The 72,089-nt window shown below is 34.4% G+C and overlaps 1 long non-coding RNA gene across 1 annotated transcript; it reads left to right on the top strand.

Moving 5' to 3' along the window:
* The first annotated feature begins 17,513 nt into the window (after window positions 1–17,513).
* On the top strand, window positions 17,514–59,231 carry LOC103661407. Its single transcript, XR_568061.1, has 3 exons — window positions 17,514–17,536; window positions 23,452–23,519; window positions 59,208–59,231. It is a non-coding gene; the product is annotated as an uncharacterized LOC103661407 (long non-coding RNA).
* The last annotated feature ends 12,858 nt before the right edge of the window (window positions 59,232–72,089 follow it).

The following is a 72,089-nucleotide window of genomic DNA, read 5'->3' on the forward strand; positions in this document are numbered from 1 at the left end:
AAGCTGTTTTGACAATGGTTATTTAACTCAAATGGTGGGGAAATATATAACTATTTTAATTGGTTCCACTGAACTGGAGCAATCCACTGACTATCAGTGATACCAAATTAATTACTTCAGATCTTTCCCAATTACATTTTTCTAAGGAGAACAACAATGACATCAGAAAAGTTTGTCCCTGTGGCAAGATCCTGGTTAACCTTAGTTCTCTTAGTTTCTGCCTGAGGCTGACTCTCCAGGATTCCCAGAGATTTAGTGAGCCACCAGTTGCCTTCCCACTACAATCCTTTTTTGTTTAAGTTAACCAGATTTAATTTCTTTGGCTTATGACTGAGAATACTAGTAAGGAATTGGTACCAGGACTGGATCACTGGCAGTAATACCTCCTAATATGTAGAATTAATTTGCTGGCATACCCTAACATACAGAATTAATTTGCTGAAGAATTCTATCATTTCTGGATAGAAAATTGATTTTTTTGTGCTATATTTGGTTAAATTATGGTTTGTTGTATATTTGGAATAAAAGCAACATCTTCAAGGACTTGTTAGGAAAGTACCAGGATGTTGCGGGGTGTTGATTGATTCTTATGGCCATCATTAAGATCTTTCAAGAAAGAGACAAACTATAGCTTCTTCAAACACAAGAAATTTTAAAAAGGCAGTTTTCGAATAAAAATCCTTTCTCCCTGTTGTTGCCTTCCAAATTGACTGAAATATGGATAATTTGATTCTGTACCTTGATGGAAAATATACTGTAATCCAAATTTAAGGTCTGATATACTGAGGCAGAAAGAATTCTCAAAGGATTAGATTAGATAAAAGATAAACCTGAACTCTTAAGCATCTTTCAAATACCTCTGGCTAACCCAGTGGTTTCAACTTTGGCTGTACATTGCTTTTAAAAAAAATAATGATACTTTGTTCCTAGCCATTGAAATTCTTATTCAATTTAATTTTTCTTAGAAAGTGGTTTGAGCATTGTTTTTTAAAAAGTTCCCTAGGTAATTCTTGAAGAATAACTCTTTCTCATTGAAGAAGTCTCTGGAATGTAGCCTGGAGGACAGACTCATATTCCAGGTTTTGATTTATCTCAGTTTGAAGTCATTAATTTGTGAACCAGAGGGTGGTTAGTTCACGAAGTCATGCTGTGAGGAAACAGAAATTCTCACATTCAAAAACTGCATAAATGTGATCTCTGGGTGTTGTTTCTAGCCAACTAAATAAACCTGAAACAAATACATTGTGAACTTATTGAGGTTTTTAAAATAATTATATTGAAGTAAAATGTGACTGTAATATTCTGTGTTTTTCTTCTTTTTTTAAATAAAGATTTTATTTGTGTGTGTGTGCGAGAGAGAGAGAGCACAAGCAGGGGGAGCTGCAGGCAGAGGGAGAAGCCGGCTCCCTGCTGAGCAAGGAGCTGGATGCAGGACTCAGTCCCAGGACCCTGAGATCATGACCTGAGCCAAAGACAGACACTGAACCAACTGAGCCACCTAGCGTCCCTGTTTTTATTTTTCTGATAATTAAATGAAATACTGTAACTAAATTACCTATCAGAGTGCCTGATACAAAAGTAGACACTCACTGAAAGCAAGCGATTATCATCATCAGTACAATTATTATTATCTTTACCACTCCTGCTTCTACTAACACTACTTCTACTACTACTACTATTACTACTACTACTACTACTACTACTACTACTACTACTGAGAGCTAGAGACCAGGTGTTTTCTAAATAAATCCAGTGAATCACTCCACCACTGTTTTAAGGTGTTCTTTTTTATATGCTGCAGCACAAACAACTTGTGGTTTTTTTTCTTCCTTTTTTTTTAAGATTTAAAAAAAAAATTAAGTAATCTCTACACCAAAGTGGAGCTCGAACTTACAACCCCAAGAGGAAGAGTCACATGCTCTACCAACTGAACCAGCCAGGCACCCCACAAATGATTTGTGTTTTAACAATCCCTCCGGGTCCCTGAATGCATTTTACCCAAGGAAAAATTTGGTGTCAATAGTAATTAGGATACTAGACCCAGTCTCTGAAAGCCAACCCCTCAACACCTCCTGATGTGATTTATTTACAGTACAAATAGTACCATCTGAACAGCAAACGGGGGTACCTGGGTGATTCAGTCACTTAAGTAACCAACTCTTGATTTCATCTCAGGTCATGATCTCAGGGTCCTTAGGTCAAGCCTCATGGTGGACCCTGCACTCAGCAGGGATTCTGCTTGAGATTCTATCTCTCCCTCTCTCCATGTCCCTACCCTCTCACTGCACTTGCACACTCTCTCTTTCTACCAAATAAATAAATCTTTGAACAGCACATGACTATGATTTATTGACAAGGTGTTTCTTTTAGTATATACTTCAGCTGTCCGGATCAATCAAGAGGCCTATTAGCGAGTGGATTCCTGCCAGCATTCTGATGAGGGATCTAGCAGAGGACTGTCTGGTAAACAGACAACATCAGGAAAGGTATTAGATCAAGAAGGTAGAAGAAAAGGGCAAGTTTTTATGTGAGGAAGTGGAGAAGTGGCAGGGGCATGAAAATTGAAATGAATTGAGAAGTTGGAACAGCTTGTTTATGGTGCAGTGCATCCTTGAATTAGTGATTTTGTAATATCTTACAAACTGCAGGGTTCCAAATTGTTGCAACAACTGCAACAAATCCAATATGGATTCATCATTTCTTTTCATCACAGCTGTGTCATCACACAGTTTGTATTTTGATACTTAAAAAATAAGTTGTTACCTAATTTTAAATGCCAATATTCTGCTCTCTTTTCTTGTTCTTGACAAAACTTAATACTGAGTCCTGTTTCCACCCCCTACCTTCAACATTACTCCAATCTTTATTGGGTGAGATTTACAATGCTGAAATTATTTGGCAAGTACTAGTTATTTTTCTTGAGGCAAATTCTTTGAAATCAATTAATATAACTCATGCTGACCTTAAAATATTCCCAAATTTCTTGCTTGTATCTGTGGTTCTTTTTGTTGATTTAATTTGTGCCCTGTTGGGAAAAGTGGGTCTGTAGTACCCAAAGTATGTCTGTCTGTTCTTAAGTTTAACTGTCTGTATATTTGGTTGAAAGGTGGAATTGCTAAGTTTCTCTTTCCAGTATGTAAGAATATATAGCAACTGCCTGTCATTTGATTTACTATCTAGATCCTTCCTTGGCTACGAACAGGTCATCCTTCTTATGTAATCTTTTTCTGTAGGCTTCAATGTCTTTCTAACAACTTCCTAAAACGTGATTGAGCTAATTTTAAAATGGCATCTTTGCTTCATCTCTGTGCATATCTTTGTCTAGGGCTCCACCTGTTCACTTTTGGCAATTGCTTTGATCATAACCAGCCTGAGTTATATCTGGGAAAAGGCAGGAAAGAATTTCTGAGTCATAAAATTTCTATCACACATATCAGCACTGGGTTAAGGGAAAAATAAATCATTTTCATTCATTTAGAGAGTAAACAAATGATTCTGTCAAAGTTCTACTTGTAGAACTTAATATACTCAATGATTATTGTAAAGAGGAGAGGGAATACATGTAATAAAATAAATTCAGGCTTTGGGCTGATAGAGATTTGAGTGCAAGTCCAATCTCAAACACTTAGAAAGTATGTGATATTTTTAGGCAAGTATTTAACCTATGCAAGCCCTTGTATTTTTTTTTGTCAATAATATGGTACTAGGGGCGCCTGGGTGGCACAGCGGTTAAACGTCTGCCTTCGGCTCAGGGCGTGATCCCAGCATTATGGGATCGAGCCCCACATCAGGCTCCTCCGCTATGAGCCTGCTTCTTCCTCTCCCACTCCCCCTGCTTGTGTTCCCTCTCTCACTGACTGTCTCTATCTCTGTCGAATAAATAAATAAAATCTTAAAAAAAAATAAATAAAAAAAATAATATGGTACTAAATTTTACTATGAAATATCATTTTGTAGATTGAAAAATAGTCTATGAAAAGTGCTTGGCACAGGGATGTCCACTCTCACCACTGTTACTTAACATAGTACTGGAAGTTCTAGCCTCAGCAATCCAACAACAAAAAGAAATAAATGCATCCAAATCAGCAAGGAAGAAGTTAAATTTTCACTATTTGCAGATGACATGATACTCTATACAGAAAACCCAAAAGACTCCACCCCAAAATTGCTAAAACTGATGTACAAATTGAGTAAAGTTGCAGGATGCAAAATCAACATCCAGAAGTCTGTTGCATTTCTATACACCAATAATGAAGAAGCAGACAGAGAAATCAAGGAATCAATCCCACTTACCATTGCACCAAAAACTGTAAGATAACCGAAGAGGCAAAAGATCTATACTCTAAAAACTATAGAACACTGGTGAAAGAAATTGAAGATGACACAAAGAAATGGAAAAACATTATATGCTCATGGATTGGAAGAACAAATATTGTTAAAATGTCTTTGCTACCCAAAGCAATCTACACATTTAATGCAATCCCTGTCAAATCACCACCAGCATTTTTCACAGAGCTAGAACAAACAATTCTAAAATTTGTATGGAACCAGAAAAGACCCTGAATAGAAACAGCAGTCTTGAAAAAAGAAAAGCAAAGGTGGAGGCATCACAATTCCAGACTTAAAGCTCTATTACAAAGCTTAATGTTTAAGACTGTATGGTATGGGCATGAAAACACCCATAGATCAATGGAACAGAACAAAAAAACCACAACTATGTGTTTGACCAATCTTCAACAAAGCAGGAAAGAATATCCAATGGAAAAAAGTCTTTTCAACAGATGGTGTTGGGAAAACTAGACAGCAACATGCAGAAGAATGAAACTGGAACACTTTCTTACACAATACACAAAAATAAATTCAAAATGGATGAAAGACCTACATATGAGATGGGAAACCATCAAAATCCAAGAGGAGAGAATAAGCGGCAACCTCTTTGACATTGGGCTATAGCAACTTCTTACAAGATAGGTCTTTGGAGGCAAGGGAAACAAAAGCAAAAGTGAACTGTTGGGATTTCCTCAAGATAAAAAGCCTCTGCACAGTGAAGGAAACAATCAACAAAACTAAAAGACAACCTATGGCATGGGAGAAGATATTTGCAAATGACATATCCGATAAAGGGTTATTATCCAAAAACTATAAAGGACTTACCAAAATCAACACCCCAAAACCAAATAATCCAATTAAAAATGGGCAGAAGACATAAACAGACATTTTTCCAAAGAAGACATCCAGATGGCCAACAGACATATGAGAAGGTGTTCAGTATCACTCATCATCAGGGAAATACAAATCAAAACTATGATGAGATATCATCTCAGAGCTGTCAGAATGACTAAAATTAACAGCACAGGAAACAACAGGTTTTGGTGAGGATGTGGAGAAAGGGGAACACTCTTACACTGTTGGTGGGACTGCAAACTGGAGCAGCCACTTTGGAAAACAATATGCAGGTTCCCCAAAAAGTTAAAAATAGAACTACCCTATGACCCATCAATTGCACTACTAAGTATTTACCCAAAGGATACAAAGATACTCCTTTGAAGGGGCACATGCACCCCAATGTTTATAGCAGCAATATCAACAATTGTAAAATTATGGAAAGAGTCCAAGTGTCCATTGACTGATAATAGATAAAGAAGATGCGGTGTGTATATATACACACACATATATACACAATGGAATATTACTCAGCCATCAAAAAGAATGAAATCTTACCATTTGCAATGATGGGGATGGAGTTAGAGTGTATTATGCTAAGTGAAATAATTCAGCCAGAGAAAGACAAATACCATATGATTTCACTCAAATGTGGAATTTAAGAAACAAAACAAATGAACATGGTGGGCCAAAAAGAGAGGCAAACCAGAAAACAGACTCTTAATTATAGAGAACAAACTGATGGTTACTGGAAGGGAAGTGGGTGGACGGATGGGTTAAATGGGTGATGGGTATTAAGGAGGGCACTTGTGATGAGCACCGGATATTGTATGTAGGTGATGACTCACTAAATTCTACACCTGAACCTAATAGTACATTGTATGTTAACTAACTGGAATTTAAATAAAAACTTGAAAAAGGAGAAAAAAGTGCTCGGCAGATGGTAGGCATTATTACAGTTAGTACTATTTACAAAGAGATGATTAGGTAAGAATTTAATGCTCCTTGAGTAATATTCCTGAAACAAACATTGCCAGATCCTAGGATGCAATCATACCCTTTGATTTTGTTAAAAAATATCACAAACATATATGGCACATATTTAGCAATAATTCACTAATGGTTTATTATTGCCTGAGATAAGGTTACCAGTTTTCTTAATCTTTGATTTTGTGAAAGACCTAAATGAGTAAGCAAGTGCAAGGTTGATGTTTTGAAACAATTAACACATGGGAGGAATAAAGCAAGAGAAATATCATAACCATTACTCATGCTATACCTCTTTTAAAAACCCCATCCCTGAGATATGAGAATTTATTTGACATAAAATATGACTAACAATATTGATAGCAGGAAGAAAGCCTACATTCAGTATTCTGTGGTCAATGTTCCCAGGTGACTATTTCAGACAATCTGAAACTATATCAGATTCTATTATGATTCACATTAAAAACATTAGAATTATTGATATCTATTTCAACAGTGAAAAATTTGATATGGTAAACACCAAACATGTTATCTGAAAACACCAAAAGAGTATTTGTGGAGATTAATCATCCAGTCACAATTTGAAATTCCTGAACATTTGCATCTTACTTTCAATATATTTCTCCTTGGACCTTGAAGCGAAGCTGCAGTTTTATAGTTCACCAGACTACACACATTATCTTGATTGCTTGAATCATTTGAAATATATCTTCTTTTAATTAAATAATTATATAATCAAGAGGGAATTTGGAAGCCCATTAACTTAATGAACTGTATCCAAGTACATCATCTAAGTTGTTGATTCCAATCTTTGTTCATATTTGGGGAACTTTATAAATGTAAAAATATTTCATAAACATCAATAGTATGATATTACTATTGGTAAGTATTCATTGACAAAATACCTAAAAGCAAAAAGCTAGTATGAATTTAATAATAATTTAAGTGATTTTGTATTAATCAAAATAAATTCTCAATGATTTTTTAAAAATAGGTCCCTTAAAAAGTTAAAAATTGAGCTAACCTATGACCCAGCCGTTGCACTACTGGGTATTTACCCCAAAGATACAGACGTAGTGAAGAGAAGGGCCATATGCACCGCAATGTTCATAGCAGCATTGTCCACAATAGCTAAATCGTGGAAGGAACCGAGATGCCCTTCAACAGATGGCTGGATTAAGAAGTTGTGGTCCATATATACAATGGAATATTACTCAGCTATCAGAAAGAACGAGTTCTCAACATTTGCTGCAACATGGACGGCACTGGAGGAGATAATGCTAAGTGAAATAAGTCAAGCAGAGAAAGACAACTATCATATGATTTCTCTCATCTATGGAACATAAGAACTAGGATGATCGGTAGGGGAAGAAAGGGATAAAGAAAGGGGGGGTAATCAGAAGGGGGAATGAAGCATGAGAGACTATGGACTCTGAGAAACAAACTGAGGGCTTTAGAGGGGATGGGGGGTGGGGGAATGGGATAGGCTGGTGATGGGTAGTAAGGAGGGCACGTATTGCATGATGCACTGGGTGTTATACGCAACTAATGAATCATCTAACTTTACATCAGAAACCAGGGATGTACTGTATGCTGACTAACATAATAAAAAAATATTAAAAAAATAGCACACATGAATAAGACATATTCATTCATTAAACATAATATTAGTTTATATATGGATTTTCATTCCACTAGTAATATCTCCATGGCTGCCCAGGGTCCAGATCCTCAGATTAACAACTAAGGTATAAATCAGACTTTTACTACACCCCAGAGCCCTTTATTTATCTCCCTCAGTGATTTATAACACCTCTCTGCATCTTCAGAGTTAATTATTCTCACTGGTAATTCTGCGAATAAGTTTCTCTAATTTTTAAGTTTTATATAAGAAAACATAGCATATAGTTTCTTAAAGTCTCCTTCGCTGAATATTGTGTTTGCAAGATTCACCCATGTTGTTCCTTTAATCAGTGTTTTGTTCATTTTTATTGCTGTAGAATATCCTCTTATCTGAATATATTATACTTTTAAAAATAAATTTATTATTTGTGGATACTGGTGGTGTTTCTGATTTGGGTCTATTATGAAAAAATACTAGCATGAACATTCTTGCATTTTATTAAATGCCTTTTATTATATGTTTTTCAAGAGAACCTGTTTCTCAGAATGGAATTTCTAGGTCATAGTTCATGTATATGTTCAGCTTTAGTAAATACTGAGAAATGACTTTTCAGATTGATATGTAAAATTTTCACTCCATCCATTAGTCTGTAAGAATTCTCATTACTTCCAATCCTTGCCAACTCTTGGTATTTTCTGACTTTTTTCTTTTCAGCAATTTGAATAGGTAGATAATGTAATCTTATTGTAGTTTTAATTTGCATACCTTTAAGAATAATAAGGTTAAAAAATATTGAAATATATTCATTTGTGATTTAGTATTTATAACATTAACATCTACATCACTTTTGAATCTCTTTTTATTTTTTCATTTTATATTTGTCTTTTGTGAATTGCTCTTATATTCTGATAGCCTGTTAATTTATGATTGAATCCTAATCATTGTGTAAAAATATTGGAGGGATAATTCCTGTCTCTGGGTGATGTTGTCTTCCTCCAGAGATTATTTACTTTTGCATATTTCAGACTTATCTCCTGAACCCAGTATTGGAACTAAGCAAATTTAAAGCTGGCTTTTTTGAGGGCTGGTCTATTTTAGGTTTGCAATTATAACTAGAGTGTAGCCTTCCAGGATCTGGTGTTTTAATCAGGCGGGTCCTGAGCTCTATTTTGCCCTTCTCTGCGCTGTAGGACTGCTGAAAGATCTACATGGTTTCTCAACTGCTCATATACCACTCTCTTGATTCTCAGCCCCTAGGCTCTACCCTGTTCTATCCCTACCTATCAGCAAATGCCAGGACACAAAAATGGCACCAAGTAACAGTTTTGTTTAAGCATTTTCCTTTCTCTTTGAGATTTTGTCCCCTCCAATCGTGGTCATCTTTATAACTTTCTGATGCCTCCAAAGATATTTAATGCATTTTACCTACTTTTTCCAGTTGCTTTTATTAGTAGAATTGGTCTAGAACAAGCTAGTACATCATAACCAAAACCAAAGCCCCAATTCTAATGTGGTTTTGATAGATTAGTCATGGTCTGTTCTACTGGAATCAACAGAAACAATAACTTTGTATTTACTCCATGGGACAACTTTCTTCTCTAACCAAATAGCATGAGTTATTTTCCCTTTTCTTCAGAAAGGAGTGTTTCTAGTTGGCATTTGTCTTTGCTGAATGTCTTTCTGATTTATTCCCATTATGAAATGTAAGGCCCCAAACTGACTGTGAACTTTTAGTGCACACCTGACTAATAAGAAAATAACAGAATTCCAACTCCTATTACTTATACTTGAGAATCTATTTATTGCTATGTCCTTTTGAATCCTTTCCAATAACTTCAGGCTATCTTTCTCTTTCTATTCTGATCCCATATTATTTATTATAAATTTTCATACCTTATTTTAATTATTTTAATTACTTACACTTGAGTAATAAGTAAATAATAAGTAAAAAGTAATTAATTACTTACACTAAAGTGTAATTATCCAAGGTCAGAGATTCTGTTTTATTTATCCTTATTTCTGGCATACAATTGAAGCTAAACATGTTTACTGAATGAATAAACAGAATTCCTTACAATTCCTTGTTTAATTTATGACTCACTAAAAATACAGTCTTTTACCTTCTATGGCTATACCCAGGTATTTTATAGGCAGGGTTAGCCTAGGTGTAGCTATTAAATATATATTTACTTCATTCATATGTATATTTAAAAACTCGTTTTACAAAATCCTCACATTGTGCTATTCTCAAAAGTTGTTGATACATAGACAACCAAATAAGCTATTCCTTAGAAATATGTTAAATTATTAAATAATTAAAAATAAATAAAAATAAATAAATAAATAATAATTAAACAATAACCCATATACCAGAGTAGATTTATTGAAGTTTATTGCTGGCATTTATTGACAATTTTTTAGTTTTTCCTGACATAAGGTTTCTGTTGTTTTTCATTTTATTTTTTTATTCATTTCTATAATAGTTGTAATATAGTAATTACTATTTTCTGAATTCCCACCAAATTTGTGTACTGAAATAGTCTCTGCAAATTAGATGAATTTTTCCATTAAAACAACCATAACAGTAATGTAATAAATGCTACCTTAATGATATTAAAATAGTATTTTTCCATATATACTAAGATTAATGGCTAAAAAGAGAATAAAATATTTAAAAATATTGTTTAAATAGTACGCACTTTTAAAAACATACGGTTTTGATTGTGTAGGAGAAAGATTTCACATAATTTTTTAAAAAAATCTTCATTCATTATTGCAACTGAATGAAATTTTATGTGAATTACTTCAACATTCATTCCTGCGTTGGGCATAAATCTACTTGACTGCTTTTTCCTGCTAATCAGATATGACTTCAATATCTTAGATTAAAATATTAAAAGGTTCAGGAAAAAATTAAATAACCTGAGAAGTTTTTCTAGTTTAAATTGAGATGTTCCTATCCTTTATTTTTGTCCTTTTAGGCAAACTGGGAAAATAACATTCATAGATTTTTTTAAAGCATTTTTCTAGTTTTATTGGGAACTAATTACGTATATCACTGTATGAAGTTTAAGACGTACAGCATGATGGTTTGATTTACATATTTTGTGTAATTATTACCACAATATTTCAGTTAACATCCATTATCTCATATAAATATAAAGAAAAGAAAAAAAAAAAAAAAAACTCCTGTGATGAGAATTCTTAGGATTGACTCTCAACAACTTTCCTTTTTTTTTTAAATGATTTTTTATTATATTATGTTAGTCACCATACAGTACATCCCCGGTTTCCAATGTAAAGCTCGATGATTCATTAGTTGCGTACAACACCCAGTGCACCATGCAATATGTGCCCTCCTTACTACCCATCACCGGTCTATCCCATTCCCCCACCCCCCCCTCCCCTCTGAGGCCCTCAGTTTGTTTCTCATAGTCCATAGTCTCTCATGTTTCATTCCCCCTTCTGATTACCCCCCTTTCTTTATCCCTTTCTTCCCCTACCGATCATCCTAGTTCTTATGTTCCATAGATGAGAGAAATCATATGATAGTTGTCTTTCTCTGCTTGACTTATTTCACTTAGAATTATCTCCTCCAGTGCCGTCCATGTTGTAGCAAATGTTGAGAACTCCTTCTTTCTGAGAGCTGAGTAATATCCCATTGTATATATGGACCACAACTTCTTAATCCAGTCATCTGTGGAAGGGCATCTCGGCTCCTTCCACGATTTAGCTATTGTGGACATTGCTGCTATGAACATTGGGGTGCATATGGCCCTTCTCTTCACTACGTCTGTATCTTTGGGGTAAACACCCAGTAGTGCAATGGCTGGATCATAGGGTAGCTCAATTTTTAACTTTTTAAGGGACCTCCACACTGTTATCCAGAGTGGCTTTACCAACTTGCATTCCCACCAACAATGTAGGAGGGATCCCCTTTCTCCACATCCTCTCCAACAATTGTTGTTTCTTACCTTGTCTATTTTTGCCATTCTAACCGGCCTAAGGTGGTATCTCAGTGTGGTTTTGATTTGAATTTCCCTGATGGCTAATGATTTCGAACATTTTTTCATGTGTCTGTTAGCCGTTTGTATGTCTTCATTGGAAAAGTGTCTGTTCATATCTTCTGCCCATTTTTTGATTTGTTTATTTGTTTCTCGTGTATTGAGTTTGAGAAGTTCTTTGTAGATCTTGGATACCAGTCCTTTATCTGGAGTGTCATTTGCAAATATATTCTCCCATTCTGTGGGCTGCCTCTTAGTTTTTCTGACTGTTTCCTTGGCTGTGAAGAAGCTTTTTATCTTGATGAAGTCCCATAAGTTCATTTTATCTTTTGTTTCTCTTGCCTTTGGGGATGTGTCATGAAAAAGGTTGCTTTGGCCGATGTCGTAGAGGTTGCTGCCTATGTTCTCCTCTAGAATTTTGATGGATTCCTGTCTCACATCGAGGTCTTTCATCCATTTGGAGTTTATTTTTGTGTATGGTGTGAGATAGTGGTCAAGTTTCATTCTCTTGCATGTAGCTGTCCAATTTTCCCAGCACCATTTATTGAAGAGACTGTCTTTTTCCCACCGGATGTTTTTTCCTGCTTTATCAAATATTAGTTGCCCAAAGAGCCGAGGGTCCATTTCTGGGTTCTCTATTCTGTTCCATTGGTCTATGTGTCTGTTTTTGTGCCAGTACCATGCTGTCTTTGTGATCACAGCTTTGTAGTACAGCTCGAAATCCGGCATTGTGATGCCCCCAGCTTTGTTTTTCCTTTTCAACAGTTCCTTGGAGATTCGGGGCCTTTTCTGTTTCCATACAAATTTAAGGACTGTTTGTTCCAGTTCTTTGAAAAATGTCCTCGGTATTTTGATCGGGATAGCATTGAAAGTGTAGATTGCTCTGGGTAGCATGGACATTTTAACTATGTTAATTCTTCCGATTCATGAGCATGGAATATCTTTCCATCTTTTTATGTCTTCCTCAATGTCTTTCAAGAGTGATTTATAGTTTCTAGAATATAGGTCCTCTACGTCTCTGGTTAAGTTAATTCCAAGGTAACGTATGGTTTTTGGTGCTATTGTAAATGGGATGGATTCCCTAATTTCTCTTTCTTCGGTCTCGTTATTCGTGTATAGAAATGCAACTGATTTCTGAGCATTTATTTTGTATCCTGCCACGTTACTGAATTGCTCTATAACTTCTAATAGTTTGGGAGTGGCTTCTTTTGGGTTTTCCATATAGAGTATCATGTCATCTGCAAAGAGAGACATTTTGACTTCTTCTTTGCCAATTTGAATACCTTTGATCCCTTTTTGTCGTCTGATTGCTGTTGCAAGGACTTCTAGTACTATGTTGAATAATAGTGGCGAGAGTGGGCATCCTTGTCGTGTTCCTGATCTTAAGGGAAAGGCTTCCAGCTTTTCCCCATTGAGAATAATATTTGCAGTAGGCTTTTCATAGATGGCTTTTATGAGATTGAGAAATGTACCTTCTATTCCTACACTCTGAAGGGTTTTAATCAGGAAAGGATGCTGTATTTTGTCAAATGCTTTTTCGGCATCGATTGAGAGGATCATATGGTTCCTGAGTCTTTTCTTGTTGATATGATGTATCACGCTGATTGATTTGCGAATATTGAACCACGCTTGCATCCCAGGTATGAATCCCACTTGATCGTGATGGATAATCCTTTTAATGTACTGTTGGATTCTATTAGCAAGTATCTTGTTGAGGATTTTGGCGTCCATATTCATTAGGGAAATCGGTCTGTAATTCTCCTTTTTGAGGGGGTCTTTGCCTGGTTTGGGGATCAAGGTAATATTGGCCTCATAGAATGAGTTTGGTAGCTTTCCTTCTGTTTCTATTTTTTGAAATAGCTTTAGGAGAATAGGTATTATTTCTTCTTTGAATGTTTGGTAGAATTCCCCAGGAAAACCGTCCGGGCCTGGAGTTTTGTTATTTGGAAGGTTGTTTATCACTGACTCAATTTCTTCATAATTAATTGGCCTGTTTAAGGAATCAATTTCTTCCGGTTTCAATCTTGGTAGTTTATAGGTTTCCAGGAAGGATTCCATCTCTTCCAGATTGCTTAGTTTATTGGCATATAGCTGTTGATAAAAATTTCTAATAATCCTTCCAATTTCAATGGTGTTCGTTGTGACCTCTCCTTTTTCATTCATAATTTTAATAATCTGGGTCCTTTCTCTTGTCTTTTGGATAAGTCTTGCCAGTGGTCTGTCAATTTTATTGATTCTCTCAAAGAACCAGCTTCTAGTCCTGTTGATCTGCTCTACTGTACTTCTGGTTTCTGCTTGATTGATTTCAGCTCTAATTTTGGTCAACTGCTTCCTCGTGCGTGGATTAGGCCTGTCCCTCTGTTGCTGTTCCAGCTTCTTGAGGTGAGAATATAAAAACTGCATTTTAGATTTTTCTATTCTTTTGAGTGAGGCTTGGATGGCTATGTATTTCCCCCTTAGGACTGCCTTTGCAGTATCCCATAGGTTTTGGACTGTTGTATTTTCATTCTCATTGGTCTCCATAAATTGTTTAAATTGATTTTTGATTTCCTGGCTTATCGAGTCATTCCTGAGCAGGATGGTTCTTAATCTCCTAGTGTTTGAGTTTCTTCCAAATTTTTCCTTGTGGTTGAGTTCCAATTTCAGAGCGTTGTGGTCTGAGAATATGAAGGGGATATTTTCAAACTTTTGTTATCGGTTGAGACCTGTTTTGTGTCCCAGAAAATGGTCTATTCTTGAGAATGTTCCATGGGCATTAGAATAGAATGAGTATTCTTTGGTTCTGGGGTGTAGTGTTCTATATATATCTATGAAGTCCAATTCGTCGAGTATGGCATTCAAAGCCTTTGATTCTTTGCTTAGTTTTTGCCAGGGTGTTCTGTCTATTTCTGATAGTGGAGTGTTGAGGTCCCCTACTATTAATGTATTTTTATCTATATGTCTCTTTATTCTGGTTAAGAGTTGGCTTGTGTATCTTGCTGCTCCCCTGTTGGGGGCATATATATTTATAATTGTCATATCCACTTGTTGAATACTTCCTTTAAGAATAATATAATGCCCTTCTGCATCTCTAACTATAGTCTCTAGTTTAAAAACCAATCTATCTGATATGAGAATTGCTACCCCAGCTTTCTTTTGAGTTCCATTTGCGTGAAAGATGGTACTCCATTTCTTACTCTCAGTCTGAATGCATCTTTGGATTCGAAATGAGTCTCTTGTAGACAGCAAATGGATGGGACATTTCTTTTTATCCAATCTGCAACCCTGTGGCCTTTATGGGAGCATTTAAACCATTTACATTGACACTAAGAACTGAGAGATAGAATTTTAATGATGCCATGTTGCCAGTAAAGTCTTTGTTTGTATTGGTTGTGACTTTCTGTTCTGTATCACTCTTGGGGCCTTTTTACCTTTATAGAACCCCCCTAATATCTCCTGTAGGGCTGGTTTCGTGGTTACGAAATTGGTTAATGACTGGCGATTCTGGAATGCTTTATTTCTCCATCAATTCTGAATGACAGCCTTGTTGGATAAAGGATCCTTGGCTGCATGTTTTTCTCTGAAAGAGCTTTAAAAATGCCCCCCCAATCCTTTCTCTCATTCCAGGTCTGTGTAGACAGGTCTGACGTAATTCTGATGCCTTTGCCTTGGTACGTGAGAAATTTCTTTGCCCTGGCCGCTTTCAATACTGTATCTATCCTTGGATCTAATATTTGCAAAATGCACTATGATTTGACGTGGCGTAGGTTTGTCATGGTTGAGCTTGGGAGGGGTCCATTTACAGAGAGGACCCCTCCTCTCTGCCTCTTGGACACAAATGTTTGTTTCCCTCGCTAGATTAGGGATGTTCTCAGCTACAATTTGTTCAAATATCTCTTCTAGACCTCTGTTTTTCTCCACCCCCTCGGGGATGCCGATGATTCTGACATTGGATCGTTTCATTGAGTCAGTAATCTCCCCTAACCTACATTCGTGGGCATGGATTTTTTTAAGACCAGCTTCTATTTTCTTTTTTTCCTCTATTAACCCATCCTCCAATTCACTAATATGTTCCTCTGCTTCGGTGACCTTGGCCATCAGAACCTCTAGTTTTGCCTGCATTTGGCTCATAGAATTTTTAATTTCTGTCAGATTCGCTCTCATTTCTGTCCTTAGGGATTCTATATTCTCAGTAACCTTTTCGTTAATAGTTTTTTCAATTCTACTCATCATTTTGACCATCAGTACTCTGAATTCCATTTCTGATAATTTGGTTACATCCATATCCATTATTTCTGTGGCAGAGACCACAGACTCACTGTCTTTTCTTTGCTGGGGGAGGGGGGGCTTCTCCTTCTTGTCATTCTGATGAGGAGAGATTGCTGGGTTGTCCAGAGCCCAAATTATTGACTGGGTCCCAGGCCGTGCCCCTTGTTTTATAGGGATCTTAGGGATGTGGGCTTCTTCTTTAAAGATTTTATTTATTTATTTATGTGGCAGAGAGCCAACCAGCGAGAGAGGGAACAGAAGCAGGGGAGTGGGAGAGGAAGAAGCAGGCTCCCAGCGGAGGAGCCCAATGAGGGACTCCTTTCCGGATCGCCGGGATGACCCCCTAAGCCGGGGACAGGTGCTCAATGACTGTGTAACCCAAGTGCCCCAGGTTGTGGGCTTCTTGATTTTTCAGCCTGCCTTCTGTGCTCTGGAGGAGGGGCCTGCTGCGCAGATACTCAGGCAATCTTGTTTGGGTAGAGTCTCCATGTCCCCTGTGAGGGGGGATGGGGACGAGCACGCTGTGAACCGGTATTTCCAGGCTTTTGTTCTCTGGCGGCTTTCCCTGGTGGTCTGCTGTGCCTCTTCTGAGAGTCAGAGCAGCAGAGGCTGAATTGTGACAGAACAGAGGGATTGCGGCCCGTTCTCCACTGATGTTCTGGCCACTTTAACTCTGTTACTGTTGGTGCTGCTCAACCCTGCAGCCTCCGGGGATGTGCGCCCCACACCCGGCGTCTCAGCTCTCACTTCCGGGGCCAGCGGGTCTCTGTCCTTTGTGTTTCTAACGCCGCCAGCCGCCCCCGCGCGCTCCCGGATCTCCGGGTCTCAGTCTAAGCCCGGTGAGTACACCGGGATTCCGGAGTTCCATGAGAAGCCTGGTGGCGCGCGCTCCTGGTTCATTCAGGGCCTTAGTCTGCTGTTTCGTGGGTGCCGTCTGTGAGTCCGCCCGTCCCCCCCCCCGCAGGTGGCTACCGCTTCCCAGCACCCGAACGCGGCTCCCTCCCCCTTCCGTTTATCTTCCAGTATCTGTGCCCGGTTTCATGTCTCCCCGCTTTGTACCTCAATACTCAGCACTGGAGATATTCACTTGTAGAGATCCAGATGTATCTTCCTGCATCTCAGGCTGATTCCATGGATGTTCAGGCTGGTCTGGTAGCTATCCAGCTCGACTCACAGAGGCTGAAAAAGGCATCCCCTACTCCTCCGCCATTTTAACTCTCCTCAACAACTTTCCTATATATTATATAGCATTGTTAACAGCATGTTGTGTATTATATCCCTAGTACTTATTTATTTTATGACTGGAAGTTTATACCTTTTGACAACCTTCCTCCAATTCCCCCCTTCTCTAACCCTCACTTCGGATTACTGCAAATTTTTTTTTTCCATAAGGTTTTTTTTTTTTTTAATATTCTGCAAATAAGTGAGATCATACAATATTTGTCTTTCTCTTCCTCACTTACTTCATTTAAGATAATGCCTTCAAGTTTCATCCATGTTGTCACAAATGGTAAGATTTCCTCATTTGTAATGGTTGAATAATTCTCCATTGTATATATACAATGTGTGTGTGTGTGTGTGTGTGTGTGTGTGTGTGTATCATAATTTCTTTATCCATTCATCCATTGGTGGGCACTTAGGTTGTTTTCATATCTTAGCTATTGTAAATAATGCTGCTAAGAACATAGGGGTACAGATATCTTTTTGAGTTAGTCTTTTCATTTTCTTTAGATATATTTCCAGAAGTAGAATTTCTAGATCATATGGTAGTTCTATTTTTACTTTTTTGAGGAATCTTTATACTGTTTTCCGTAGTGTGTGTACCAGTTTACAATCCCACCAACAATGTACAAGGGATCCTTTTCCCCCACATCCCACTAGCATTTGTTATCTTTTATCTTTTTGATGGTGGCCACTCCTAACAGGTGTGAGGCGATATCCCATTGTAATTTTAATTTTTACTTCCTTAATGACTAGTACTATTGAGCATCTTTCATGTACCTGTTAGCAATCTATGTATCTTCTTTGGAAAAATGTCTTTTGCCCGTTTTTAAAATTGAATTATTTGGTTTTTTGCTATTAAGTTGTATGAGTTCTTTATATATTCTGGATATTAACTTCTTCTTAGATATATGGTTTGCAAATATTATTTCCCATTTTGTAGCTTGTCTTTTCACTTTGTTGATGGTTACTTTGCTGTGCAGAAGCCTTTTAGCCTGATGTAGTCTCACTTATTTTTTATTCAGTTGCTTATGTTTTAGGTATAATTTCTTTAAAAATTATTACCAAGACCCATGTCAAGGAGACTTTTTCCTATATGTTTTCTAGGAGTTTCATGGCTTCAGAGTTTAATTTAAGTCTTTAATCCATTTTGAGTTAATTTTTGTGAGTGGTGTAAGATAGGGCTCAAGTTCTATTCTTTTACATAAATATCCAATTTCCCCAGCACCATTTATTGAAGAGACTGTCTTTTCTCCACTGAGTATTTTTGACTCCTTTGTCAAATATCACTGACCATTTATGCCTGGGTTTATTTCTGAGTTCTCAATTCTGTTCCAGTGGTTATTTGTCTGTTTTTATACCAGTATCATACTGTTTTTAATTACTACAGCTTTATAGGATAGTTTGAAAAGAGAGAGTCTGATGTCTCCTGCTTTGTTCTTCTTTCTTATGATATCTTTGGTTATGTGGGGTCTTTTGTAATTTCATGTAAATTTTTGGAGTATTTTTTTTTTTTCTGTTTTCTTAAAGAATACCATTTGAATCCTGATAGGGATTGAATTGAATCTATAGATGGCTTTTGGTATTATTGACATTATAACAATATTAATTCTTCCAATCTATGAATACAGGATACCTTTTCATTTATTTGTGTTTTCTTCAATTTCTTTCATTAGTGTCTTGTAGTTTTCAGAATAAAGACCTTTCACCTCATTGGTAAAATTTATTAAGTATTTCATTGTTTTTGATGCTATTGTAATGGGATCAATTTCTTTATTTCCTTTTCAGAAAATTTTTTGTTAGTGTATAGGAACACAGCTAATTTTTGTATGTTAATTTTGTATCCTGCAACTTTCTGAATTTGTTTATTAGTTCAAACAGTTTTTTGGTTGAGTTTTTAGAGTTTTCTATATATAAAATCATGTCAGTATGTCAACTAACTGGAATTAAAATAAAAACTTAAAAAAAAAAAGAAACTAAAAAATAATAAGATAAAATCATGTCATCTGCAAATAGTGATGATTTTACTTCTTCCTGTCCAATTCTAGTGATTTTTATTTATTTTTCGTGCCTGAGTGCTCTAGCTAGAACTTCTGGTACGGTGTTGAATCAAAGTGGTGAGAGTGGGAACTCTTGTCTTGTTTCTAATCTTAGAGGAAAAGCTTTCAACTTTTCATCATTGAGTATGATGTTAACTGTGGGCTTGTTATACATGACCTTTATTATGTTGAGATATGTTCCTTCTAAGCCCAATTTGTTAAGTGTTTTTTATCATGAATATAGGTTGAATTTTGCCAAATGCTTTTTCTGCATCAATTGAGATGATTATATGGTTCTTTTCTTTCATTCTATTAATATGAGGTAGTGAAATGATTTGTGTATGTTGAAACATCTTTGCATCCCAGGGATAAATTCTATTTTATCATGGTGAATGGTACTTTTAATGTGCTACTGAATTCAGTTTACTAGTATTTTATCAAGAATATTTGCATCTGTATTCATCAGGGATGTTGCCTTTGGTTCTCTTTCTAGTAGGGTCCTTATCTGCCTTTGGTATCAGGATAATAGTTTGGAAGTGTTCTTTTCTCTTTGATTTTTGGAAGAGTTTGAGAAGGATTGATATTACTTTTTTAGGTGTTTGGTAAAAATAACCAGTGTAGCCATGTGGTCCTGGGCTTTTCTTCATTGACAATTGTTCAATCTCCTTATTAGTATATCTTTCTATCTGTAGAAAGAAAGAGAGAAAGATCATATGTTTTATTAGCTATGAAAAAGGTGAGAACACTACAGGTACAGGCATTTAAAGCCATAAGAGACTACTATGAGCCACTATAGCCAATAAATTTGAATATTTAGATAAAATGGACAACTACCTGGAAAAGCAAAACCTTAGAAAATCTTTACAAAAAGGGGAGCCAGGCTGGCCTAGTCAGTAGAGCATACAGCTCTTAGTCTTGAGGTCATGAGTTCAAGCCCCATGTTGGGCATAGAGCTTACTTAAAAAAAAAAATCTTAACAAAAAGAAATAGAAAATGAAAATAATTTTATGTCTGTTAAAAAAACTCAATACATAATTTAAAATCTTCCTATAAAGACCCATTTGGTTTGGTAATCTGTGAATTCTACCAAATATTTAAGGAAGACATGTGTCAATCCTACACAAACCCTTCTGAATAGGAAGAAAAACAGTCCTAAACTTTTTAAAATAGGCTTTATACCAAAACACCTCAAAAATATTATAAGAAAAAAATCTCTGGCCAATATCATAAATAAACATATATTCAAAATTGTACTAATATGTTAGTATGCTGAATCCAGAAATATATAGAAAGAGCTATTTATCACAACTGAGTTTGGTTTATTCCAGAAATATAAGGTTAGTGTAAACTAAAAAATGTATCAATATATTTCACTATATTTTCAGAATAAATGAAAAACATCATATAATCGTTTTTTTTCAGAAACCCTTAGTTTTTTAATTTTTTATTCAATGAACTCAGACACAGTACCATTTCTATAACTATTACTGAAGTTTCAGAGCTTCATGTAAGCACTATAATAAAAATATGTCAACTCTTGAAGGCATTCTTCTTCAGGAAAACCTGCTCACAGCAGGGCCCTTTGAATCACATCCTGTAGATCAATCTGATATTACTTTTTCAGCTGTCCCTCCTGAGATCTCTCTGAAGCTACAAAGAAAAGGAAACAATAATTCTTTTATGGCTATCATAATTACTGAAATGGAATCACATGGTGTTTCTGCATGCACTTTTGCAAAAGTGTGCTTCTTTGCTTGTTAAAACGTTGTTTAAAAAGGAGTGAAAATTTTGTGTCAGAGCCGAGTGGAATTCAGAGATGACATCTTTATGCTTTTATTCTTGTCTGTAGCAGTCACTTGAGTTGGAGAGAGGCAACCTTATCCCAAATAAAATCTGCTTATTGAATGACCTCTCACTGCCAGACTACTTTTATTTGTTATTCAAATACAGTTTAAAAGTTATGATAATACTATAGACACACCAAAAACTGCTTTCTAGTTTCTAAATTTAGCTACATATTCTCTTCTCTGATTAAATTGCAACTTCCTGATGTGGGTAATGTAAAGTTGGTGCATTTGAAAATTATTCTAAATTATTAAATGCAACTTCCTGATGCGGGTAATGTAAAGTTGGTGTGCTTATAAAAATGAATTTAATGCTAACATCTATTACATTAGTGATGTCCCTATACTTTTATACCCATAAAAATGAAGAAAAATCCATATAATTTTGTGGTGTACCTTCTGTTAGTAATCAATGAGTTACAATGAGGTCATTATCCATTTTCTACCTTTTTATTGAGATAAACAAAACTTAGCTAAAATACTGGCCATTTATATAATACAATAATGTCACTTGCTTAACTTTCCTGAGGCCTCAATTTCTCATTTGTGAAATTGTTACAAGAATAGCTATCTTGTAGATCTTAGGTGAAAATTGCAAAAGATAACATGAAGTTTGTCTGGCATTTAATATGTTCAGTCAAGTTTTCGTTTCCTTGACTTCTTTCTTTACCAGGCAATTTCTTTTCTGTGTCCCACTCACAGACCCAGAAGAAAGAGCTCCTTAATCAGTCTCTCCTAATTGGACCAGGGATATATCCTTAATTAATGTAAACAAATTTATAGGTTGGGACAAGCCAATTATCTTTTCTCAATAAATAAACTCTGTCATAAATACTGGGGCCAACTGGTAGTTTCCTGAATTACAAGATTATGTCAACTTGATTTGGGGGTCTCCACATTAGGTGTTGTATAAAATGAGGCAGTGGAGAAAGTGAACAGATAATTTAAGGGGAAGTATGTAGGAGTATGAGAGGGACTTCATAGTTTCCAATGTACAAAGCTAGCTCCCTTGTCTCCTAATATTTCTGATCTCATATTTAATTTTCATTATGCCATTTTGTAAGAGTCTATTTTATATGCCCTTTTTAAGCAAACATTTTTTTATTTTAGCTAACTTAAATGTGTTCTAATATTACAAATTAAGTGAGTTTGAGTTATTAACTGTTCCAGTGCTTCTAAAATTCTGTTATTTAAAGCAGCTTTTGTTATTTTTCAAGATACTAAGTTACAACATGATTTTTATTAGTATTTATTTCTAAGTCGACTATAAAATTGTTACTAGGTTTGCTGATATTACATAGTATGTTTTGAAACTGACATCTTTACCTTAAAAATATTAGTGAATTCATCATATATTTCAATACTATGGAGATTACATAAGGTCAAGGAGGAAAAATGATCAAAAAGTTTGTCCAATAATTGAATGGACTGTGCATGAAATACCATGATCCCAAATTTTAGTACATATTAATATTTATGAATATATTACTTAGGGTACTTTTGACACAAATTTAAAAACAGACCTAATTAAAAGTATAAAGTTATTTATTATGTAAGAAGAAGCAAACTATCCAAAGATGTCAGCAAAGATCTCTTTAAGTCTTTTCAGTCAGCTCTCCTCAATGTGTTGGCTATAGTTCTTAGTCTTGTCTTTTCATGCATCCAAAATGCTGCTGTAGGCTCTGTGGTCCAGCACAACTTTGTCCAAAACATAAAGGGCAGTTGCCCATCCCCAGATTGTTTTTAAATCCTGGAATTTAGATTTCCCCAGAAGTCTCCCAGCACACTTCCTGTTATATCCCATTGGATTTAAATGTCTGGTGTGCTCTACTGTTCAAGAAGAATTTTGAATAATTCCACTTTATTCTCAAATGTGCTCCTGTTTAGATGATAGATTATAATTAAGTTTGGTCACATGCCTATGCCTTAGGAGCATGAGATCCTGAATGAAAAAGCAAATAATCTAGTATTTTTAGCCTCTCATAGAAAGTGATTTTTGGCAAGGGATAATGTAATGGCTTTGGGGTAGGCAACCAATAATGTCTGCCACATGTTACGTACTGAACCATTTCCAATTTCTGATTATGAAGTTAGACATTATATAAATTAAATTAATTTATGCTAAAATTCTCTGTGATAATCAAGGTGTCTGTGAATGTGAATTTAGGAAAAAGTACAAATGAGTCAATTTTATTGTTAGGGGAAATTCAACTTGGTCTTCCATATCAAAATATTGATAAAGATTAGCAACTTTTCCACTTTTTGCTTATTTTTTATTACTTTTGATGGTATTCTAAATATTTTCTTTGCTTTTCCCCTAGAATTAGACCCAGTGACCAAGCAACTTATGCTCCATACAGCTAAACCAACTTTTGGCCATCTGACAGATGTAAGTAAAATGTCCAAGTTATAATAAATACCACTATTCATGGTAATTAAATTCAAGCATTTATTATATTTTAATGTTTAGTAGGCTTGCTACTAAAATGGCTGGAATATCATTCACTCCCTAGAAAATAATGGAGTAGGATACTTCCACCACTTACGTGTTTTAATGTGGGGTTATGGTAATATTATTGGCAATGTGGAGATTTATAATAGACTACAAAAATTTTCATAGTCTGTCTCAACAAAAGGGTACCATATAATCATCCTTAGATAAAAGAGATTCACCTAAGGGGCGCCTGGGTGGTAGAGTCGGTCGAACCTCCAACTTGATTTTGGTTCAGGTCAGATCTCAGGGTTATGATATTGAGCCTCATGTGGGGCTATGTAATCTGCTCAGAGTCTGCTTAAGACTCTCTCTCCCTCTCCCTCTTCCTTCCCCCATCCCACTCTTTCTCTCTCTCTCTAAAATAAATAAATAAAATCTTTTTAAAAAAACAGTTTCACCTATGTTTTCTTCTAGGAGGTTTATAATTTCAGATCTTACATTTAAGTCTATAATTAATTTTGAGTTGATTTTTTTGTATGATGTAAGATAAGGGTCCAGTTTCATACTTTTACATGCCTATAATATGTGACAACATGGATGAACCTTGAGGTACTTACGCTAAATGAAATAAATCAGTCACAGAAGGACAAATATTCCATGATTTCATTTATATGGGGTATCTAAATTAGACTCATGGAAGCAAAGGATAGAATGAGAGGGAAATGGGTAGTTGCTAATCAATGTATAAATTAAATCAGTAATCAATAAAAGCAATAATATAATCAATAAAATTTCAGCTATGCAAGATGAAAATGTTCTAGAGAGCTACTATACAACGTTTTGCCTAGATAACAACATTTTATTGTTAACTAAAAATCTGTTAAGGGATAAATCTCATGTTAAGTGTTATTAGCATAATAAAATAATTTTTATAATTTCACATTTTTAAGAGCAATACATTTAAATAGATATTTCAAAAGCTGTGCATAATTGTTTTTAGTTTAACATGTCCTTTTTATGTGACTAAGTTATTACTGGTAGTTGTAATAAATACATATTATACCAATCTCTATAAAACTTACATTTACAATATGCTATAGAATGCATAGAGGACCATTATAAATTAGATCACATTAGAATAATTAGTTTATGTTAGAATATTTGATAACTTATATAAGAAATGTGAAGAAACCCTTGAACAACTTTATGATATAAAAAATAATATGGAGAAAGTTTATATCCATAACATTCCGGAGAGGTCTGGAGAAAGCCAGATGGCCTGATGGTATTATTCTACATGTAAGGAAGGCAGAACCCAAGTCCACATGTCTGGAGAGGGTGTTTGTAAAAGGTGGCAGACTATGATGTCTCATATGAGAAAAAGGTAGAGAAGTCAAAGGGTAAGGAAACAGGTTGGCTGTTTAACCAAATAGGGTCTTTGAGGACCAAAAATCCCTTAAGGGAATTTTTAAAGTCTAACTTGCTAATAGCGTGGTGCTCAGTGCTAGCCTTGCCCTCTATCTCCCTACAAAAATCATTAGTGAAATCTACATGACTCACTCTGATACTTTCAGTGTTTTCTTATGGTTAAATTTGGACACATGTTGAGTCTTCCTTTAAGACTAATGTGTGGTGAGGATAGAAATCCCCCAAAGGGGACAACATCTGGGTTGTATTTTGAGAACTTAACTGGGATTTGTGATTAAGGTGCAGTTCTCAGCTGTATTTTGTATTAAATCATCATGATGAAAGTGAGACGAGTGTTTCCTCACTGTGGTTGCCAAATGACACAAACCATGATGATAGTTGGCATATGACTTCATAGAAGAGGAACATTATGAGATGAGCATTTGAAAAGTTTAATACTAAAGATTAAAATAAAGTGCTAAATTCATGTACCATTTCATGTATTGAGTGAGAGAATCAAGAAATGATATTCTAAGTCTCAGGCTAGTAATGGATATGCAACTGAGCTACAAAAGTTAACCAAGTTCTTAAGATAGCAAAACCTTTCCAGGATTATAATAAGATGTTCATGCTGATGTTGCCTGGAGTGGTAGAATTTCTTGGAGAAAGTACTCTACTGGGTGATTTGGTCAACAATTGAGTATTAGAATGATTTGTTGAGGTCAGAGGCAACCAAAAAATAGAGAAATGTATGGGGAATGTAATGCCAGTGACATAAGAAAAATATTTTGATTTGTGGTTAGACTATGCCATTGAAATGATCAGGAGTAGGAGGTATAAAGTAGAGAAATGAAAAAGATTACAAAATCATTTTCAAGACCAGTGCTAAGAATTACATAAGGTGGACATGTCTCTGTTTTGGTGGCAATATGTTATAAAGTGGAAAGTAGCCAGGATTAAGATGACAAGATTCTGATAATAAGTCAAAAAGACAGGTAATAAGAGATTTCTACATGTATTTTAGAACTCCAGAGACTTTGTAATAAGACTTGTGATAAGATTATGTGGAGAAAATGTTAGAAATACCCAGAGATAGTCACTTCAAGAGCTATTTATAAATAAGCCCTCCTGGAAAGACCTTGAATTCATTAAAACCCCAAATTTTCCTCCCTCCTATCTGTCTCTTAGTAAAGCTGATTCAGGAGGAAGAAGATTAGAGGTAATAATGTCCGCCTTTAGTAGATAAAATGGAATCACTGACTCGAAACTTCAGTTGTCAGTTCAAAGTGGGCCATTTGCAGATTACTAACATGTGGCTCAGCTGCCTGAGGTCATCATATGGGTTAGAGAACAGGAAAAAATTGGCTTCAAGAACTTGCCCTGGGCACTGAAATTGCCCACTAATTTAATTCTGGTCTGATGGTTGTCCTATATAGAGCTGATATGACCAAAGAGACATGAAGAAGCAGATTTGGAAATAAAAACAAAGGACTATGCAAGACCCTAGGAAGTAGAAACACTTAACCACTCATTTTAGGTTGTTTTAAGGGTACAAATTATATGCTTGTCATAAAGAAGTTAAGCTCATAAAATGAGAGTAGTTTGAAAGTAAGGCAGAAATACCAGTATTAAAAGGCCCACGTAAAGATGTTTCTGGCAGGTGGGCTCTGACTCAGGATGAAATGTGGTTAGTGGGTGAGGACTGAACTTCTGAGTTCCCCTCTGTACTTCCCCTTTTGTAGCACTAATCGCATATTCCCTGAACTTAAGATATACCTACTGACCTCTGCTGATGCAAGTATAAATTTGCCTGACTCTGCTGAGAGGGGACAAGCCAGAATTAAGAGAAAAGACTCTCCTGAACGCTAAGTCATCAGACTGGATAGAAACACTACTCAGAAGAGAACACTGAGAAGGCTCCTTTATTCCTTAGGAGAGGAGTTTAAGCCAGTACTCAGTGGAGCCCTAGGTATCACAAGTAAATTCTGGTGTTCTTGAGACTTTTTTGAGGGGGATACAGATGTTCTTTGTGGGAAATATATAAATGAGAAATAGGACTTTATTCATGGGGTTAGTGGATATAGGAAGTGCTGGAAAGGGCTGGCTTACTGGCAGGAACTGCCACCTGCATGAGCAAAGATATAAACTATGCATTCTGGGGAACTGAACATAATAGGGAATGTGATATATCAGAGAAACAGGCATTTAAAAGGCAGCAGAAAGAGCAAAATGGGGTAAGGAGAAAATCTGAGGTTGGAATTGTGGCCAGAGAGAGACTTAGAAGACAATACACATTTCTAATTAAACTTTTAAGTTGTTTGCAGTGTCAGGTTTAAAAGTAAAAGTTTTCTTTCTCTTAGAATCTCCAATTGCTCACTAATGATTTTTATGTGATTTTTTTGTTTTATGTTCAGTGGAGAAAAGGTGGCAAATCCAACTTCAGGTTTAGGGAGAGTGGCAAGAATAGATGCTGCATACAAAGCCAGCCACATGTGTTAAACCAGGTAGCACAAGAAAAATAAAACACTTTATTCTCCAGCGTGTTAATAATCATGCAATTGCTCACTTTTAATTCTGTATTTGTCACTATGTTGTTTTCTGACAATTCTAAATCTACTTCAGATTTGGCCTCCTTCAAGGCCTTCTATTAGTGAAATCTACATGACTCGCTCTGATACTTTCAGTGTTTTCTTATGGTTAAATTTGGACACATGTTGAGTCTTCCTTTAAGACTAATGTGTGGTGAGGATAGAAGTCCCCCAAAGGGGACAACATCTGGATTAGATTTTGAGAACTCAGCTGGGATTTGTGATTAAGGTGTAGCTCTCAGCTGCATTTTGGATTAAATCATTATGGTGAAAGTGAGACAAGAGTGTTTGCACAAGCTAGTATTGTTTTAACTAATTCCAGCAAAATCAAAATTAAAAGAACAGAATATATATCTGAATAAAATATCTGATTCTTTCATGCACTTTATTCATGCTCATCAGAATTTTTTTCACAGACCTACAATTATTTTGACTAGTTTATAGAAATGAGGAGTTTCAGACACAGCTCATTAGTGCCTGTATAATTATTGGATGTTTAAACAAAGCCAAATTCTTATGGCCATAAACAGCCAGCATTGCAGTTTAGCTTGGAGCTCACTCCCTACTCATCTGCTCAAGCTATGTTTAATTCTCCTGTGTTTACTCTTAAAAACTCTGTTGTTTGGGGGCACTTGGGTGGCTCAGTCTGTTAAGAGTGTGACTCTTGATTTTGGTTCAAGTCATGATCTCAGGGTAGTGGGACCAAGTTCTGTTTTGGGCTCTCTGCTCAGTGGAGAGTCTGCTTGTCTCCCTCTCCCTCTGCCCCTCCCCTCTGTGCAACTCTCTCTCTCACTCACTTTAAAACAAATCTTAAAAAAAAACAAACCCAAAAAATTGTTGTTTTACCTTTCACAATTAATCTACAATAAATCTGGAAATGACTTTTGTGTATGGTATGAATTTAAGGTCAAGTGTTTTATTTTGTTTTTCTTTTTAACATATGTCCAATTTTCCCAGCTTTATGTATTGAAAAGACCATCCTTTACTCATTGAACCAATTGCCATCATTGTTATAAATCACATGATTATATACATGTGAGCCTATTTATATATTCTCTGTTATGTAATATAGGTACATTTCTCCCCCTACACCAATGCCAAAATAGCTTAATTTTTGAGGATTATATATAAATTCTGACTTTTTTTTGTAGAATAAATCTTCCTGCTTTTAAGGATTGAAACTATAAAACTCATAGTAGAAAATATATGAGAAAATCTTCATGACATTAGTCTATGCAATGATATCTTGAAAATGACACCCAAAGCACAGCAATAAAGGCAAAAATAGAGAAGTGGGACCATATCACACCAAAAAGCTCCTGCATAGCAAAAAATAAAAATTAAAAAAAATTAAAAAAATCAACAAAATGAACAGATGAGCTATGAAATAGGAGAAAGTATTGACAAACCATATATTTGATAGGGGTTAATATCCCAAATACAGTAGAGCCTCCTTCAATTCAATCTTCTTTTATTTCTACTTATTATGTTTAGGTTTTAGAGCTTTTTGAGTCTACTGGTATATATCTTTCATTAGTTTTGGAAAATTCTCAGCCAGGAATTTTTTCAAATAAAGGTCCTGCCCCATTCTTTTCCCTCTCCATCTCGGACTCCATTTAAATATATGTAAGAAATTTGTACTTTGAGTGTCTTGTCTCCTATACATTTTCTATATTTCTATTTCTTTTTATCACTGTTTCAGAATATTTGCATACATTTCAGTTATTCTTCCTTCCAGTTCACTAATCCTATCTTTTACCTAATTTGCTGTTAAATGTAGCTGTTGAGTTCTTAATTTCCAAATCTGGCTTTTTATCCAAAGGAAATGAACAACACTAATTTAAAAAGATATATGCACACCCATATATTCACTGCAGCACTATTTACGATAGCCAAGATCTGGAAGCAACTTTAGTGTCCATTGATGGATGAATGGGTAAAGAAATTGTGGTTTATATACATAGAAGAATATTATTTAGCTTTTAAAAGAAGAATGATGTCTTGCCATTTGTGACAAAACAGATGGACTTTGAAGGCATTATGCTAAGTGAAGTAAGTCAGTCAGAGAAAGACAAATATTGTATGATCTCTTTTATATGTGGAATCTAAAAAATAATATTAGTAAATTAAAAAAACAAAACAAAACAAAACAAAACAAGCTCATAGAGACCAAAAACAGAATTAGTGATTGCCAGAGATAGGGAGTAGGGTGGGAGAAATGGATAAACTGTGTTTTTTTTTTCAGTTTAAATAAATTGAACAAAAAATATATAGGCTCAAATTATCAGATGATATCTACATTTTTCCATCCTTTTAGCCCACATTTCCCACTTTTTCTTGAACATATTCGTCAAAGGGTTTTTTTTGTTTTTTGTTTTTTACTGTAGTAAGAACACTTAACATGAGATTACCCTCTTAACAAATTTTTAAGTGCCTACAAAATGTTAACCAGAGACGCAATGTTTGTATACTTGATGTCTAGAGCTTACTCATCTTGTGTAACTGAAACTTGATACCTATTGAACAACAACTCCCTATTTTCCTCCGTCCCCAGCCTCTGCAAACCACCATTCTACTCTCTAATTCTATGAGTCCCACTGTTTAGACACCTCGTATAAGTGGAATCATGTAGCATTTGTCCTTCTATGACTGGCTTATCTCACTTCACATAATATCCTCCAGTTCATCTAGGTTGTTGCATATGGCAGAATTTCCTTCTTTTTTTAAGGTGGAATAATATTCCATTGTATGCATATACCATATTTCTTTATCTAAATGATGATGGGCACTTAGGTTGTATCCATATCTGACTGTTGTGAATAATGTGTCAATGAGCATGGGACTGAATATGTAACTTTGAGATCCCAATTTCAGTTCTTTTGAATACATACCCATTAGTGGCATTGATGGATCATATGGTAGTTCTATTTTAATTTTTGAGGAACCTCTATACTATTTTCCATAGTGGCTGCACCATTTTAGATGCCAATTTCTATGTATTCTTATCAACAGTTGTCTTTTATTTTTTAATAATAGCCATTATAGCAAGTATGAGGTGATATCTTATTGTAGTTTTGATTTGCATTTCCCTGATGATTAGTGATGTTAAGCAACTTTGCATACATGTGTTGGCCATGTGTATGTCGTCTTTGGAGAAATGGCTATTCAAGTTGTTTGCTCATTTTTAAGTCAGTGTATTTGTATTTTTGCTATTGAATTGAAGGAGCCTCTACTGTATTTAGGATATTAACCCCTATCAAATATATGGTTTGTCAATACTTTCTCCTATTTCATAGCTCACCTGTTCATTTTGTTGATTTTTTTTTTTTTTTTTTTTTTTTTTTTTTTTGCTATGCAGGAGCTTTTTGGTGTGATATGGTCCCACTTCTCTATTTTTGCCTTTATTGCTTGTGCTTTGGGTGTCATTTTCAAGATATCATTGCATAGACTAATGTCATGAAGATTTCCTCATATATTTTCTACTACGAGTTTTATAGCTTCAATCCTTAATTTCTAACTCTTTAATTCATTTTGAGTTGATTTTTATGTATGGTGTCGGATAAGTATCCAGTTTCATCCTATTGCATGTGTATATCTAGTTTTCCCAACACCATTTGTTGAAGAGATGATCCTTTCCCCATTCTACGTTCTTGGCATTATTGTTGAAAATCATTTTATGGTATATGTGTGAATTTATTTGGGGGCTCTTTATTCTGTTCCATTGATTTATCTATCTGTTTTTATATGAGTGAGATACTGTTTTATTGCTGTAGCTTTGTAATTTGAAATCAAGAAGTATGATGCCTCCAGCTTTGCTTTTTTCTCTTAAGATTGCTTTGGCTATTTGGGGTCTTTGTGGTTTCATAGGAATTTTAAGATTGTCTTTTCTATTTCTCTAAAAAATACCTTTGGGGTTTTTATAGGGATTGCACCAAGTCTGTAGAACACTTTGAGTAGTATGGATATTTTAATAATATTAATTCTTCCAGTTCATGAGTACAGGTTCTTTCCATTTATTACTGACTTCTTTAATTTCTTTTATCACCACTTTATAGTTTTCAGTGTACAAGTTTTTTATCTCCTTGGTCTGATGCTATTGTAAACAGGATTATTTTCTTAATTTCCTTTTTGGATGGCTCATTGTTAGTATATAGAAATACAACCAATGTTGATTTTTGTGTCCTACAACTTAATTTTTTTTCAGAGTGAGGAAGAGTACAAGCAGGGGGAGGGGCAAAGGGAGAGGGAGAGAATCTTAAGCAGACTCCATGCTGAGCACAAAGTCCAACACGGGGCTCTTTCTCAGGACCCCAAGATCATGAATGGAGTAGAAATCGAGAGTTGGATGCTTAACTGACTGAGCCACATAGCCATTCCTGTGTCCTGCAACTTTAAAGCCAGACAAAGACACTACAAGAAAACTGCAGCCCAATATCCTTGGTGAACATAGAATCACAAATCTTCAACAAAATACTAGCAAACCAATTCATCAGCACATTAAAAGGATCACACATCATGAGAAAGTGGGATTTATCCCCAAACAAGGTTGGTTCAACATAAATCAATTAATCTGCTATGCCACATTGATAGAATGACAGAATAAAAGTCACTTGATCATACCAATATATGCATAAAAAACATTTGACACAATTAATTACCCTTTCATGGTAAAAACTGTCATCAAACTGGGTATGGTAGGAAGGTACCTCAACATAGTAAAGACCGTAATTAACAAGCCCACAGCTAATATACTCAGTGTTAACAAACCAAAAGTTTTCCTCTATGATCAGAACCAAGGTAAGGATGACTACCACACCACTTCTATTCAGCATACTACTGGAAATCCTAGTCAGAACAATTTGACAAGAAAAAAGAAAGCATCCAAATTGGAAAGAAAGAAGTAAAATACTGTTGGGCTTGAGCTTATAAATGTAGAAAACCCTAAAGACTCCACAAAACAAAACTGTCAGTTATTTTAAAGTCCTTATTTACTATAGCATCTGAATCATCTGTGCATCTAGATCATCTAATTTTTTTTTCTTAGTTCTCTCTCATATTGTCTTACTTGTTGCCATGCCCAGTAATTTTCAGTCTAACGCTAGATATTTTGTATAAAAATGCAGGAGACTTCCCATGATATCCTCCTAGTAATAAGCTTCTTTGTTTCTTCAGTAGGCGGATGGAATGGGAAGTTCAAAACTTAAAGCAAGCAGGGAATTAAGGCTGCATCACAACTTTGGTAATAGTCTATTATTTCATTCTTGTCATTCACCAAGGTTTAATGGAATTTGAAAACATCATGTGGGCCCTTCCCCTAACAGTTCCTGAAATCTATTTTTACCTCTCCAGGAAAAACTGCTGAAAATTCAGCTTTTTTTTTTTCCCCCAGTGGTTTTTGGCTAAGCATTTTAGGTTCTTGCCTTGCATGGCTTAGGGGATAGGGGTGATAATTTACCGTGTGTTTGAGGCCCATAAAGTCTTTAATTTTGTCACTATAAACACAAGACACCATGATTATCAGATCTTTATGTCTTCACAGGATTATAAGATATCTGAAGGCTTAAAAAAAAAAAAAAAGATTTTTCCCAGCTTTTCTAATTGTGTTTAGCAGGNATGACAGTCTACCACAAAGTAATCCACTTTACCCAGAAGCAGAAGTTCTGCATATATTTCTACTGAAAAACATGAATCAAAACATTTTCCCTGGTTAATTTTATTTCCATATTTAGGCTGTACCACTTTTTATGGTTTCCCATCTCAGGGACATGCCTACAGTACATTTTTTAACAAGTGCCTGGCAGTATTTTTTCCCCAGTGAATGGTTCAAGACTATCAGTCCCTAATATCTGAAACATTCAAATGGCCTCCCTGCACCTGTATGGTTTCCACCACAGGAATACCTTTGCTTAAGACAATAAACTATTCTATCTCTTAAACATTTTTATGCTAAGATTTTGCCATGTGCATGAAAAGACACTCCTTTTCTCTTCTTTGTGGAAAGGTTAGACTTCAAGGAGGATACTTAGTGGCCATGACTTGATAAATAAATGAGGTTCTTGCAGAACAATGGAAGTGTGACAGGTATATGAGTAATTGCTGACAGAATGTACAAAAATATTGTAAATACAGAAAGACTAGAGACTACTTTAAACTAGACTTGAGGGGTGCCTGGGTAGCACAGCGGTTGGGCGCCTGCCTTTGGCTCAGGGCGTGATCCTGGCGTTATGGGATCGAGCCCCACATCAGGCTCCTCCGCTATGAGCCTGCTTCTTCCTCTCCCACTCCCCCTGCTTGTGTTCCCTCTCTCGCTGGCTGTCCCTATCTCTGTCAAATAAATGAATAAAATCTTTAAAAAATAAAAATAAAAAAATAAACTAGACTTGAATCAAGATGAATAGGGAGGAAAAGGAGCAGAGAGAATAAAGAAGAACATTTATTTACTTTTTTTCTTATTGAAACATTTATTCTATTTAAATTCAATTAGCCAACATAGAGTACATCATTAGTTTCAGATGTAGTGTTCAATAATTTATCAGTTGCTATAACACCCAGTGCTCATCACATCGCATGCCCCCTCAATGCACATCACCCCATTCCCCACTCACCTTCCCTACACAAACCCTCAGTTTGTTTCCTACAGTGAAGAGTCTGTTATGGTTTTTCTCCCAAGAAAAATGTTTAAAGCATTGTGAATCAAGTTCAATATTAGACCAAACTAATAAAGGGTATGTAACACATAGTTCATAGTTGGTGAAACATATTAAGAATAAAACTAGATATTTGTTCAATGAAAAGGAGGTGTGGTAAATGGCAAGGCAAAAGGAAAATTAAGAAGTTCCTTTTTATTTGGGACTTCTCTATTCCTTGGTTCATCTGTCAGTGACAATGTTACTTCCTGAAATATTCTGATAATCTCTGTAAAAATGCGTATGTGTTCCACCAAAAAAAGAATAAATATTGTCCAGGAAATTCAGTTTATAATGCTTATTCTGGTGTCTACCATTTTTACCTGGCTGAAATTTTGTATTGTGTGTGCAATATTTTGCTGAGTGGTACATGACCACAATCAGGAGCACAGCAGCAGTGAAGAGGCCACAGGAATACATAGAGTCCCAAGTCTGTGCTCCTGGCGTCCCCCACTCACCTGAGGGGTTGATATTCAAAGACAGAAAAGGCAACAAGACAGCAAAATGGAGGAGGTCTGTAGGTGTAATGTTTCTTCACCTTAAAATGTATGTGGTATACATATCTGTTTTAGTTTCTTTTTGACATTTGACTTGGTGACCAGTCTGAATGGGCTAAATTTTAAAAGTGAAGAAAGGAATTATTTTCATTTTTATACTATTTTCTCTATTTGATATATTAAAAACAAATATATGACTCTTGGGGCACCTGGGTGGCACAGCGGTTGAGCGTCTGCCTTCAGCTCAGGGCGTGATCCCGACATTATGGGATCGAGCCCCACATCAGGCTCTTCTGCTGTGAGCCTGCTTCTTCCTCTCCCACTCCCCCTGCTTGTGTTCCCTCTCTCGCTGGCTGTCTCTATCTCTGTCAAATAAATAAATAAATAAAAATCTTAAAATAAAATAAAATAAAATAAAAACAAATATATGACTCTTAACATAGACTACATAAGGGTCACTTGTAGAAATTTTTAAACAGTCATATTTGATTTGCTCTTTCCTTACTCTGCAATTTCTAATTCAGGATACTTGAAATGTATGTCAGACACCTGCATTTTTAAAAGTTTTATAAATGATTGCACTCAAGCTCCCTTCAGACTTGGAAACATTTGCCTGGCATCAATCTGAAAACATATTTTTTAAACATTGCTATTTGGTCCTGAAATAAAAGCTGCACTATTTTGACTCTTAGACTAATCCAGGGTATCTATTAAGTGTATATACGTGTCATCAACACTATTACTTTTCAAAAGATGATGAAAACCCTATTTTAGTTCTACTAACTCTTTTCTTTATTTTAAAGTTATTTTTAAAATTTTATTTATTTATTTAATTTATTTTTGAAGGAGGGAGAGCTCATGAACAGGAATGGGGGGTGTTGAGGGAGGAGCAGATGGAGAGGGAAAATCAGACTCCCCACTGAGCAGGGAGCCTAATGTGATACGGGGCTCAATCCCAGGAACCTGGAATCCGGACCTGATCCAAAGGCAGACATTAATGGACTGAGTCAGCCAGGTGCTCCTTTTTCCCCCCCTTTTTGAAATTTCAATTTAATTAACATACCGTGTATTATTAGTTTCAGAGGTAGAGTTTAGTGATTCATCAGTTGTATATAATACCCCGTGCTCATTACGTCAAGTGCCATCCTTAATGCCCATCACCCAATTACCCCATCTCTCCATCTACCTCCCTCCAGCAATCCTCAGTTTGTTTCCTATAGTTAAGAGGCTCTTACGGTTTGTCTCCCTCTCTGATTTCATCTGACTTTATTCTTCCTTGCCTTCCCCTACAATCCTGTCTTGTTTCTTAACTTCCATATATGAGTGAAATAATATGATAGTTGTCTTTCTCTGATTGACTTATTTCCCTTAGCATAATAGTCTCTAGTTCAAATGGTAAGATTTCATTTCTTTTTTTTTTTTTTTTGATGGCTGAATAATATTCTATTGTATATATATATACACCACATCTTGTATATCCATTCACCTGCTGATGGACATCTAGGCTCTTTCCATAGTTTGGTTATTGTGGACATCGCTGCTATAAATATTGGGGTACAGGTGCCCCTTCAGATCAATGCATTTGTATCTTTGGGGTAAATACCTAGTAGTTCAATTGCTAGGTCATAGGGTAACTCTATTTTTAACTTCTTGAAGAACCTCCATACTGTTTTCCAGAGTGGCTGTACCTGCTTGCATTCCCACCAACAGTGTAAGAGGGTTCCCTTTTCCCTGCATCCTCACCAACATCTGTTGTTTCCTGACTTGTTAATTTTAGCCATTCTGACTGGTATGAAGTAGTATCTCATTGTGGTTTTGATTTGTATTTCCCTGATGCCAAGTGATGTTGAGCATTTTTTCATGTCTATTGGTCATTTGTATGTCTTCTTTGGAAAAATGTCTATTCCTGACTTCTGCCCATTTGTTGACTGGATTGTTTGTTTTTTGAGTGTTGAGTTTGATAAGTTCTTTATAGATTTTGAATACTAGCCTTTTATCTGATAAGACATTTGCAAATATCTTCTCCCACTCTGTAGGTTGTCTTTTGGTTTTGTTGACTATTTCCTCTGCTGTGCAAAAGCTTTTTATCTGGATGACGTCCCAATTGTTCATTTTTGCTTTTGTTTCCCTTGCCCTTGGAGATGTGTCTAGCAAGAAGTTGCTGCGGCTGAGGTCAAAGCAGTTGCTGTCCACATTTTCCTCTAGGATTTTGATGGATTCCTGTCTTACATTTAGGTCTTTCATCCATTTTGAGTCTATTTTTGTGTATGGTGTAAGAAGATGGTCCAGTTTCATTCTTCTGCATGTGGCTGTTCAGTTTTTCCAACATGTCTCTTGTTAAAGAGATGACCTTTTCTCCATTGGATATTCTTTCCTGCTTTCTTGAACATTAGTTGATCATTGAGTTGAGGGTCTATTTCTAGGTTCTCTATTCTGTTCCACTGACCTGTGTGTCTGTTTTTGTGCCAGTACCATATTGTCTTGATGATTACAGCTTTGTAGTATAGCTTGAAGTCCGGAATTGTGAAGCTACCAGGGTTTGTTTCCTCCCCTGCCCCCAACATTCCTTTGGCTATTTCGGGTCTTTTCTGGTTCCATACAAATTTTAGGATTATTTGTTCCAGCTCTGTGAAAAATGTTGATGGTATTTTGATAGGATGCATTGAATATGTAGATTGCTTTGGGTGGCATAGACATTTTAGCAATATTTGTTCTTCCAATCCATGACCATGGAACGTTTTTCCATTTCCTTGTGTCTTCCTCAATTTCTTTCACAAATGTTCTATAGTTTTCAGAGGACAGATCCTTTGCCTCCTTGGTTAGGTTTATTTCTAGGTATTTTATAGGTTTTGGTGCAATTGTAAATGGGATAGATTCTTTCATTTCTCTTTCTTCTGTCTCATTATTAGTATATAGAAATGCAGCTGGTTTCTGTGCATTGATTTTATATCCTGCCACTTTCCTGAATTCCTGTCTGAGTTCTAGCAATTTTGGGGTGGAGTCTTTTGGGTTTTCCACATAGAGTATCATGTCATCTGCAAAGAGAAACAGTTTGACTTCTTTGCTGATCTGGATTCCTTTTATTTCCTTTTGTTGTCTGATTGCTGAGGCTAGGACTTCTAGTACTATGTTGAACAGCAGTGGCGATAGAGGACATCCCTTTCTTGTTCCTGACCTTAGGGGAAAAGCCCTCAGTTTTTCTCCATTGAGAATGATATTCACTGTGGGCTTTTTATAGATGACTTTTATGATATTGAGGTATGCTCCCTCTATCCCTACACTGTGGAGAGTTTTAATCAAGAAAGGATGCTGTATTTTGTCAAATGCTTTCTCTGTATTTATTGAGAGAATCATATAGTTCTTGTCCTTTCTTTTATTAATGTGGTGTATCACATTGATTGATTTGCAGATGTTGAACCACTCTTTTAGCCAAGGAATAAATCCCACTTGGTCTTGATTAATAATCCTTTTAATATACCATTGGATCCTATTGGCTAGTATCTTGGTAAGAGTTCTACTAACTCTTAAAGCAATTGGTTTTGTACTGGACAAAAAATAAATAAAATAAAATAAAATAAAATAAAATAGCAAAATTACAAAAAGCTGTTAGGAAGAATAACATGGAAGTAATTGTCACTTATTCTTACTCACTTGAGAATTAGTGATTCAGAATTTCCTAAACAGTGTTTCAGCTAACGCTTTGCTCAGATCTGGAATTTTTAAAATTATCTGTTAGAAACAAACAAACAAACCAATTTCAAGACTTTCTACATATAAGCTACAGGATATAAAAATGGAACAAAAAAATAATATATTATTAATTTTTTTTCTGTTGAAAGTGGTGTTGGATCTCCTTTTATCTATGTTCCTATTTGTAAACGTGAACACTCATGTGTGCCCACAGGACAAAGTGAAAATATGAAGCCTCCTGCTTTAGACACTCTGCAGTGGATTTCAGGGTTAAGCCATATCATCTGATAGTTGTGTCCATTCAAATTAAATTGCTTTGGCTTTGCTGAATTGTGTCCTGTGTCATAGAATAGCCTAATTTGAGTATGTTATTACTAGAAATGTCAGAGCTCATCTGACTGTACTCATTTGTAAAAATGTAGGTGTGGATGTAATTTCCAATATTCTTTCTATTAAGACACGTGGGAAATGTTTTTTTGGTTACAGTGCCAGTAATAGGTCTTTTCCTGAATGAGTACTTTGTTTTCATTTCAAGGATACTGTGACCCATTAAATGAATCATTGATCCTTCTTTGTGTTGACTACTAGAAAGCTTTGGGCTAAATTTGTGTCCCGTCTCTAGCAGATGTACAGGAACATTTGGTATGCTTTCAGTGTACTCATCTTACTTCTGACATCATCTCCTTTTCCTATCCTCATTTTCCCTCTGTCCCAATTTTCTCAGTCAGTCTTGATTTATTTTATTTTGTAGTTTTGCATGCATTTTTATAACAAAAACTTTTTAAGATATATCTTTTAACAGGAAAAGAAAATAAACTGAGTTCATATTAATCATTATCACCTAGTGCCAACCACCTAATTTAGATCATTTTACCCGTAGGGTGCCTGGGTGACTTAGTTGGTTAAGCATCTACCTTCGGCTGAGGTCATGATCTCAGGGTCCTGGGATGGAATCCTGCATTGGGCTCCCTGCTCTGTGGGGAGTCTCTTTCTCCCTTTGCCTCTGTCCCTGTGCTTTCTTTCTCTCTCTCTCTCTCTCTCTCTCTCTCTCTCTCTGTCTTAAATAAATAAATAAAATCTACAAAAAAAAATCATTTTACCCTTAATCAATATAAACAGTATGCTTTTGATTACTAGCATATCATTTTATTCATGGTTCAAGTAAGACTGTAGAGCAATTTATAAAAATGACCAATATTGTTACCAGAGAATTTTAGGGAGTGATTTTATTTTATTCATTTGCTTAATGAATTAATGTATAATAAAAGAGAATGGATGGAGGGAATAATTATATTAAGATAGCTCAGAAAATATTTTAATTAAATGAATAAAACCCAATCTTTCCCTTTAGAGACCTTCTAAAATGACTCAATAGGCTAGCATTTAATTTAATTAATCATTTGAAATGGTCAGTTTATTCTATTACATTCCCGGTCCTAAACATTATGATTGCTGTGGAGCATCTGTACTATATATACATGATTTTAAATTTTAGTTTAAATTAATATTCTCTAATATAAATATAAATAATAACTATAAGCACAGAGGAATTTTAAGAGATCTACTGTGACTACCTTGTTTTATATTCCTACCAAATCAATTTTGAAAATAAAGTTTAAGAAGCAAAAAGCAAATGTTATGTTGCAATATGAAAATTGCTCTGTTTCTAATTAGAACAAATGTTATGGTCTCTTAAAATTACTCTTGATTTAATGTGCTTACTTTCATGCATAATCATTGTGAGAAATCCTTCTGTTTGTAATCATAGTTTTTCAGAAGAAAAAACTAATATAAAGGAAATTTCTAGAGCTTGGCAAAAAAGCTTTCTGCTTTTGAAAATGGTTTTCACATTTTCTAAAAACTTACTGAAACAACAATTTTTTTCCTGCATAAATAATTTTAAAATAACAAAGATCATTTGAGTTTCTCTATTATTTTAATAGGAGTTTTATTTTTGAAATAAGAGAGTCACTATTGCAGCTACAATGAAATTTCCTTGTTGCCATTTGCCATGTGTATAAGGTGCAATATATTATTGCTCATGAAATACATAAAGTACAGAGAGTGAATGCAAATTGGTCAATTTATGCCTGTTATTTGATATATAATTAATGTTGTTAGGCTATTCCTATTGTACCCTTAAGTAAATCATGTACAAATGATTCAATCAGTTAACCAAATGACACAAAGAAGTTTACTAAAGTTGTACTACTTAACATGTGTTGACAACTCCAGGGATCTAATGACCCAAAAATTTCTACCATGATTGTTTTAATTCTATGTAGTAGGAAATTAGAGTCACCATATGATTTGACAACCTAATATATGACACATTCTATTGTTAACTGCACTGATTTAATTGAGTGCTTATCATTTCTGAAATGTGATGATCTTCTAATGGCCATGCATTTTTTTCAGGACCAAAGGCTTTAATTCTAAGGAAAATTAAAATTATGATTTACAACTTAAGAATAGAATTCCTTATTACTATGGATTTTTCTTCACCTTGGAAGATTAATGTTCTTTGTATTCAGAAAGATTAACAAAAATCTGAAGTCTTTCATTTATTCAGGTTTTTTTTCATGTTGTGATATTTAGCTATTTTTAGATTTGTATTTAAACTCACATGATTCAGGATTAAATTGCATCATGACACTAAGTATATGTATATGAAAGATAGCAACAGAGTTAAACAGAGAAAGAGACAAAGGGTTTAAGAGATAGGATGGCAGAAGGAGTATTTGCCAAGTTGACCTCATGAGGGACATAAAGTAATAACACACATTAACCAAGTAGCAATTACAGTCACTCTGGAAGTTTGTGCACAAAATGTAAAATATAATGTGATATGACCAGTTTGCTTCACTTTATTATTTTCATTTCCTTATAAGTTTTTTAATGAGGTATAATATGCATATAGTAGAAGTGTGCAGTTCTTAAGTGTACATGACAATAACCTGTAACCACTACAAAGTTCACAAAGTTCATGATACAGAACATTGCCAGCACCCCAAAAGCCTTCCTCATTTTCACTCCATGTCGTTGATTTCTCCCCAAAGGTAAGAGTTAATCTATCTTTCTCACAAGTTAGTTTCACTTTTTCTTGAACTTTGTATGAATAGAATTATATAGTATGCATTATTTTGTCATGGGCTTCCTCTCCTGATATTATGTCTATGACATTTATCAATGCTGTGGGCGCAGCAGTTTTTGATACTTTTTCGTTGATGAATGACAGTACTTGGTATAAATATGCTATTATTCTACATTATAAATATAATCAATTGATTTTACCATTTATGGACATTTTGCTTTTTCCGAGTTTTTGGTTGTTAAGAATAATGCTTTTGGACCTAGTGCCAGGTAAGATGGAGTAAACACATTCTTCCCTGTCTTTCTCACCTAATGAAGTTATAGAACCTGGACAGAATGCATAAGGAAGCTATTGAGCATTTTTTAATGTAAATAGTGACAGGTATATTGGAGAAGAAAACAAGAATTCAAAGTAACAGCAAACCGACAATGAGTTTATTATTTTTTCCCTTTAATTTTTCATGTTGGTTGGTCCTGTAGGTGAGTACAGTCTCAGAAGTACAAGGCAAAATGGGATAACTAATTCCCCAGCCTTCTGGCCAGGGAAATGGAAGGGGGACCACAGAGAACTGGAAAGTACCAGAGAGAATAACTAGATGAAGGAGTTCATGAAAGTCAGTCTATGAATTTGTTTTAAAAAAATCCTGAGCTCACACCTGAGCCGCGTATCTGTAGAACTATTCCTAATCAGCATTAAAAAAAGACTTCGAGAACTGAGCCAGCAGATAGACCACCACCCAGGCTGGCCATGTGTGGTGCATAATAGGGACAGATCTGAAGAGCACTTCAATGTCCTTGAAAACTTAACTGACAGTGGAATAACAGCCCACAAAAGTGCTGCAACTTACAGCCTGAACCTGACTAACCAGGTCTATTGCCTGCTTAAACAAAAATGGCACCATTCTCAATAGGATTAAAACAAGACACACACTCACACACATAATATAATATAATATAATATAATATAATATAATATAATATAAAACATTATATATATATGTATGGGGGGCATATATAAAATTTTGCTGTACATTTCTTACTCAAAATTTTGGTATCTGTTCTCCAAAAAAAAAAAAAAAAAAGGATTTATGTAAGGTGATGGATGTGTTAATTATGTTAATTAACTTGATTGTAGCAGTAATTCCACAATGTTTATGTATATGAAGTCATCATTTTGCAAACTTTAAACATTTACAATTTTGTCAATTATACCTCAAAAAATGGGGAAAATACATCAAATAAAATACAACTGAAACCATGAAATATTTAGGTACACTGAAAACTAAAAATAATTGTTGAGAAATACCAAAGAAGACAAGTAAATGCAGAGGTATACCATGTTCATGGATTTAAAGATTCAAAATTGTTAACATGGCAATCATTCCCAATTTGTTCTATAGTTAAACACAATTGCAATACAAATGCCAGAATGCTTTTCTCTACAAATTGAAAAATTGATTATAAAATTTATATGTAAATTTAAAGTATACAGAATAGCCAAAACAATTTAGAAATATATGAAAATATTTAAAATAGATGTGCACAATTTAGAAAAAGATGAACCAGATATCAAGATATACTATTGAGCTACACTGGCCAAAGGATATTTGTATAATGAATCAACAGAACAGAACATACAAATAGGAGTAGACACATGCAAGGAGAGAGGGAAACAAATTATAAGAGATTCTTAATTATAGAGAAAAACTAAGGATTGATGGAGGAGGTGTGTAGGAGATGGGCTAGATGGGTGCTAGGCATTAAGGAGGGACTTGTTATTATAAGCACTGGGTGTGGTATATATAAGTGATGAACCACTGAGTTCTACTCTTGAAACCAACATTGCACTGTATGTTAACTAACTAAAATTTAAATAAAAAATTGAAAAAGAAAAAAAAGGAGTAGATGCATGCATAGACGGTCAATAAAGTTGAAAACATATTTTAATGAAGAAAGAATAGCCTTTTCAACATATTGTGCTGTAAATATTGGATATACATATGAAAAACTATAAACTTTGTGCCTTATCCCACCTCATGGATACAATTTAACTAAAAAAAATGTTAAAAGCACAAATTTCAGAAGAAAACATGGAAGAAAACTTCTGCGACTTGGAGTAAACAAAGACTTATTAGACAAGAGAGAAAACATGAGTCATATAAAGAAAACAAAGTGATAAATTGAACTATAAAATTAAAAATTTCTGTTCATCTAAAATTAGATAATATTGGTGATTGTACAGTTCTGTGACTATAGGAAGAAAAACACTAAACTGTACACTGTAAAAGTGTAAATTTTATGGTATGCACATTATATCTTAATAAAATATTATCTAAAGTCATGGTTAATAAAATAAAACAGTAAAACCAACACTAGGAGAGCTTATTTGAAAGATATATATGCAATAAAGGACAGGGAATATAAAAATATCTCTTACAAAGGAAAAAAGGAAGACAAACTAAGAAAAATATGGTCAAATTTTGAACATAAGCTTCACAAAACATGACATACAAATAAAAAAGCACATGAGAAAATGCTCAACATAATTAGTCTTCAATATAATAAATAATAAAACTATAATGAAATATCACTACATAGGTAATAAAATTTAAAAAATTATAGTACTAAGGGTTGGTTAGGATGTAAAACTATTGGAACTCTCATACATTTTTGGTAGGAATGAATTATGATAAAATCTCTCTTTGAAAAACAGTTTGACAAAAATATAGAGGCTTAGAATGACGTTATTTTCTTCCAGAGGGAATTTTTCTTTCTAGTTGGCAGGAAGATTATTGGAAGATTATGATTTGATCATGATTGGCCTATTTTCAGGTTGCCCTTCCGCCGGTGTATAGATCTCTGGTGTCCTATGTCAAAGCCTGTGGTTCTATGAAAAGTATCTTCTTCCTGGAGCTATCTGTTCTACAAATATAGTCTAAAAATGATTCCTGGCATGAAGGATAAGATTATTAAAAGTATAGTCTTTTCTTTCAAGGAACTCAGAATTGCAGAATTGAACATAACTAAATTATATTAATACCTATAATATAGCAAAATTGGTTAGTTTTATGACAGTTGGAGAAACATTATGGAGTCACTTACATACTGATGTTTTCAGTGTTTTCTACTTTAGATTCTGAAATTTAAAAATATTTATTTTCCCAAACTCTGTTGCAGCTGGAGTGTTCATGTCACCTGATTAAACATTTAGAAGGTTCTCTACAGATGGCTTCACTTCTAAAGAAACAGACTATATCTCACTAGAGAAATGTTTTTGACCTTTCTCATTCTTCTAGCCTAGAACACAGGCTATGAAAAAAGAAGTGGCCATTTTGTTATCATGGTGCCTCAAACAGGTGTTGTAGCAAAAAAGATAGAAAGAGCCTGTTTCATTGTTTGCTTTAGTAAATTGAACAGCCTACCAACAGATCTGTATACCATTAATCCAATCAACCTATGACTTCTTTAAATCATCATAGTAGGGCTAGAATGCATTCTTATCAAAAACAATAAGACAAGGGAAAGGAACAGTTAATTTTGCAGGTAGAAATTATGAAGTATAGATGTAATGATTCTATATGAAACATTTTATCTAAGCTTTGAAGAATCAACAGAGTTTCCATATGTAGATGGTAGGAAGTGGTGAGATGATCTGTACTTGGAGCACCACATGAATCATTAAGTTAGTAAGGAAAACACAGGGTTGAAATGGAGAGATTGTGTTGGATATTTATGGCAGAGGAATCTCATAAGTTACTTAGTGTTATATTTTGTAATTTTTTGTTTTTTATATAGCCAGATCTTCTCCTACCATCACTAGTATTCCACCGAGATTTTTACGCAGGAAGGTATGCAGTCTATATTTCATAAAAAATTACTCATGTGGAAAACAGATTGAGGATATGAGTACAGGAAGGGTTTGATGTTGTTTATATATTCCAGGTATACTTAGTTCTGTGACTTCCATACATGTATATTGAATGATGTAATAAAAATATAATTCCTCAGTAATAAAATTCAAATACAATCAGTAAAACTTCATATGACATTAGCCTTTGATATTTTTAGAGGGATATCTATACATACAATCACAAAGGGTAAAATCAACAAGAGTGCTCCTTTTAAGAGTCCTAAGACTTTTAGTCTGTAGAACTTTTTTCTATTGACCTGACAGAGCTCCAGTTCATTGAACTTCTGGGCACAAAGCAAGGGACATCTGTTCAGTTGAGCTTTTCATAATTGATATGTTAATTAAAAATGACTTTTAGCTTTTTGCATTTTGTTTACTTTTCATGATACATATGCCCTGTGGCATTTGACAATGGGTGTTGTCTTAAAAATCTCAAATACAAATAAACAAAACAAGCTATTCATTATTGCTTCCGGACTTAAAGTTGTACATGATGTAAGTCTAAGTGCTTTCTTTAACCTTTCTCTGGCCAGAATATTCTGGGATTTCCTCCAGGATAAAGATCAGCTCAGTGCGATTCATGCATCTGTCACATCTGGACTATCTCAATGTAGCCTTGCCAATGTGTACAGAGACAGTGCAAAATTTGCTGTTTTCATGAAGTACAATGGCCTGCTTATATTTTGCAGCCAAAAGCACAAGTACATTACCAAATTCCCTACTTTTTAACGTAGATTCTCAACCATTATTTTTATTACTCATACTAACATCAATCACAAAATAATCAGGACAATTTTACGCTAAGCTAGAAACCACTCAGAATCTCTGTAAAATGTAAGAGAAAGGAGAACCCCCCCCCCCAGTCCTTTTTAATCATGGCTTTTAGAAAGTTATGGCCCATAGTTTGTGAGAAGAGATAGCACAGCTATAAATAATAACAAAAGAACACAGAGCAAACATAGCAAAGAACTGCAATGAACCTGTCCGAGTATGTACATAACCTGTTGGGAGTTTTTCCTGTTTTCTTTTCCTATGCAGCCCCCAACAGAGGATGTATTAATTTCTGAAAATGCTGAAGGTGGGTGGATGGAGGAACTCAGGTTAAATAGTTATATACTAGACAATAAAGTATTGAAAAAAATAGACTAAGAAAGGGAAAAATTATATTTTATAGACATAGATATAAATGTAGATATAGATATATAATACTTTCCAAAAGGTTTACGCTTTTACACTTCAAGATTAAAAATAATGCTTAACATTTCAACACGGACAAATACATACTAGGGTCCCTGTGATATTTGTGAGTAATAATGTATACCAATCTGAAAAATAATGAAATTTAACATTAACAGAAGAACCAACATGATGTGTTCAATGTATAATTCTGTTATAGTTCTACCCATTAATATAAAGCAAACCTTGAGTTTTCTAATTCATTTAATTTTCATCTTAAACCACGTTTTGTTATAACCAGACATCTTAAAAATAGCTAAACATGGAGTTAATTATTACAATTAATTTCCCTACAGGTCTAAGAATGATAAAACTAGATAACCTGTGGCTATCACAAGCATTAACTTTTTTTTCTAAAGAGATAAATCATACATGTGTCTCATCTTTAATGGTAGAAATGAATAATATCAAAATACTCCTGTAAGATACTGCTTCACTCATTTTAAGAAAGAAAAAAATAACACTCAGCTGAGCTTCCTTTTCCAAAAGATACTAGAGATATCTTTTTGATTTTCAATTCTCTTTGATTTTAAATTGCTATAGTTGTGTAGTTAATAGTTAACACAAAGCATTTGCTCTATGCTTTATATTTAATGACTTAAATCCTTACAATTCTATGAGGTAGCTGCATTATCATCTCTGTTTTTGAGATATGGACATTGAGGTACAAAGGAGTTGGATAAATTTCCCAAAGTCATTTGGTTCATAAAGCTCATGACTGGAAATTGAATCCAGGCTATCTGGCTCTAGTGCCCATGCTCCTACCCATTCTATATACTGTATCTTCAGGAATCTATTCTAGAAATGACATCTTTCATATTTATTTTCATATTCTAGAAACTGTAGGCAAAGCACTATTGATCCACACTTTTATTTAAGTATGGCACAATTCTGTTTTATTTAATCTAGGTATTGGATATATATCTTTATGAATTCTTTTAAAAATGTTAACCAGTGTGCAATTGACAAATTTGACTTCCTTTTAGCTTTTTTCTTTACTGCTTATATGATAGTACAGTCAAATATGTTTAAATGTTTATTTTTATCAAATTTTATTTAATGGTTTCAGGATAGTCTTAAAGTCTCTACTACCATCTTTGGAAGTCTTTTGCTTATAAATACCGTTCATAGAAATTCTGTGGATAACCAAAATAAATCTGGAACTTAATTCCTATACCATTTAAAATGAAGTCAGTAAAAAGAAAACATTCACATCAACTCAGTTAAGTGTGAAATAGTGTGCATGCCAATAATCCATCATTGCTCTGATGACTATTGACTACCAAGACATTCAATGTCTCATCTTTTATTAAAGTTTGACAAAATAGTCTTGATAATTTAGGCATCACTGGCTTTTCAACTTAGTCCTGAATTTATTGAATTTGAAATTTAGTGGTCTTTGGCAGATCCTTGGTAACAAATGGTACCTTGGGGCATGATGCATTCAAGATAGTCCATCACACATTCAAATTATGTAAGGTTAATATTATTCTGTTTTCACTCGCTTTAAAAGCTAGCAGGGTTCTGGCACTGCCTTGGAAACTCACTGAATGTTAAATTGCAATTTCACTTCTCTGTTGAAAGGGGTTTGACTCATGTACAAATTACCACTTTACCTATTTATTTTATTCTGTGTCACCTCATATTTGCAATGACTTCTACTACTTGAACTAAGGTATTCAATTTTATCCATTTTTATGGATCATGTACTCTCCTGCTTATCATCTTGTGGTATTCCATTCATGTGCGTTATGGTGATCTAGCATCCTAGATCCAATATTGTAATAATGGACATATTTTTGGTAATTGACTAATATATTTATCTAGACCAGATCCATTTGATAAAAGCGATGATAAATCTTAGAATTGAAGAAAACAATAATTTCTAAGGAAGTCACAAGTGAATAGTGCTTATTTCTTTAGCAGTAAAGAAATTCATTTAGCAATAAAGCTGACACTTACCTAGTGATACCTTCTTTTATTTATCTCTTGCATTATTTAGTATTTAAAATGTTTACACCCTGCATCCCCAACAAGCTTATACATTTTTAAACTAAGAGCAATACTTTTTTATTTGAGACATTCCACAACAGCACTCAACTCTTTAAGGCAGATAAATGAACATCTTTATTTTTTAAAATAATTTTTATTTTGTTATATTAGTCACCATACAGTACATCCCCAGTTTTTGACGCAATGTTCCATGAATCATTATTTGCGTATAGCATCTTTAAATGATTGATTGAAAACAAAAATATGCAGTGAGTTAATATTTCCATAGTTTACCATCAAGACTGAAACAAGTGAAATCTATTATTGAATCCAGGCCAAATCACATTTTGCTAATGATTTTCAATGTGATTTAACAAATCTGATATGTTTCTAAAATTAATGACCTTCCCTCTAAGCCCAGAATTTCCTTATTTGACAATACATAATCCAGACTCTTTTGTCAAATTTGCTATCAGGACCTTTCCAGCAATGACAGATGAACATAGACGCTCAGGAATTTTGTGTAATATTGCTCACAGATCACATGCACTCAATGGTAATAGATGATTTAGAAAGTCTTAGGTACATTTGGATTATACAACCTCTAACCGTTCCCCAATTCTAAAACTTTCATTCATATGCATGTCTTATAGGTTAGAGTCCAAGTGACTTAGCTAATACAAGTCCATCCATGATTCAGCTCCTGACAACTTCTCCAGGGTCCTCTCCTGACATTTACTCTTCTTTACTTTATGCTCCGCCAATGCCAAATTGCTTTAAATTTCTTAAATGCACCATCTTATTTCACACCTCTGTGCTTTTGCCTATGTTGTATTTTTCTCTTACAAACCTAGTAAGTAAGTTCATTTTTCAAATCCTCTCCATGGGAAGCCTCCCCTCTGAAGCCTCTCTGAATGCTGCACACCTGCTGGGAAGGTTCCTGTCTCCCTTCCTTGTTCCATTTTGCTTCTGGACCTTGCATGTTATTTAATTTCATTTATCAGTCATTTAAAATTACCTCTCCCTTCTACTAAAACATAAGCTGCTTAAGTGCAGAAGCAGTGTCTTCCTGTTTCTACCTTAACCTCTGTTAAAATGTTAGCATAAGCTGAACAAAGAGTCCACCTGGTACAACTGTTATATTTTATAAATAGAGACTGATTTTATAAATGTTAGAATGCCATTTTTATATTTAAAAAGTTAATTGATGTTTTATTTAGAATCGTCAAAGTATAAACCAGAAAATTATTGCATGTGAACTGAGAGCCCTAGCTCAAGTAATTCATTTATGTTTCAGTTCTGTATTGCAAAAAATAAGAAGGCCTGTGTTCTGATTATGCATGTTCCCATAAGAATTAGCATTGAGTTGGCTTAATTTCCTGTCTTGAAATAGGAAAATCACAATATTCTTTCTCAAAATCCTTTTGGTACTTTCATGAGTAATTTATTTGACAGGATATCTTTGCAGACCTATGTTCTTGCTATCGAAATTCCAACTTGCATGTTCCTAGAACTTATCATTGTTAATGTCTGTCAGTGGTTATCTGTAAGGTGGGAAGTGTGGCTGGAAGAAGTGAGAAGATAAGAATTTTTATTTTTATTTCAGATACTTTTGTACTTTCAAACCCTTTACAATATGATCCATGTATGTATTTGTTTTAGTAAAGAAAATAAATAGCAAATTTGACTGAATGTGTTTCAACAACCATTTAGTCCCTTTCCTTAGAGAGTATTTTATTATGAAAGAATTGGGTTTGAAATAATTTGGGGTTGAAATGTGTTCTTTATATATTGTCTTCAGTATTCTTGACCAGACACCAGATACTTTTTCAAAATCTTGATTCATGTTTCTAGGATGAAATATACAGAAGATAAATGAAATAAAAATTAAGGTCCTTCTTGTCCCCTAATATTTCTTCCTTCTAACACAAAATAAAACATCTCTACTAGAAATCCATATATGAAAATCACAGTAAACATATTACTCAATGATCCAGATACACGCTTCCATTTTCCAATTCAAAATGAATTTGGAAATATAAACAGATATTTCACCTAATGTTCTTTTTAATTCATCTGGAAAGTTAATACACAAATGTTAGTAATTTCTGATATCCTGCCACTATTTAGTTATCTATAATTTCCTAATTTAAGTGTTTCAAAGTCACATTTCCAATGATAATATTTATTTTTAAGTTTAAATTTCCTCTCTCTTAAGTCTTTACAAGATGCCTTTTCCCCAGTTTGATTTTTTTAAAATCTTTTTCCATGTTTTCTTGTACCAAAATGTTATTATCAACTCACATTTGAATGCTAGCTTAGTTGAGTAAATAACCACAGTTTCAAGATTATTTTATTGTTTCATTGTTCGTTGTTGCAGATAAACGATCTGAAATCAACTGTGTTATGGTTTTTTCCCTGTGTTATGCTTTTTTCTTAAGTTTCTGTCTTGACTCTCCTTTGTTCTTGAGGTCATTAATTTCTGAACATGTGCTCTTGCCAATGAAAGTTGTGCTTTTTGTTTTGAATTTATAACTTTCAGAAACTTAAGAAAATTTCTTTGTTGTCTACCATTTATTCATTTTTTCATTCATTCAGTCATTCAACAAGTATTTATTAAGTGTCTACTATGTTTGAGACAGTACTCTGAGTACAGGGGACGTAGTAGGTGACAAAACAGAGCAGGTGCCTGCATTCTGACAAAAAGACTGAAAATAAAAGTGTACATAAATTATTTGACTGTAATCAGCATTGTAGGGATAAATATAGCAGAGCTAGAGAAAGATGGGGTGCCCCAGATTGGGTTGGAGGGGTAATTTTATAAAGCATAAACAGAGAAACCCTTATGGATATACTGACATTTGAGCAGAGACCTGAAGGAATGAGTCAAACATTTATCTTTTGGAAGTGTGTCCCAGACAGAAGGAACAGACATATTCAAAGGTCCAAACAAGTGCGAAGAATATAAAGAAGGCCAGAGTGGCTGGAGTGGATGAGGGGAAGAGATGAGTTCAGAAAGGTAGTTGTGGCATCTGAACACTAAAGTTCTCATGTTATAAAAGGTTCTAATCTCTGTTATCCCTTCTGGCACATGTGAAATCCATATTGGCTCTTCATTTTTCTAACTTTATTCATTCTTTCCACTTTAATTCCTTTGTACTTTTTAATGTATTAAGATAAAACCTCTGTTTAATCTTACAGCTTACCTAAGTGAATCATCAAGTCTATCTGTTTTACTATTCATCTGATGCAGGAAGTTTTAAAAAATATATCTAGTTATGTTTTTAATTTCCAGGAATGTGATGTAACATTCTATTATGTATAAATGTATCTATTATGCTCTTTGAATTTATGTCTATATTTGTAGACATCCACATCAGTTTGTTGGAATTCTCATCTTCAACCCAGGTATGAACTCTGTACAAAACCAAGAAATGCAGATTATGCTTAAAGAAGCCTTAGCTTTTTTGGACCATGTGGACATAGTCGGCAGCAGGGGAAGATTACTGAGTTTACCATTGATGTGTAGCTGGGCTCTTGATTCCTTCAGCAGGTATATGTGTGAGCCTAATAGCAGCAGGATGGTGTAAAACTCTGATAATGCTACCCTGTTTCTCTGACCCAAAGCCTATACTGGCCTCCCAAAATAAAGCTCATCATTCACCATTCTAATCGCGGAATTATTTAACTTTATTCTGAGGACTTATACTGACGTCAGGCACTCTGATGAAGAAACATTCAAAAAGGCCACTTAAGATATGCATTAACTGGCTGGTCTCTCAAGCAAATGTTCCTTCTGTAGGAAAAGTTTCTTGTTTCTTGTTTTTTGTTTTGTTTTGTTTTGTTTTGTTTTTAATACAGCTAACATTTATGTATATGAGGTTATTATTATCTTTGTCAGATTCCTTGAGCTTTCTTATACAGTATCTTAACTATTTACTTGATAAAGACTAATTTTTTTCAGAAGCTACAAGAATATTTTCCAAATCTGCCCCCCATTATCAAATGTTAAGTAGGTGCAATTCTCAGAATAGCAAAGTTCTTGAATAAGACAACTCAGAAATTTATATCTCTTACTACTTTGACCATTTTACTGTAAAAAAGGATACCTTTGCATAAATGAGTTTAAAATATTTTACTGCACTAAAGAAACTTCCAATAATTCAAATCCTAATAACTATTTTGTTCTAGAACCACACATATTTTTTTCCTGAGAAATTGAGGTTACCATGACAAATTTCCTGAGATAATAATACCATCATTTTTCCAAAAAAATAAATACAAGTAACAGAGTATGAACATAACTTTATTGTATTGTATGAGAAATTTGAAGTTCAAGGATTTCATTATTGGAGTCTGTTATTTTTACTGCATATTTTTATGTTAAAAATGATATCGCAAATGCCAAGTGTGTTGCTTCTCATCTCAAATGTGTTTTTCTGGTTAGGAATACCCACAGGCATTCTGAAAGGGAACCCAACAATTTAATTGGAAATAATAAAGAACTGGGCTAAAGAAAGATGTTCAGAATAGAGAAAAGAAGATGGATTGATTGCATTAAATCCATCATGATCTTTATTTAAAAATATCTTATGTAGAACATATAAACGTATTTATTGTCTCAGATAACAGAACAAAGATTAATGGTTGAAAGTCATAAGGGATTTTATTTTAAGTCAGTATAAGATAGCCTTTTATAAAGACCTATATATTCAGCAATGGCTCGTGTTCACCTGAGAAGTAGTAAGACTCCATCCACTGGAAGTGTTGAGGATAAGATTGGGATGCCTTGTGTCAAGAAAATTATAGAGGAAATTCCAGGACCATGGTGCTAATGTAAATATGTCTAAGGTTCTGTTTCAAAGATTCTATAATCTTTTCCTAAATGTTTTACACAAATACCAGAGTCAAAAGTTTTGTCTGCGTTTCAGGTTAGATTAGTTCTTCAGAAAGCTAGTTGCTGTTTTGCTTTTGCTGAACAATAGATTTTGTTTTACTTTATTAAGTAATCTCTCATTTATTAACAATACTCTAAATGAATTTCTTTCTAAAATTACAAAAATAGTACACTTTGTTATTTTTATGCTTTTTTAATATGTTGGATGTTTAGATTATAAGAATCTAATCCCCCCAAGATTAAATTTTACCAAACAATTACTGTGAATTTTAAAAAGTGTATATGTAATAGTTAGTAAGTATTTTCTTCTACTCAAAGTGCATTTTTTTTAAGGGTGTTAGGTTTGAGAGCTGGAGTAAAATGAGTTAGCTAATATTTGCTACCTACCTATAGAATCTTCAGTATCTTCACCTATAGATTATCTCCTAGGTCTCCCATTTCTAACAGCGCCAAAATTGGATGGGTCCATAAGGGTTATTTAAATAAGAATCAAAACATACTATATAGAACTGCCTTGTGAAAATAACTCCTTACAACAAAATATGAACAAATCTATTACAACATGTCAACTGCCAGAAAAAAAAAGATATTTGTCATGTTAAAAATCTCAATATTGATTAGAATTTCTCTATCATTTTTCCATGATTTTTGTTTCTATCTTGTGAAATGATCAACCGTAAACTATCCTTGAAGTTGACAAAGACCTAAAAATAATGTTATGACAGAAACTAGCTGGTTGCTCACCAAAATCTTTTTACTTTCTTCCTGAACACACAGCTAGATTGCATTTTTCAGATTTCCTTGTAATTTCCATATTCTCCCACTCGTGATCCTTCATTCTCCATCTTCCCTTGTCTAGAGGAGGACTCTGAGGCCTCTAGAATTGAGAAGCCACAGATGGAGCTTGGGTTCCTGAGTGTCTATGCAAAGCGGTACCACTACCCATCCCTACCAACCTTCTTTGGAATATGACAGGAGCAAGAAATAAATAGTGTAGTTTGTTGGTTGTGTCTGTTAACCTATCATTTATAATAGGAGTCAGATAAGGTATAGTTTTTATTGAACTTTATGGGAAAGCATCATCAGTGTTATCACTGAAAACATAAAATACCTATTTCAGTGTAACTTTGCTCTGTTTATTTTTATTTTTTTAAGATTTATTTATTTGTTTTTGAGAGAGAGAGAGACCATGCAGGGGATGGGGGGCAGAGGGAAAAGGAGAGAGAAACTTAGGCAGACTCTGTGATGACCAGGGACCCCAGTGTGGGGCTGGATCTCAGGACCCTGAGCCAAAACCAAGAGTTGGTCACTTAACTGACTGTGCCACCCAGGCACCCCTGATTATTTTAAGGGTTATTTATCTTCAAATAACCTGAGAATTCTTCAAGAACAACAACCAAAAATGTCATTCATCTGTGTAGTTTTTGGCTTCATTGGCATATAATGGGAAATACACAGAGTTTATTTAATTAAGTAATTAATTAAAAGCCAAGGAACCAATCAAATGACAATTAAAAGTAGCAGATGAATTCAAGAAAACCATGGATTATCAACCTTAGACGTTTCCCAGGCTAAATTGCATTTGCAATAGGCGATAAAGGTACAATAATAATAGAATAATCACAAAAGCTCATTTCATTGTATCAGTGAGGCAACGTGCTCTGTGGTTACCAAAGACAGGGTAGTCTGGACAGATGGCAGTAGTAAGCACAGCTGATGATTCTACTAGTGGGTACTATGTGTAAGCTAGATGGATAATAGTTAATGATTTTCATGTTATACTAAACCTTCAAAAAGATTTAGTTTTAAAATTTAAATCCAATTGCACATGTGTCAAATAGTGTGACATCAGGCTTTATACATTTTCTTGATGAATAAGCTAGAAAAAAGGATGAGAGGGAAAGATATTTTAGGAAAAGTGGGAAGAGAGAGATTACACAAGAAGGATTAAAAAAGATGAAGAAATGTAGAAAAAACAAAAATTTGGGATTCTAGATTTAAAACTTCTAATAATGAAACTACATTAAATATACTATAATAGGGGCGCCTGGGTGGCACAGCGGTTAAGCGTCTGCCTTTGGCTCAGGGCGTGATCCCGGCGTTATGGGATCGAGCCCCACATCAGGCTTTTCTGCTATGAGCCTACTTCTTCCTCTCCCACTCCCTATAATATATATTCTAAATATATATTCATCATATACTTTATTTTTAGTAGTATTGTGTATATACATATGTTATATTTAATTCCAAATGTAGGGGAAAATTAAAAATAATTAAGCATTACCCAGAATGGGTTCCTAGTTGAGTAGATTAATATGTTGACCAAATATGAAATAATGCCTTCTAAATTACAAAAGGATTCAGAAGATGGAAAGTGTACTTTTTTTCAAGTGTTGAGAGATAAAACGTTCTTTATCTTTGGGTTGGGAAACAACCAATTTACTTAACTCATAAGTACATCTCAACTTTGCTAGTGATTCAGGATTTATCTTTTTCTTTGGATCTGTGAAAATGTGTTTTATTTTATATTTATAAGACAATATTTTCGGGGCGCCTGGGTGGCACAGCGGTTAAGCGTCTGCCTTCGGCTCAGGGCGTGATCCCAGCGTTATGGGATCGAGCCCCACATCAGGCTCTTCTGCTGTGAGCCTGCTTCTTCCTCTCCCACTCCCCCTGCTTGTGTTCCCTCTCTCGCTGGCTGTCTCTATCCTGTCGAATAAATAAATAAAATCTTTAAAAAAAAAAAAAAAAGACAATATTTTCAGGGGTGCCTGGGTGGGTCAATCGATTAAGCATCTGCCTTCATCTCAGGTCATGATCCCAGGGTCTGGGATTGAGTCCTGCATTGGACTCTTTCCTCAGCATGGAGCCTGCTCCTCCCTCTTCCTCTGCCTGCTGCTCCCTTGTTTGTGCTCTCTCTCTCTGTGTCAAATAAATAAATAAAATCTTAAATTTTTTTTCATGACTAGAAACAAATTGTAAGAAACAATTTAATAGTCAAGTCATTTAAATAACTTAGGACCACCACAAATATGTAAAAGAAGTTGATTCTCCAAGTTAAACTATTACATTTATTTGCATGTACTCACAACGGAATTATTGGATTTGTGACAAAATGTAAGATCTGAAACAAATAGCTCAGTTGTAAATAGTGTCAGTTGACTTTTTCACAATTAGCTTATTCTCAATTATATATATATGTATACATATGCACATACACAAATATATGCACATATGTATTTTGTATATATATGAGTATATATGTAGGGATATATGTACAGAGTATATATGTAGGAGTGTTTCCTCTTTCCATTTCCTTCCCTTCCTGCACACTTTAGTCCTGAAGCCATGGGTGGGTGGGGCAGCACCAGCAAGGAAGTGTGCCCTCCAGGACAGGGTGTGGAGGCCCATGCAGGACAATGTGGCATCTACCTAGTAGGGTGGCATGGCAGGGTATATTGGAGCCTGAGACAGCTGATGAGGGCATCCAGATAGAAGGACAGTAGACACAGAGCATGGCTTAGAGTAAGGATGAAGGGTAGGGTTCAGTGCTGAGTGTCCTAGCCTGTGCAGTTTGAGAAGGTTGCCTGCTTGGGAGGACTGTCCCACGGAGGGCATGAGAGCACAAGAGGATGGAGTATAGGTCCTGTCAGAAGGGTCCAGAAGTTCTGCAAATATTTTGCAGTTTAGCAGGGTAAGGAGAGAACCAAACACTGGTATTGCAGCCTGAACAGGATGAGAAGGACCTTCACAGGTAAGGGGACAGGTTCACTGAGAAGACACTGAGAATATATTTGAGTGGGCTAAAAATGAATAATAGGGAAAGCCACATGGATTTGGGGCAAAAAAAGACTAAGAATTTATTTGACTAGTGCAAATAAATCATCTTTGTGTGTTATAGTCTTTTATTTTATTATTTTATGTAGAAAGAGTATGAAAGTAATAAAACTAATTATAGCTTAAAAATCTAATGGATCATTAATATTATTTTCAAAAGAAAAATAATTTTGGCAGCAGAATAGAGATTGGAATGTGGAGGGTATCATAATCTAATACATGAACAAAATTCTACTCTTACAAAACCAGATGATGCTACCAGGAAATCTAACATGCACTGGTCAGCATTTCTTACACATATGAGAGGATCTAGGATTTCCACTCCCTGCATATGTTTAGTGTGTCACCCTGGACATCTGCTAATGTTGAACATCTGTTTTTTGTTTTCATTGAAAGATGTCTCATTTGGGCTGCCAAAAAGAGAATGGGGTCATTAGTTATTCTACAGTGTGAAGTTATGCAGCAGATTATCCTTGTATGAGGAATAATAATGTCAGGAAAGCCATAGCCACTACATTTAATCCTAAGGTTTGCTTTACACTGGGAGTCATTACAAGTATGATTCCAAAAGTCATTGCCAAACTATCACAAATCTCCAAATAAAAACAAAAGTAGTTTTATATAGCATTTATCACCCAGGAATCACTGTAAACTGATATTATCTGAATACTAAAGTAAAGATACTTATGCGCCTGTGAATTACCAAGGTTTGAATTATGTTTAGTGTAGTTTGTATTCATATATGTTTGCTGAAAATGAATACTCTATGTGACTTACTCTCTATTACATTGTTTATTTGATTATTTTATTACCTGTGGCACGTATTGTCCATCATGTTGAACAACTGGAAACTTACTATTTTATGTGAAAGATCATATTCCTGAAGAAAAATAAGTTGCTGCATATTATGTATTTAATACTTTTATTATATGATATAATGTATGAAACCAAATTTATTATCACTTGGATTCTTTTGACTATACATAGACCATAAGGTACTATTACAGGTTTTGATATGAACAGCTCATATGTTAAGTGGTACTCTCTTTTTTCTGCTTAAGAAATCAGTTTTTATATCCATGTGTTTGTGTCCTTCTAAGTTATGTAAAATACAATCGATGAGCAATCATGTCCTTCTAAAATGTAAAAATATCCTTTTGCATTTGAGAACTAGAAGCTTTCTGGGAGATAATTAGTAAGAGAAATGTTGATTTTTAATTTTTATGTACATTTTCTATAAATTCAACATAAATGTAGACCTGTATTCACTCACTGTGTTCATAATTTGAATTTAAAAGCAATAAAAACAAAAATGATGATATACACAGAAGAAATGGAATAATTTCAGTGTGACATAGTAACCCAGAGATCATGCTGAGCAAGACTTTATTTTAAAAATGTGGTTCATCCCTCTGTTTCTTAGCTGTTTTCTATTTTATAAAATGGAAGTGTTATGAAGATACCAGAATACCTGGAAAGACTGTGTGTGTATGTGTGTGACTTTATATAAATATAATTAAGTTATTTGATAATTACCCATTATAAGCTACCAATAGAACTTTATTTCAAAACCCTGTTTGTCTTGAAGATCTGACTTTGTCTTCATATCTGATGCTTGGCTCAAGTTATTGCATCTCTTTTTGTCATGTTCCTATTCAACATCTCAGCCATTGTTTTCTAGCTGCCCACAGTTATACATGTTCAAGGTTTGCTTTGATTTTAAATCTAGTAGTTTGAATCACAGTACAGAATACGAAATAACTGAAAAAGTATTGGCTCATTTAATCAATCAAATCTTATTTTCTTGTAGGAGGATGTCATAAATGAATATTTGCAAAGGGAACAAAAAAAGGAATGGAAAAATTTCAAGGTACAGTACTATATATTACAACAAAATTTATAAAGTAACTGATCATTCTTTCCTTATGGTAACCTATATTAAATTAGTGATAACTTTTTCAAAGAGGAGGAATATTAGGAAAAATAATTATAATAAATTGATGTTGAGGAAAACAGTTCTAATGAAAAAAATTGCTTAATTCTTTATAGCTTAGTACTGTCTTGTAAGAAACATGTAAAATAAATCTGTAGTAATTCCATTTTTTTCCCAAATTTAAAGAGAAGAATATGCATTAAGTACCTACTCTGTGCTAAGCAATTTATATATGCTGTACCATTTAACCTCTTTAACTACAGTTATTGTTTTTCTTATTTTATGGCAAAGGAACCTAAGGACTATGGAGATAAGGAACTTGTTCAAATGACACAGATAGCTAGTATATACTGCCAGTAATACAACTTGGGTTTGCCCAATTCCAGAAGCAATGAGTTATTTTTAATTTTATGGTTCTTTCTGTGAGACTATAGCATGAAGTTGTCAAGTGAAGATAAAACTATCTTTATTTTATAATACCTATGCCAAAGGAAAAATTAGTGACTGTGGTGATTTTCACACTGCTATGGAATTAATCTAACTTTTTGGCACTTGAAAATTTGACTCCCAGAATCATTATCATTATTATCACCATCATCATTACCAGTATCCCCACCATCACTTATCCAACAGTGGGTGAAACCCTTCAAATACCTCATTTGTGTATCTCTTTAAGTGAATTTAGAAACAAAAAAGGAAAAACTCTGGAGACTGTAGGACAGCTAAGACACATAGTCTCCAATATATGAAGAAAATTTTAAAACACAGCATAAGGAAATAAGACAATGCATCACCTTTTAAGGTAGCAACCTTTCTTTATTTTTCTGGCTAAGATGATAGATTAATCTGGTATGAGACACCACATAATTAATAGAAAGTAAAAATAACAGGCAGAAATTTTAAATAGGGCATTTTATTTAAAAAAAAAACTCCAATGCTATATAATTTAACCTCTTTTTTTAAACTTATTTTACTTAAATTCAATTAGTTAACATATAGTGTGTCATTAGTTTCAGATGCCCATCACCCAGTTACCCCATCCCCTGTAATTTAATCTCTTTAGCTACAGTTATTGTTTTTCTTATTTTATGGAAATAAATAAATAGAAAAAAGGGTAAAAGTCTTCAAACAGCTCAATCTTGGGCTCTAGATGTAGGACACCATAGGTAAGCATTGCACAATTACTACATGACTTTAAGGCCAATAAGTATTTCTCCTTCATGTTGTACAAATGTAGGGTAGGGTGGGAACACTGACCCATTTAGTAAGAACAAGTATGTCAGAAGAATTTTCCAAATATTTATTTCTATTAAGAGAAGAACAGTGAAGCAAAGAGTGGGAGAATTCCCACATCAAAACACTACTTCCCATAGCCATCTGCAATGATGAAGGCTTTGGCAGAGTGACAGTTTGCTCTTGCCTTGAAAAATTCCTGTGTTCTTGATAAGCTAGTTCTTATGAGTTTTGTTGTATTCTTGTCAGTCTGTGAGCACTGACTTAGCTCCCACCAGGATTTGAATTGCTCCAAATATATAATTTACTAAAGATTAGGTATTTTTCCTTCTAAGTTCAGGGTTTTTTTCTAGAATAAAACCTGATTATTTCTTTAATCCTATACACAAAAATAAATAAATAAATATTTAATACTTTCCCATTATTCCCTTAAGAAATCCAAATCTGGGGACGCCTGGGTGGCCCAGTCAGTTAAACGCCTGCCTTCGGCTCAGGTCATGATCCCAGGGTTCTGGAATCTAATTCTGTGTTGGGCTCCTTGCTCAGTGAGGCGCCTGCTTCTCCCTCTGCCTCTGCCTGAAGCTCCCCCTGCTGTGCTCTCTCTCTGACAAATAAATAAAATCTTAAAAAAAAAAAAAAAAGAAAGAAAGAAAAGAAAAGAAATCCAAATCTGTTTTTAAAAATTTGCATGGGATTTTTTAAAGAACTTTGCCCCTTCCAAAATCTCCTACCCTAGTGAGTTTCTTTCAATTCCCTCAAAGGCCATTCTCTGTATTGTCTGAAACATCTTCAGCTTTACTGATTTGTAACTGATTATTGTCAGTTTCACTACTAGACTGTAGTAACAAAGGGTGAGATAATGATAAGCATAGTGCCTATTACTGGATGAGAACTCAATAATTATAAAGAATGAATGAATGATAAACCTACTACCAGAGATGCTTTTACTGCTAAAATAGCCCAGAATAAAGATGCCATAACTTTTTAATGTCTTCCCAAACCTATGATGGAGGAATCCCTGGAAAATCTGGGAGCTCAAGGACCTTCATTCAAGCTATTGTTTCTTTAATGATTCCCTGCTGTCAGACACAATTTGACAACATATTTATTTTTTTTTTTAAGATTTTATTTATTTATTTGACAGAGAGAGAGAGACAGCCAGCGAGAGAGGGAACACAAGCAGGGGGAATGGTAGAGGAAGAAGCAGGCTCCCAGCAGAGAAGCCCAATGCGGGGCTCGATCCCAGGCCTCCGGGATCACGCCCTGAGCTGAAGGCAGATGCTTAACGACTGAGCCACCCAGGCACCCCATGACAACATATTTAGAAAATGATTCGTGAACTTCTAGCTGGATGTATAAGACTCTCAGATTTTATTAAAGTTATTGCAGGAACAATTTATCCACAGAGCAATCCACAGAGTTGTACCTGATGTTTGTTACTCTTGTCCCAAGTCCTAAAATCTAGATTATTTGCCAACCATGCAAATGTATCTGCCACAGGAATTCTTGTTAAAAATGCCATTACCTATCATTTGATTATTGTTCCTATCAGGAAGTCTGTTCTAAAGCCAAGGAGTTGTGGAACTCAACCTTGATTTCCTTTCTTCCTGTAATTTATATATCAAAGAATATTGAAATACCTAAGCATTTTTTTTAATTTCACAAGTGTGAACACATCAGATTTCACAGTCTATAGGCATTATATATACACTAACAAGAAGAAATTGTGAGCTTCATGTTCATGCTTTCTAGCCTAGCAGCCTTAAGCAGTATGGGTGCTCTATAGATATTTTCTGATTGATTCATAAAAACTGGAACTAAAAACCAATTGGGAAGAGTATGGAAAAATATATTGTTGCACACAGTGATATGTTAATCAAGGTTTAACAAACTACTTGCCTCCCCCAAACAAAACCAACCAAACCAAAAACATTTGACTTGTAGCATTTGCCAATTTTCATGGTGTAAATATCCCCATCATTGCCAAGTTCAAGCCCCCAATGGGATGTCACTATACGTACAGTTAGGAGAGATGCACACAATTGGCTCTCTGGGGACTGGCCCCAGAACACAAGTGGTTCTTGCTGTCTGTGAGATTATGCATTTACACAAACCTGATTTAACAACTAGGCCCAGAAAAAAATATGGCTTTTAATTTTAAAACATACAGAGAATAATAGAAGTGATGAGGAAATAGGGAGCCATTCACCAAAACTGGTTGGAGGGCTAGAATCAGGAGGGATGAGATAGCCCCTGAACACTATAATGCAAGATTAAGTAAGAAGTAAAAATTTGAGGGGAAATAATCATTTTTCAGTATTAACTAACAACAGCCAAAAAAAAAAAAATTCATTTCAAGGTACTTGCAAATAGATAAAATACAAAACAGAATAGTGTTGAACACATAGAGAAACTTAATAAATACTTAATGTTAACTGAAATGTAGAACTGGAGAGAGTAGTATGATAAATAAATGCCTTTCTAATGCTTTTATCAGATTTTACTTTCATACCCTAAGATATTTTAATCCCTTTATTAGTTTTAACTAAAAGCTGGTATTATAATAATAGTAATCTATATATTTCATTCAAATTTATTCTCAGGATAGGGATTTTTTTTTTTGGTTTTGGTTTTTTAGTTTAATCATTTGGAATAAAATAATTTTATTTTTTATTTCTATTTTTTGTAGTTTCAAGTTTTTACTTAAATTCCAGTTAGTTAACATGTGGAATAAAATAATTTAAAAAGTTATGAATCAGAGTGGAATTGTTAGAGTAGAAATCCATTTTAACATAAAAAATAACTGAAGCAAATAGAAATACTACAAAAAATTTAAATGAAATCACCTTTCAAAATATCTGAAGTCATAACTCCATATTAATTTTCAAACTGTATTTAGATATTTTTAATGTTTATACTCAATAGATTAAATAAAAATCCAAATTATGGACTCAGCTCTGGTCTATAATTATAATTTTCATTGGTTAAATGGTTGTATGAAGTTCGCAAAAGGAGTCCAATGGTCAGAGATTGATTTTAATGGACATATTAAAAGATTAATGGTATTTGTTAGTTTTTAAGGTTTATTTTAGTCTTTATACCTCAGCGTCTTGAATTAATCTAAGAATATTAACTGCTTATTACTTTCAAGAACAAAACTGACACAATATACTGCATATCTCCAAATTGTGCTCAAAAAGCACAGCTCAAAAAAAAAAAAAAATAACTCCACTAAAATTAAAAAAAAAAAATTCTTACTTAGGTTGTAGCCAATATAAGTTATTTCTTTTTTTTTTTTTTTTCAATATAAGTTATTTCTTGTCCTTGAGTCCAGAGCCGGAAACATATAATTCCATGGGGCAGGAAAAAAAAAAAAAAAGTAAATATAAATGTCCAAATGCACTAGCTGCATATATTTATTATTATTATTATTATTATTTATTATTATTTTAAGAGTTTATTTACTTATTTGACAGAGAGAGAGCACAAGTAGGCAGAGCGGCAGGAAGAGGGAGAAGCAGGCTCTTCGCTGAGCAGGGAGCCTGATGCGGGGATTGATCCCAGGACTCTGGGATCATGACCTGAGCCAAAAGCAGCTGTTTAACAGACTGAGCTACCCAGATGCCCCTATTTTTTATTATTGACACATGTTTAAATCAACATTATACCAGTTCTTTGGCCCTAATATTGTGCCTCTACTATATCCCTTCAAGTGAAATTAAATATCACTTAGTCATCTCTTCTCTAGGCTATATTTGATTAGTTCCCTCAGTTCCCCTCAGTTCCCCTCATAAATTCTCTTTTCCTTTTTTAAGATTGTTTTGTTGCTCTCTCCTGGACCCTCAATGATTAACACAAGACCACTAAATTAAATTTCACTTCTTATGCCTAAGTCTCTATGTACCAAGTTTATTATATTAATTGACCTGATGCTCCAGGCTAGTCTTCATGAAATGGAATATATTATTGAGAAGTGAAAATCTTTTTTTCATTATACCAACTATTGGTTGGTTGATCTTTTTGTCCTAAAATTCATATTTGCTTATTCTTCCCATTGGGATTAATATGCCAAGAAATATTAATTATTAATCTGTAACATGTATCTATAGCTTTTAAGTGGAGACTTCAGGCTTTTTTTTTTTTTTCATCCCTCTCACTCTCATTTCTCTTTGAAAACGTTGTCTCATTATTTGAAATTCTCCTTCTGTTTATCTCATCTAGATTTTAAGCTCCTTGAAGGTAAGGTCTCTTGTTTACAGATATATGTCCAGAACTAAACACAGACATGACACATAGAGAGACCTTTAGTAAGCATTAGTTAAATGATGAAAATGAATGAATATATGGATAATTCAAATGACTAATTATCTCCTGAAATGTAAAAAGAAGAAAAAATTCATATAATTTGCTAATATTTATTGAGCACTACTCTGTGACTGGCAAGTAATCAGGGGTAAACATAAATGAAATCATCCCTGCTTTTATGGACCTTCTGGACCTTTAATTGCAGATACAAAAATTACAGAAACAAAGACAGAAGTAAGTATACATATAATTTTGTGAAAAGTTTTCTAAAGGATGCTGTAGAGGAAAAAAAAGATTGGTATGCGAGATAAGATAGGTTAATTTAATGGTTTTTCCTTTAACTTATTTGAATTTGCTTTACTATCTTGCGTAAGACTAAGCCAAAATCCTGTTTTATAGTTACATTGAGATAATTTGTGATTTTTGATGCCCTTCTGTTTAGCACTTTTGATCATCCTTATTTCTTTTTTAATTTGTCTGTATGAGTATACATATATATCAGGCTCAGTAAATTTTTTGTAGGGACAATTAACCATATGAGTTCTACCTGTAGAAAAATAATCATAGATCTCAGATTCATCTATTTTTTTATCATATTAAAACATCTTTCAGTTCTGGAGTGCCTGGGTGGCACAGTCAGTTAAACGACTGACTCTTGATATTGGCTCAGGTCTCGATCTCAGGGTTGTGATGAGCCCTGCACTGGAGAAAAAAAAAAAAAAAAATCTTTTCAATTCAAATACTTTAAGATTTACTTATCAAGGGCTAACTATATATGAAATACCTTTCTAGTTTTAATTATTCCTTTGTTATTTTGCAACGCTTCTTAAATGTGGAAGTTGCTACCCTTTGCTTTCAAAGCTGACAACTTGTTTTAGATTTCAGTACATGATATGAAATTTGTGCGGTAGTTAACATAATTCAGAGTATTCTAAAGAAAGCAGTTGTAATTCCTTATTTTTTCTCTTTTCTATGGAAAAAAGTGAAATAAGATTTAATGTTAAATGAAATTGCAATATACATTGTAATGTCTTATCTTGTATTATACAGTTTTGTAATTCTTTCTTTAATGTAAAACCTCAGGCAATATCCATGACTCTTAATATAAAGATATACATATTTCTTCAGACCAATTATAATTCAAAAGTTGTTTAAAACAGCAGCTGATATAGCGTCTGTCTAAATTGTACACAGGCCAATTCCAAATATTATATTCAAAGGCCTAGTGTCCATTTATCAGTGGTAGGAGAATGAAAATTCAGGGATGAGATTCAGGACAGCAGGGCAGAACAGCAAATCAGTTATAGTTAGAGAGGTACTTCATATAAAATGGAGAGCATGTCATTATCACAAGTCTTAGAGAGAGAAGCCAGGTTATCAAGCCCCAGTGGAAAAAAAAAAAAGGTTTAAAGTCCATGTAGGAAGACAATATTTTGGCATTTCTTGTTTGCTTGATTTTTTTTTTATTTAGAAATCCAAGCTAAACAAAAAGTAGGAAGGAAAAATTGACTAATGATATTATATATATTGTATGTAATATGTACATGTATATATATATAGTATAATATACACATGTATATATATGCAGGATTCTGCATGGGGAAGGGTAAGCCAGGCCACAAATGGATTCTCCTGTTAGGCACAACTTGCGGTTTAGAATTCAAGAAGTATGGCTTCAAGCAAAGAGACACACAATAATTTCTCAGGTACCTGAAGAGACAAGTAGGTCCACAAAATAGCACCAACATAGTATTCACATCAACAACAAAAGGACTTTCTCATCTCATCCTCATGGTGTATTGAGATACCCATGTAACCAATAAAAGTTGCAAGGTTTGTAGGTACTGTTTTATAAAGGTCAGGATTGTGTTTATACTGGTAATTACAGCAGGAGACAAAGTCTGCTAGGTAGTCTTTAAATTTCTGAAAATATTTTTGTGTCAACTTTACTGAGGTATAATTGACACAGCATATTTAAGATATTTAAAGTGTATGTCATGGTGATTTGATGTTTACGTTGGAAAAGAATCCCCCCATCTAGTTAATTAATACACCTATCCCTTCACATATTTATCTTCCTGTGTGTGAGAGAGAGAACATTTAAGTTCTATTCTTTCAGAATTTTTGTATAATTTCAATTCTACAATACAGTGTTTCAACTATAGTTACCATGCTGTACATTCATCCTTAGAAATTATTCATCTTATAGCTAAAAGTTTATACCCATTCAACAAACTATCCCTCTTTCACCCAACCCCCAGGTAACCACTTTTCTACTGTCTGTTTCTATTAGTTTGATTTTTTCTTTTTTAGATTTCACATATAAGTAATATCATACAGGATTTGTCTTTCTCTGTCTGACTTATCTCACCTTGCTTAATGCCTTCAAGATCCATCCATGTTGTCACAAATGGCAGAATTTCCTTCTCTCTCATGGCTGAATGATATTCCATTATATATACATACCCACATCTTCTTTATGAATCTATCTGTTGGTGAATGTTTAAGTTGTTTCCACATCCTGGCTATCATGAATAATACAGACATGAACATAGGAGTGCATATATCCTTGTTTTCATTCCCTTTGGATATTTACCCAGAAGTGGGATTGCCAATCATGTGGTATTTCTGTTTTTAATTTTATGAGGAACCTCTGTATTGTTTTCTAGAGTGGCTGAACCAATTCATCCAAGAACATCCAAATGTTCCATTTTCTCTACATCCTTGCCAGAATTTGTTAACCCTTGTCTTTTTGATGATAACCATTCTAACAGCTGTGTGGTGATATCTCATTGAAGTTTTGATTTGCATTCATAATAATTAGTGATGTTGAGCATCTTTTCATATAGCTGTTGGTCATTTGTAGGTCTTCTTGGAAAAATGTCTATTCAGGTCCCCTGCTCATTGTTTAGTCAGATTGTTTTTGTGCTATTTAGTTGTTCTTTATAATTTTGGATATTAACTCCCTATCAGATATACTATTTGCAAAGAAATAAAAGGCATCTAAATTGGAAACAAAAGAAAACTGCCTCTAGTTTCAGATAACATGATATATACAGAAAACCCTAAAGACTCTACCAAAAAAACTGTTAGAAGTAATAAACAAATTCAGTAAATTTGTAGGATACAAAATCAATATATAAAAATCAGTTGTATTTTTATACACTAATAATGAATGATCAGAAAAAATATATTGAGAAAACAATGTCATTTACAATTGCATCAAAAGGAATAAAATACCTAGAAATAAATTTAATCAAGGAGATGAAAGATCTATACACTGAAAACTATAAGACATTGATGAAAAATTGCAGAAGATACAAATAAATGGAAAGATATTCCCGCACATATATTGGAAGAATTAATATTGTTAAAATGTCCATGTTACCCAAAGCAATCTATAGATTCAATGCAATCCTTATCAAAATTCCAATAGCATTTTTCACAGAAACAGAACAAACAATCTTAAAATTTATATGGAACCATAAAAGACCACAAATAGCCAAAGCAATCTTTGGAAGGAAGAACAAAGCTGGGGACATTGCATTTCTTGATTTCATACTGTATTACAAAGTGATAGTAATCAAAACAGTATGCTATTGGCATAAATACAGACACATAGATCAATAGAACAGAATAGAGAGCCCAGAAATAAGCCTGCACATACGTGGTCAATTAATTAATGACAAAGGAACCAAGAAAATACAACGAGGAAAGGACAAGCTTTTCAATAAATGGTGTTTAGAACACTAGACAGCCACATGCAAAAACAATGAAACTGGACCACTGTCTTACACCATACACAAAAATCAACGCAGAATAAAGACTTGAACATAAGACCAGAAATCATGAAACTCCTAGAAGAAAGGATAGAGGGTAAGCTTCTTGACATCAATCTTCTCAATGATTTTTTGGATTTGACAACAAAAGCCAAGTCAACAAAAGCAAAATAAACAAGTGGGACTATATTCAAGTAAAAGGTTTCTGTATAGCAAAGGAAACCATCAACAAAATGAAAAGACAAGCTACAGAATGACAGAAGATATTTGCAAATCCAGCAAGTTTCATAACAAAACCTTGTTTTGCAAAGAAAGGTGTATGAGGGACTCACAAACATCTATTAAAGAATATATGTGGAGCACCTCCGTGGCCCAGTCAGTTGAGCGACTGATTCTTGATTTCGGCTCAGGTTGTGATCTCTGGATCATGAGATCCAGCCCCATGTATTCCATGCTCTGTACAGAGTCTCCCTGGAATTTTCTCTCCTTCACCCTCTGCCCTTGCCCTCTGCTCACTCGCTCTCTCTCAAATAAATAAATAAGTCTTCAAAAAAGATTACATGTATTTTTATGGACTCATGCATACAGGCATATATATAGCCATAATAATTATGCTTACATTTTTGTTTTAATTTTGTCCTGAGTACTATGCACTTAACACACTTGCCTCACGTATTTTGAAGATAAAAAACATAAGCTAAGTTTGTAAATAAACTAATTTTCTGAAGAAAAAAGTCATTTGTCTCCTGATGATCACTGATTTTTCCCCAAATTTGTTTACATGAACTTAATGTTATTCTTGAGAATCCAAACTCATCAACTGCCTTGCTCTCTTACACTTTCCCATATTTATCTGGAGGCGAAACTAGTCGTCATAGCTGGACTACTTTTCTGGTGCTAAGCTTGACCATTTCTCAACTGCTGCTTTTGATAAAAGACATAATCATCTGGGAAATATAAATGCAGTTTCTGGAGAGAACTGAGTTCTTCTGAGAATGATTGCCTGGTGGGCCAAGTTCTGTCATCCAAACCTGACAGGCAGTTCACGCTGGAATACGTGTTTAAGGGTGTGGGAATATGCAGACAGATTTTATCCTTTGTGTTTAACTTGGCATCTTTGTCCTCACTGCTCACTGCATTGTTTTAGAACAATGACATCTTCTTACATGATTCACATGACTAGGTTTTTAATAGAAAAACCTGCTGGTTTTCATAAGATTTGGGGAGACGAGGATGGATAGGGAGGCTATTATAGTTTTTGTCCATTTTAAACCAAGCAATAAATTTAAAAAGCTCTATGTTCAATGTGAATCACAAATGGAGAAGTGCTGAAATGTGTTCAAATTAATATTCTAGTGCAATGGAAAAAATACAAGCACTGTAATATCAGCTTCTGCATTTTCTCTTTTAGCTCCCCAAAATTTCTCTTTTTAATTCACTGTCCACTAAACTCATTATTTCCAAGTCCTTTCTCAGCTTTGTTGCCAAACATGGTCATGTTATCCAGATAAAGAAAAATACAGTAAGAGAAAATTGGGTTCTGATACATGCTACAACATAGATGAAGCTTGAAGACATTCTGGTAATTGAAATAAGCTAGACACAAAAGGACATCAATATTGTCTAAGTCCACCTATTTGAGGTGTCTTGAATAATCGTGTTTTGTCTTACATTCATAGAGGCAGAAGGTAGGATAGTGGTTACATGGGGCTAGAGGGTAAACAGAAGGTTAAAATGGTAAATATTATGTACATTTTGCCACACTGAGAAAAGAAAAATGATAAAGGCATAAAACAGATGAAAACATTTTAGACCATATTCTAATCCCCTAATTTTCAAGAAAGAAAATTTTTTCTTAATTCCCCTCCTCTCTGTCTTGACAATTAAAACTTAATGGCCTTAACTGAATAAGTAGTAACACCCTATGTTACCATGTCTAACATAGCAGCAACAATAAATCAACAAAACCCACTTTGAGTATTCCTAAGACTTCACCTTTTAAATAATGTATATCTAAGAAAGTAAATTAGTAAGAATAAAAAGAACAAAATTAATGTTGCTAGGATCCAGTTTTCCAGCTTCCAGCTCCATTGTGTTTATAATGGGGCTTTAATGGAAAAATAATAATGATCAATCCAGAAAAAGAGAAGATACAGAGAGTAGTTTCCATGCGGCTGGTGGGCACTGAGAGAACAGAGGGTTATTTGAAGAGCTTCTTGAAAAATTTCCAAAGAAATTGGAATTTTATATGTTCCACAAGAAAGAGGACCTGTGCCAGCTCTCTCACATTACCTAGTGAGGTGGCACACTTCAGAGACAATAACTGTGTGGTGCACCTGGAGAGGGTAGACCACAGTGTTGTCTCATAAGTGTCAGAATCGCCCAAGGTTAAGGGATAAGTGGGTTTAAAGCACAGCATGACATTAGTGACCATGCAGAGAGATCAGATGTTCTTCCTCAAAGGCTTCAATATATTAGACCCACAACATTTACACTATTCTGAATAAAATAGAAGTTTATCTGAGAGTGACAAAATCCAATTTCTCATAAGACCAGAGAGTTAATTTTTTGGATTTGCAGATTAAATCTAATTTAAAAAATAAAAGGATTGCTACTATTTTTAACTGTATGGTAGGGTAAATTTTTATTGAATGAGTTTACTTTTTCTTGAAAAAAAGTTATTAAACTTATGCTCTATCTTATCATCCTTGATGTCTAATAATACTTTGAAAAATCTATTTATCTTATTTGGAAATAGAAGTCACAAAATTTATGAAAAAAACATCTTAAGTTAGCTGCCTGCAAAGTCATAATTATGTTTGATGCTAAAGTGCAGTAAATTTCTATTAAACTAGTGTTCTTATTTTGGTATTATTTTCCTTCTGTCCTATGATTTGTTTTTTTACCTGGCTTTATTGGTCTTCCTTGTTTTTATTTCTCTTTTTATTGTAAGTTATCTCTAATCATTTTGAAAATATAGAAATATAGGGGCACCTGAGTGGCTCAGTTGGTTAAGTGTCCTACTCTTGATTTTGGCTCAGGTCGTGATTTCAGGGTCGTGAGATCAAGCCCTGAGTTAGGATCCATGATCAGCATGGAGTCAGCTTGGGATTCTCTCTCTCCCTCTCCATCTGCCCTTGCCCCCTCTTGCACTCTCTCAAATAAATAAATAAATAAAATCTTAAAAAAAAGAAAATATAGCAATATAAATAAAAAATAAGCAAACATAAAACAGTTTGAACTGATTTCCTTCAAAATATTATATCTGTTGGTATCTGCTCCTAGCAACAAAGAATGATTTATATTCTCTGTATTTATATATTTGTCTGACATTCTGCTATCCTTTTAGTCAATGCTTTTCTTCCTTTTCACTTTTCAGTCATTATTATCAGATTAGAAGTTTGTGAGGTTTTTATTAACTATTTACTTAAATGAGATAATG

The sequence above is a fragment of the Ursus maritimus genome, unplaced genomic scaffold (assembly GCF_017311325.1).
Source record: "Ursus maritimus isolate PB19 unplaced genomic scaffold, ASM1731132v1 scaffold_9, whole genome shotgun sequence".
Lineage (NCBI taxonomy): Eukaryota > Metazoa > Chordata > Mammalia > Carnivora > Ursidae > Ursus > Ursus maritimus.